The sequence below is a fragment of the Convolutriloba macropyga genome, chromosome 5, assembly GCF_964194025.1.
Source record: "Convolutriloba macropyga chromosome 5, txConMacr16.3, whole genome shotgun sequence".
Lineage (NCBI taxonomy): Eukaryota > Metazoa > Xenacoelomorpha > Acoela > Convolutidae > Convolutriloba > Convolutriloba macropyga.
In genome coordinates, this window is record NC_134472.1 from 46,154,697 (window position 1) to 46,226,785 (window position 72,089).

The 72,089-nt window shown below is 34.3% G+C and overlaps 3 protein-coding genes across 4 annotated transcripts in view; 2 read left to right on the forward strand and 1 right to left on the reverse strand.

Annotated features, from left to right (window-relative positions):
* Positions 1-4,675: 4,675 nt before the first annotated feature.
* LOC142340039 (uncharacterized) lies at positions 4,676-10,961 on the reverse strand. Its single transcript, XM_075390438.1, has 2 exons — positions 10,512-10,961; positions 4,676-5,631 (listed from the first exon to the last, which is right to left on the reverse strand). The coding sequence occupies exons 1-2, from the start codon at positions 10,763-10,765 to the stop codon at positions 5,520-5,522; spliced, it is 366 nt and encodes a 121-aa protein (XP_075246553.1). The 5' UTR covers positions 10,766-10,961; the 3' UTR covers positions 4,676-5,519.
* Positions 10,962-23,181: 12,220 nt separating this feature from the next.
* On the forward strand, positions 23,182-44,452 carry LOC142340040 (uncharacterized). Of its 2 annotated transcripts, none has more exons than XM_075390441.1 (4): positions 23,182-23,202; positions 28,678-28,816; positions 33,544-33,750; positions 44,025-44,452. In XM_075390441.1, exons 2-4 carry the CDS (start codon positions 28,779-28,781, stop codon positions 44,302-44,304), a joined length of 525 nt encoding a protein of 174 aa, XP_075246556.1. In that variant the 5' UTR covers positions 23,182-23,202; positions 28,678-28,778; the 3' UTR covers positions 44,305-44,452. The 2 variants fall into 2 exon arrangements, with proteins under 2 accessions (XP_075246556.1, XP_075246555.1); XM_075390440.1 differs by lacking the exon at positions 23,182-23,202 and adding an exon at positions 24,337-24,673.
* Positions 44,453-59,052: 14,600 nt separating this feature from the next.
* Positions 59,053-72,089, forward strand: part of LOC142339421 (uncharacterized) — a 21,272-nt gene continuing 8,235 nt past the window's right edge. The window contains exons 1-5 of the mRNA XM_075389444.1: positions 59,053-60,381; positions 62,117-62,260; positions 64,689-64,838; positions 69,150-69,313; positions 70,346-70,487. Coding sequence (XP_075245559.1) covers positions 59,404-60,381; positions 62,117-62,260; positions 64,689-64,838; positions 69,150-69,313; positions 70,346-70,487 — 1,578 coding nt within the window. The 5' untranslated portion in view covers positions 59,053-59,403. The remainder of the gene's footprint in view (positions 60,382-62,116; positions 62,261-64,688; positions 64,839-69,149; positions 69,314-70,345; positions 70,488-72,089) is intronic.

Genomic DNA, 72,089 nt, shown 5'->3' on the forward strand with positions numbered 1-72,089 from the left:
GTGACGCAATTCCCTTGCTTTTTAACAGGTGCAGGTGCACTGAGAAATAGTTTCTAAATTATTTTCAAACGGCTAGAGTGATGCCAGTACACAAAACTGGTGAAAAAATAAGGTCTCTAATTATAGATCAATGTCAAAATTATTTGTCCTTGGAGATTTTGTAAATCATCGGAGACGGCTGTTAAGCTGCTTACTAAAATATGATGACTTGTTTTCTGAGCCGATTGATTTTCTCAGGATAGAGATTCACGGTTGAAATTATGGAGAATCTTCTAAACAACTGAAGCAAAAAGGTCAATGCGCATTGACCACAATTAGATCTATCAAATGCATTCGATGCAGTTGATCATCAAGTCCTAATATTGAATTTAGAAACATATGAAGTTTGAGGAACATCTTTTAGTTTGCATAAAAATTATTTACTCGATAGAATGCAGCATGTTCAGAAGTGCTCAAAAATATCAAGTTGTGCTATTTGCTGATGTTAATAACGTATTCGGAAAAAAATGACAAATCTGAACCATATTCGTGGCCAAAAAATTGAAATGACTGAAACTGATTAAGTTATCATTGAATTTGAAGAAACAAAAATAAGTTTTAAATACAAGGATACCGTTTCCTTTGCAAAAGATTATTTAAGAAACCCAAAATCGGCAAAGTGTTTAGGATTCGGGTGAAATTGCGAACTCAGTATGAATGAACACGCATCTTCGGTGAAATTTATATGTAGTGGATTCATTTTTGTTTTGTTTCATGTAAGACATCAAGATATTTTAAAACTACCAATAGAATTTATGCACAGTATATACAACTGATCTGTAAATATGGCTTATTGAAGTACGGAGTAACAAACAAAACAACAACTGCGCCATTTCAAAGACGGTTTTTTTGAAAACTAGGTTTCACAAAAGATAATGTGAAGACTTAGAAGCATAAGTATTCGAAGCATAACAGCATTTTTTGGAAGTATATTTTTACAAACTATCAAAATTATTGGCGCTAGTAGTTAGACAGAAACATCAAAATAGAAAAGTAAAATGCTTAATCAACCGAAAAGATTTGAAAAAATCAATTTCAGGTGAACGAAGAGTGAAGCAATTGGCATCGACATGTAAGCTTACAAGAAACAACTGAAAGGAATTTCTGCAAGAATATGAAAACCATACATTACTTCAATTAAATGAGATAAAAAAATAATTGAAATATTGTCAAAGAATTATCTATCTGAGATCCAGAAGAATAGCATTCTGCATAATTTAAGAGAAATTTATTTTATATATTCCAATGATTCTCCAAACTTATTTTTGGTAGGAGTTCAGGTTTGTTTTCTTTCCAATATGAAGGATTACTACTGTTTTTGTGGGAGCATCTCCCTTATAAAAAATCAAATTGATTATTGGAAAAAAATCTCTCCTTGTGACGCAAAAGCTGGCTGTATATTATCATTGTGCTTGAGGAGATTTGGTGCTCAGGATTTCATAAATGAATATTATAATTTTTAAATTTTTTCGAACAGATCTTAATATGGATTTTTTACTGTTTTGAAGGAGAAATGGTTAGACCTGTCTGTTTTCCTGCCGTTGGGCCAAAGTTTGGACATATTTGATGTGATTTTACCCTTACAGTTTTTTTCTGTTTTGAAAATATTCGAGACTTTTGATTTCGAATGCTTTCTGATAAGGAATTAACTTTTTGTTCGCGTATAATATTGCTGCATTTCCATAGACTCCGTATATGTTTTTAATGTAGTTGGATGGGGTTAGGTTTGGTAATCAAACCCCATCACTTGTTTACATATGCTTAACGTTCATTGTTATTCCATAATTTGCATCTAGGCACCGCATAACTGAATCGTTAAGGAATTTAATCGATGGTGCGAAGAAAAACGCTATAATACTTTTAAGACAATTGATCGAAAAATTCTGCAAAAGTGGTATATATAAATTAGAGACCGAATTTTTATTTGCAGTCAAAATTTCTTTTTTCCGTGTAGGGATGGCAGAGAACAAGAAAAACTAACTACTCTATTGATTTACCCAAATAGTAAAAAAACACACGCAAACAAATTTTTTTAATCTTGAGGAAAGACACAAACTCAATACACAAAGAGCTATAACTATTTTTTTCCGATTTATTCATTTCCTCATAATAACAAACTTTACTTTATCGAACAGAAAAGGTTGGAAGTTGGAAATTGATAAACCGGACAACAAAAGAACCGTAAAATTCGAAAAGCTTGAAATCAAAAACAATTTGAATTGAAACTTTTTAGCTAAAAAGAGAAAACCTTGAAAACTCCCTCTTGAAGATTATTAAGGCCGCCATTCAAAAAGCTCAGTTTTAAGACAAGGAAAAGGATATCAAAAACGGGAAGAGTATAAAATTAATCAGTTTTTACGACAATTGTAAATTTTGGAGCGCATGAACTTTGGTTTGGAACGCACGAATATCTGGACATAGGGTCTTTTGAAAGCACAATAGTCTGGACGTGAAAGCACAGATTATCACTTTTGAAGCGCACGGTTTTTGGTTTGAAACCTGGACATAGGCAATTTTGAACGCATGAAAGTCTGGACAGGGGGATTTTTGAGCGAACGTTGAACACACAAAAAAATTGAACGCACAAAAGTCTGGACATAGGCACTTTCCGACTTGGAGGGTCTGTACATAGACACTTTCCCTCTAGGACGGTCTGGACATACCGACTTTCAGTCTGGAATCTCAACTTTGGTAGGATTTAGCCAAACCAAAGAAAATAAATGGACCCTACTTTTTCAGAAAAAAATTTCAAAACAACAGTTAAATACTTTTTAAACTATTGAATGTGTATAAAATCCTAGGCTTGAGCTTTCACAATTGGAAAATAAACTATCGAATTAAAACCATTTGATATCCAAAAAACAAAATACACGTATTCTAAAGAACGCAAAACAAGAACACGACAAAATTAACATTTGTTTCCCATTTTGTTAGAGTCTCCAGATTCTCGAACATTCTAAATAATCCAGAAAACTGGTTTTTGATAAATAGTTGTATGATCTATCAGCAAAATTCTTAGGACAATATAGAAATGAAAAAAAAAAACAGAAGTAAAAACGAAAAACTTTCGAAGAACGTTATGAAAAACTTTGTTTTCTTTCAATTTTTTGCTTCTGTTTTTCTAATCTAAACATTTAAAAACTGTATTTTAGATAACTAAAGATTTTAGACCTAATAACCGAATTTCCTTGAAAAGCAGAACAAGAGGAAAAGAAGTAATTTGGGTGGAACACAAAACTTAGTTTGTTTTTCAACATAATTGCCTAAATTTTTCTGCGGATTAATTTGCCTCTAAAGCTCGTAGTAGCCTTTTGACTTCAATGTGATCAATAGTTTGATAAAAAACAAAAGGCAAACGTAACTTTGTCCTTGAGTTTTTTTTTTCTTCAGGGTCAGTTATCCAGTCAAATAATGGTTCAATTTCAGCAAAAAATGGCCCAGCTGGAAATGGGGTATTGTTTGAGAACAACGTATCTGAAAAGTTTTGGTTTTTGAAAAATTGACAAAAAATGTAACATTTTCAAACTCTGTTTGTTTTTTTTTTACTTTTTGACTGATGACTAGTTTTTCCATTTTACTTCTGGATGTGCTTGATTTTGACTGAATTAATAGCATATGGAATCCAGCAGCATGGGATTTCTGCTATGCAAGAAAAAAAAACAGTTTATTTATAAAAGGTTGAGAACTTTTGAAGTTTTTTCCAACTTTTAGGTGAACATTGAAGTTTTTCCATGCATGGTACGATGAGATTGCGTACAAATGTTCAAATATAGGACGCTGATAATGAAAACGAAATGAAAGTAAACTTCTAGTCAGAATAACAAAAATATGACATGCGTTTCTACTTTATTTTTTATTACTTTCGTTTGCTCTATAGTGACTTCTTCTTAAAAAAATGTTCAAATCATTGCTGACTCATACTGATAATTGATAACACCACCATTTTAGCATGCTTGAAATTGGCAGTCTTTAGAGATGTGAAAAGATCTGTGATTTTGTTTTTTGTTCTCTCTAAATTCATCAGCTAATCATTATTATGTCTAATAATGACAATTCTTTGCATGTAACAGCACATCTCAGCATTATGGTTTGAAAAGTGCTGTTCTTTTTCTATTTAAGAACCGAAATTTCTAAGCAGTTGAATAGCTGGTTTATCTTGCAAAATAAATGACAATGCAGTTGAGTTTAGATTTGCCAATATTATATCAAATTAACGTTTTAGAATGGTTCTGTGTTTATTACGTTAAAAACAATTGTATACAAATTTTACGGGGAAATCTGGTTCTAAGTCGGGTTGCACAACTTCGATAACAAAAAAAAATCCACTTAAAAGTTTGATCAACTTCAGACGTATGTTTGGGAAATCTGTGCTACGCAAAGTCGCGAACAAGCTGTCTTGCTCCTTCTGTGAAAGTTTATAATGAGCTAAACTTTTTAAATCGAGCAGTCGCCTACAGTGTACCGTGATTCAAGACACAATCTATCTGGTCGCAAATAAGCTCTGTTTTCTGTTTTTATCAAACTTAATAGTATCATTTGGTGAGCTAAACAACGAATAATGTCCTGAAAATGATTTTTTGTGTTTTTGAATCCCATGTGGCTTCTCAGACGTTCGGATTCTTATAATTTAAAAAACTTCAAGAAGCACAAAACTAAAATTGTTCCAATATATTCAAAATCTATCAATTTACAATTGGATAATTTGTCATATAGCATTGAGAAATGGAAAACTACTTCACATTGTAGACATCCAAACAGATGAAGAAAGTATTTTTTGTCACAATGAAGAGAATTTAACGGAACTTGAATAGTACTTTTTTGAAAAAAATGCATGGATTTTGAAATCAAAAGCTTCTTAAGAAGCACAATCCATTTACAGATAAATTGCAGTACAGGATAAGTATTCCCATCATCAATACAAATAAATTGATGTCTGAAACAGAATGCTCAGGAATTTATTTCTACTCAGGTTACAATATAAAAGGTGTAAGCACTGTGATATTTTATCAAAGTTACTGCATAAGACTGTTGCAACCCTTCGACGAGTCAGTTTTTATGAAAATATTTTAATTATGAAGTCCTCAGGATAAAAATTGAAGAATTTTACAATTCTTCCAATCAATATTAACTTTACTAATAAGTACTTTTTAAAAGGCAAACGAATTCACAGTTTTACAGTTGTGAAAAAAAAATTTAACAGAAGTTGAATTCTGCAAATTTAGGTATCATTTTCTGGGACTGTTTTATCTGTTTACCGCGCGAACATCTAAAATCATCACTTGAATTCTAGAAGCACTAATTTGTTCTAAAATTCTTCCATATTCTCTTCGTCGAGAGAAAAGAATGTTAATTTATCTTGAGAAACTACTATTATTCGTTTAAGATCTGTCAAGTAATAGGTTGCTTGTTCTAACGAGGAGTATCAAGTTTAGTCTCATATTGAGCCTGTAAACAACTGATTGGGTTTTTTGGGGATTAGGTCAGAATGGACTGTATTCGGCTCCCCTGCACCTCGCAGCAGCAATGTATCCCAGTAGAGTACAGCCAGCACACAGAGCTACTATTGAGAATATCAGGAACAAAAGAGCCAGTCTGAAACACACGGACACCCAAATTAAGCTGCAACTTTTCACATCATACTTCTTCCTCTGCCTGTGGAATTTGGGGAACTTTCTCTAATTTTTGAATTATTTTAAAGGTTAAGTTTTTGCTTTATGTCAATTGTTTGCTTTTGAACCTCGCCAAGTTTATTCAAGCTTGCGTAAAAGTTTAGCTTCTGAAAACACAAACTTCTACTTTCAAATCAATTCAAATTTTCTCGAAGCAAACATTTTGTAAAACCAGCCCGAGGACTTCCTACAGCATCATCTCCCCTTTTCTACATATTTCTTTCAGGTTTACTGAACTGCCACAAAATGCCAAACATCACAAACAAAAACTTGAATACAAACTTCACCTTAAGTCAGAAACGCAAGAACATAGTTGCCGTATTTGGGAGACGTTATGTTTTATTCGGGGCTACATTCCCAGTTTTTCAGAAAACGATGTTTGTGTTTGTGTTCTTTAAAATGTTGCGCAATTCATCCAGCAAAAATTGAAAAGCTTTTATTCAAGCTGATTGCTTTAAAAATATAATCGTACGTCAAACTATGCTTGATGCTATTTCCATATATTTTCAACGTATTACTGTCGAAACAATCAGTTTTACTCGAGTTCATACAAAATTGGTTTTTGAAGTCTACAAAATTGACTCCCGATCAGTTTCTGATTTTGTTGAGAAGTTTATCAAGTGAAATTTAATAACAGCCCGATTTTTATGCATTGCTGAAAACAATTTTTGAGTACCAAAATCAAAATAGAATCAGAACCTGTGAAGAGAGTGGAATAAAAACTTCTCTTCTGGCTACAAACAATACAGAAAAAATAATTGTACTTACCGAGAATCAAATTTAAATTATCTACAAAAAACTTATATAAAGTCGTACAGTAATTTACAGTAAATTAAAAACAAACGGCACTGTAATTTATAGCACAATCTTAAATGAACATGATGTTTCGCAGTATGATCAGTCCGTATTCTACCTTGGCTGGTGTTCCTTTCTCAGAGAAAACTGGGCCGTAAAAGATGGACGCAGGACAATAACCATATTCAGTGGAGGTTTATTCAGCCAATCAAAACATCTTGCGCATGATTCCATTAGTGTTGCAAGTCTTGACTCTCATCCAAATAACAATTGAGGTATTTATCTGCAAGGTAGCTCCAGGACTATGCATTGCAACAGTGTCGAAGCAACTAGAGGTTGGAGTTACAAATTTGTACTGTTATTTCGCGCAGATTGGTTCTCTTATCTTTTCTTAAGTCTAATCCGCCTTGAGAGGCAACAACTGATTTGAATGATCGTTAATTAAAAGCTTACAAAGGTGTGGTTTATACCCGCATTTTCGATCAAAAATAACTGTTGCACGATAAAAATCAAGTATGAGAGTGAAGCAGAAGGCTTGGCTTGAAATCTATGAAAAAGCAAAGTTAAAGATATGATTTCTAAAGCGATTATGAATTGGAGCTCAATAAATTTGAACTAAATAACAAGAGAAAGGTTATGAGGATTAAACGGTTACGCAAAGTTTATACTCCCGCAAGCAACAGCTAAAATTAAGAATTTGTTTTATCATAAATGAACAATAATCGACGTAAGAAAATCAAATTTACTGACTGAAAAGTTTCATGAGCTGGATTTGTTCTTATGTTGGAGCGAGTTCACAAAACGTTGGCACTAAACTGAATGCGTATTCACTCACACTTCGCGAAAAACAATTTTTGCCATTTTCAAAGACTTTACCCAATCACTGTACTGGTCTTGATGTCGAAACTTCTCGACACTTCATATTGGATAACAATCGTTTTGACGATCTAAACATTTGGCCAAATTTCTCTGGGTGTAAAATCATTGTAGAGCTAAACAACATCAATCTGCTTGAGCTCATCATTGGTTTGATGCCGTTTTCTCCGCTTGTCATGTTCTGGTTAAAAAAAACCTTATTAGAAGACGCGGCCAATAGTTGTCCAAAAGGTTCTTCAACTCCTTGTAATATTTAATTGAAAACCAAGTGTTTTGTCGCCAAAGGTTTGCGGCACGAGAACATCTTCTCATCGGGAAACGATTCTGTATTAAGGGTTCCTCGTTGATCATTTTGCTCCAAAAATGCGTCAATGGGCGTGAATTTAGTTGTTTCCTTTTGCTTCTGCTAGGAGTGTAAGGAAAACTGAGAAACTCGGGCCTTCCGAGAACAATAAGTAGGCTGCTTTCAGCTGATTGGATCAGTTGATACAAATGTCTTCTAAAGTGCGGTGCTAGAGTTGGTTCAACGTCCACAGGGTGTACTGTTGCGATAACTGAAGACGTATGTAGTTATTTTCTGGCTTGTAGTTTCTCTGAAAGTTCAATCTCATTGAAAGTTCTCTGAAAGTTCAATCTCAGTTCAATCTCATTCCGGATTTCACAAATGAGAAAAGTTTGGAGTAGTCTGGAAAGCTGAAAGCTGTCACAGAAGCCATCTTTGGTCTCACATTGTCTGCTCGCCAACGAATGCAGATGAAACAGTACTTCTCCAAATTTTGTAGAACTCTGCTGTTGCAACTATCTTGTAGGTCTCTTGGTTATGTGACCGAGGATGTTCAATTTGCTGATGTCCGCAGTTGTGATGTCGTTTCTCTAAGAGATGTTTGGCGATTCTGCATTTTTTGTAGAGTATCACAGGATGTTCGCTGTCAGAAGGCAATGCACACTTCTGAACTCGTCCCTCAACTCAGCAATCCGTCGCTATTCAGAAAAGTTTGTCATTCTTGTCCAGAGGTAGGCTGATTTGATGTCGAGAAATGGTGTTCTTGATGTGTATGCCATCCTGAGGAGGAAGTGCTTGTGCTGTTTCCCACTGAATGTTTTTCAACTTGAGGAGTAGCATGAGCTGAACCTGAATGTTGCCTTTGTTTTCGTTTAGCTTCATTTGGCGTTGCGTTTTCTCATGGCTTAATAATCACTTAGTTTTTGGTTTCAACTTGACATCTTACAAAAATTTATTGCACCTTGACTGTTAGCTGTTATTGCATTGCTGTCTAGCATTTAACTTTTTTTGGAAGCGTATTAATTGCTTTCTTGTCAAAATTATATTGAATGGTGTTGTGTATGTTGATATTGTATATGGATTTCAATGTTTTGTCGTCTTACGTTTCATAAAATCCTGCTTGAGTGATGGGATCTGCTCTGTTTTGCAACTAGTGTTTTCTACGCCCCAAGCTACAAATTATATTGTTATATTGCATTTTAACGTTTCAAAAATAGCATGTGCGGCCGGGGGTTTAAAAGATCTAAGCCCACTAAACCGGTGGGGCCAAAACAGAATAGACCCGAGTGATTTTTATAACATTTTATGTAAGCTTTGCATTACACAGAGAGCTTTTCGACTGGTCACCGTTGCAAAGAAACACCCTTGTCTAGGGAGGATACAACTCCACCTTTTACAAAACTTTGCCTAATATTTTTGTTTGTTCACTTGCGTTTCAGCCATTGCAAAAATTTGAATCGGAGTCTGCTGTTGTATATTTTTGGACTGTAGGTTTAGTCAAAACTTGAAATATGTTGAAACACTTTGCTATAATTAGACTGACGGCTTTTCAATTGAACTGAAACATGCTCGAAAGAGAACCCGCAGCCTCACGCACTCAATCCCGACTCAATTTACTAGCTAATGTGGAACATCTGGCCTCGCAGAGAATTGCATTGAGTGGATTGCATAATAACGTTCGCAGTGCAACGAACGATGCACGGGGAATATCATCGAATTATAGCTTACTTAAAAGACTTCTTGACAGCCTATGAATTTGAAGCGCTAATGGTATTAGGCGGAAAAAATTACAGCACGTTTAAATCAGCTAAGTGGTGGGGTGTCTCTGAAAGCTTAGTGTAAAAAAAAAGTAGGAAAACTTTCAGTTTTCTGTTTTTGAGGCGGTGGTTCGGTTTCAAAACCTAGGATGCGATAAAATTTGTTATCTTTTTCTAAGTCTGATCCGACTTGAAAAACATAAACTGATTCTCAAGAGTTTCTTGTAGGATGTGTCTTTTTATAAACTTTAATCGTTGTTATATAAAGGCGCGCAAAAGTGTGGTTTATTCACGCATTTATCATCAAAACTAAGTTTAGCACGGTGAAAATCGTATATCATAGTGAAGCAAAAGGTTTGGCTTCGAAATTCATGAAAATCAAAGTTAGAGATATGATTTCTACAGCAATTATGAATATGCGCTGTATAAATTTGAACTAAAAAACCAGGGAACGGATGGGGGCTGGGGGGTTGTTAAACGGGGTTGTTGTTTTAACAGACGGTTTACAGGTTCTCTGTGGAAACTTATTTTCAAAATATGTATTAAAAAGCCAGTCGTGGTAGACTCAATCACGCTGATAAATCAAAAATGACAATGAATGCAGTTTCTAAGTATCAGACACTATGTTTCACTTTAATCCGAATGAGTTTTTCTTGCTATAAAGACTTGAGACCAAAATCCAGGTCGGTAGAATATGCCAATTTTTATTTGTGAAGTAGAAACATTCATAAACTGAACTACTTCTTTTACCCTTTTCGATGTTTCAGTTGGACTTTCGAAGCTGCTAATGCCAAAGAAATATTATGTCAAAAACAATATCTGATCTTGTCGCATTTTTTGCTGAAAAGTTAAAACCGGTAGAAACCCTGAAAAATTGAGCAACAGACTAATGAAAACATTTAACTTTATGGACTATTTTTTATAATACAAGAAACCTGCCCCATTAAGGGATGAAACAGCTCAAAATTGTATAAATAATGCAGCGAAGAAAAACAAAAAGATTATTATAAATGTATAAAATATTTAAGTTTTAATTAAATTTTTTCTTTTATTTGCTAAAATGTTGATACTAAACTTGATACAATAACTAACAGTGAAGTGCATTCGTCGTGTTTACACTTATTGTCACAACAGTTAGTTCTGTCTCTCTGCAGCTGAACTGATTTGGCCACACACTGGCTGTCAAACTCACACCACCACACAAGCTCATCATCAACAAGATTCAGGTTATCTTCAACCACGTCCTCAACTTCTTGTGTCGGTTGCGAGTCCGAAGTGTGAACAAGTATCAAATGTGTGAACAAAATTAGGATAATCATGTAGAATATATGGCTAAGAGCTGTCATCGTTCTTGGGAAATAAATACTATATCGGTTTTTTTCCAATAATTTCCTTTATATTTTGACAAAATAAGAAAACTGCAATAAAATATAGCAGGTTTGTACTAATTTTGACTAAAATGTATTGAGTGAATTAAAGAATAGATTGAATTTGAAATTACACAACAAAATGTGAATGTACGAAATTAGCATCAACTTATGTAGGTTCCGCATGGGAGGTGAAACATTAAATTCCTTTTGCTTTTTTGTTCTTTTCGCATTTAACCAAATGACATTTGCTCGAGCATCCATTTATAATAAGTTTTAAGAAACACAAATATTCTCTTCTGTCAACGTTATCGGAAAATAACACCAATTTTGGCTCATTTGTGTGCAGTGCGGTTTACCTTACAGAACTAATTCGATTATGTTTTTAATCATATGTAACCATATTACTCTGCCTGAATTCGACGGTGATGCTATTAACCTGTTTTGCATTTAATTGTGAATGGAGAGTTGACTCATCTGTGGTCAGGATCTCCAGTACTACACGATAATTTTAGAGCGCATCAATTAACAAAACTGGCGCCAAAAACCCTTTAAAATAATTTTGTAAGAACGATGTAAGAACTTATCACAAAAGTCACATCACAAAAAAAATTACCTGAAATTTGAAAAAATTTGAGAATGTTAATGTAATGAGGCTTCTATTCAGCTCAAGTTCAGCATTGAAACATGTATTCAGAATGATATGTCAAATCTTCAAAAAAAAACAATTTTCCAATTTTCTTTCGCTAGGTGCCATTTTTACCTTTTCTGTAGCATATTTACTGGATAAACTGGAAGTCTAATTGTTTCCTTTTTTAATGCACATCACATAAATTTAAAAAAAAATAATAGCTCTTGTGACATTGAACTTAATCTTATATGTACGATATTGGATCCTAGAAAATATCAAGGTGGTTATAGTTAATATTCTATTTCCTCGAATGTTCGGACTGCACTCATTCATGAAATTCCAAAGATGAACTTCAGGTGATCAACATCAATCAGTTCTTTTGATCAATTTTTTGCTATCTGTCCAGAAAAAGAGTTAATGTTTGTCAGAACAATAGTTTTAAGGAGAACTAACAATTTAACTTGATCGTTGGAAATGTCAATAGCAAACGAAATTTTATTTTGCGGGTGAAGCGATTACACAATCCACAAAACAGCGGCACAGAGGCTCCATAAAAATTATAACAGAATAAGAGCCCCCCAGAAAAATGTATCTTTTTGTTTGTTTGAGTTAAATTTTTGCAAAAACATTGATCCTAAAGTCATGATGGACAATTTTTTTTGACCGAACCCAAAAACAATAGAAGAATGACGTTAGCGAAAGAATTCTACATAGTTTTTCTCCATTCCTTACCAAAGTTTTTATTGACAAATTTTTTTCATAAATACTAAAACACAAATGCCAGCAGAATAAATTTTTTCTGAACAATTTCTATCAAAAATACACCCTTAGATGAGAACAATGAGGTCCTTGAATTACTATTGAAAAGAAAACGAAAAAATTCAACTTTTTAGAATTTTATCCACCAATGGCTCATATTTTTCCTGAGTGTCAAACCAATGCACTGATAAAATTTGTTACAGCTCACCCCGACAAAGTTAGATAAAAACTAATAGTTTCGGTTTTTGTCTCTATTCAAATGTTTTAAGAAAAACTACAATGTTTTCTAAATAATGCAATTATTGTTAAATATAAAAAAATTGTCTCTTTCTTCGTGAAATATTAGTTTATCGTGTCTTAACATGCTTAACGTTTTACTACGGACAACTAAAAACTGCGAAAACTAAAGTTTTAAAACATTTTGCTTTTATTTTTAATTTTTGCTGCATTTTCTGAAACCAATTAATAGTTTTTATGCAATTGTCTCTTCTGTTCACCAACAGGTTATGACCATCTTGGAGGCTCAAACTGGAAAAATATTCTATATTTCGAACTTTTACTGTTAATCTTTTTAATCTTACAGTTTTGAGTTACAAATATCTAACCCGGGTCGAGGCCAAATGGTTAACTTGTAAGAACATTTTCTTACAAGCTAACCATTCGACCTAGGCTCTTACAAGTTATAAATTTGACACGAAAGTAACTTACAATTTAAGCATTCGCACACACACACTCACACACAAACACACACACACGCACACACACACACACACAAATCACCACCACACACAAACGCGCGCACATACACGTACACACAAACATACACACACGCACACAGACACAAGCAATAAAACATAAAAAAACGTTGCAAGATAAGAATGTTAAGGGATGGTTGGAAAAACCCAATCTGGAGAAGTGTGAATTGAAATTTAAAAAAAAGGGTTAATTGAAATTTTGATTTAGTGGAGACATTTGAAAAACGTCTGAACACATTTAATTCGTGGAGATTGGTTATTAAAATTTATCAGTAGTTTTCAACTCGGTTTCTAAAGGGAATGTCATTTCAGAGTGCCATTTCGAATTAATTCTCAGTATATACTAAAGTCAGCAATTCAACCGAAAAGCAATTTTTTTTACAAATCAAAACCACTACTTATTGACAAATATAGAAATTTGAGGTCCAGTTTTAATGTTATTGCAGTCAGGAAGCATACTTTATTAGATCTTTTTTATCGGTCCACCCCGTGATTTGCGATCATGAAATCATAACTTAATAAACATTTATAATCAGTTTAGTTAATACTGTGGACAATTCAGGGCGTTTTTCTATCAGGGTACACGATCATTTAATCACCTTTTTATCTACTTGTCTGTCTGTGGAATAAGAGAAAGAATATTTTAAATGTCAAATTGTTTCAAAACAAGTTAACAGTTCGACTTACAAGGCTCTTACAAGTTAACCAATTGACATAAAAGCAACTTACAAGTTAACCATTCGCCCATACGAAAATCACCACCACACACTTACAAGTTAGCCATTAATCTCATTCTTACAAGTTAACCATTCGACTAACAAGATTTTACAAGTTAACCATTCGACCATCTTTTGCGAGAACCATCTTTTGCAAGAACCGTTAACCATCTTTTGCAAGAAACTTGCAAGTTCTTACAAGTTAACTATTCGGTCTCGAACCGATCCATCTATTAAGAAACAAAGATCCTGTTAGCGCGGCCGTTGATAGAAATTAAGTTTCCAGTGCTCTTTACTGCTAAAATTTTTCAACCCACAAAAAAATTTATTGCAAACCTTTATGTGGCCCGTTTTTGTTTTATCCTACTATAGTAATTGTTGTACGAGCAATGGCAACAGTAAACCAGAAAAGTCTTATTTTACATCATTAATGTGTCTTTTCTGGTCGAGTAATTCTGGTTTGTCTTTCGTCAGAATTCGCGAACACTATGGTTATTAACCAGAAGCTCAATCCTCTTAATTTTCAAAATTGTTGTGAGCAAACGGTCAATTCTATAAATATTGTAAATACTGAAATATTGTAAATACTGAAATATTGTAAACACTGAAAATTTGGATCTTTTACATTTGTGCCCCGTCAGAAAACATAAAAGGGATTTTTTCCATTTATTCCCCGCCAGCTTAGTGGGCACATATCATTTGCACCCCCCAGACGCACGTGCTACTTTTTACTTTATTATTTACTATGTAATGGCACATGCTATGTAACTGGGGGGGGGGGGCATAACATACTGGGGGGGGGGGGGGGGGGGCACAAACGGAAAAGATCCGAAAATTCTATCTGTCCCAAAAAACAAAAAAGAGTTTTTAATAAACAAACTTTTTGAACAAGCTCACACTGCATTAAGAGTTCTCATAATGGTCTGACGGATCTACTTCATTTCACCCGGATTCATCCCACCATAATTTAATGTCATAGTTTTTTCACACTTACATCATTTAACATAGCTAACTTTGTCTTTTTCGTGCCAGCATGAGAATTTTGTGCCAGCATTTTCCACTATAGTATAAAAATAGATAGTAAATATTTGACCTTTTAATCCGTGATGACATTTGCACAGTTGTCCGGAAGATACTTAAGTTATGCGCGACACGTGTTTAATCAGCACCGGTTATAAATAAAATAGGAGGCAAATTAACCAGCGTGTAACTGCTAATACTGTCATTTGGACAGGTGAACTTAAAGGGTTCTAACCCCATTCTCAAAAAGAAGAATCGCCCATTAGCCGAAAAAGCAAAAATCAATTGCAGATATCAGCTTTTCATAATAAATTGTCAACGATACCGATATAATGGAAAAAGCATTTTTGGAGAAAAGTTTTATGTGAAAGAAGAAACGTTAAATTTTTATCCGCATCGATTTTCCGCTTATTTCATTAGACCAATATTATGTCATAACGGTGAGATTGTAATAATAAAATCACTTCTTTTTTCAAAAAGAAGTGTGTCTTCGGTTACGAGAACATTTTCATGTTTTTATTTGTATCTTTGTAAATTTGGATATGACGATTGTTATTTTGAAGATAATGTAATCAACTCAGTCTAAAAATAGCAGCGACTACTTTTGAAGTGATGCTTCCGCTTTTAATAATTTTCATATTTTCTCTCACATTTTGATATCCTGTGGCAAACAAGTCATTTCACGTCCAGTTACGGGGTCAGGTCAATGACCTCTAAGCACAGGTCGCAATAAAAAAGATCGAATACTGTTCTATTTATCCTGTGATATTACCATAACGACAGAGAAATTCAATATTTTTTAAAACCAAAATGTTATTATAATTTCTATAACAAGACTCATTTTAGTAATCTATTTTGAAAGTCAATCAGTTTCACGGGCAGATTTCTGCGCTACCAATTTTACTACGCTTGTTTTAGGATGTAATGGTCTGTAGCAATGTACAGGCAGAAATAAAAAAAGAAGTGCATTGGTCGCTAACAGTTCCAACTACTACAGTTTAAAACTACTAAAATAGAAACTTTCGCAGCAACCTCAATTCGATCCTTGCTAATTGCTACTCAGTGTTTCTGTAGCTTAAGGAAATCAAACCATTTTTTACCTCCAATAAACTTTTAATTTACTAAAAACATTCAAAAAATTTCTGAACACATTTAACTCGTGAAGATTGGTTGTCTCATTTCTTGAGTAAATTAAAATTTATCAGTAGTTTTCAACTCGCTTTCTAAATGGAATGTCATTTCAGAGTGCCATTTTAGAACAATTCTTAGTATATACTAAAGTCAGCAATTCAACCAAAAGCGCAATTTTCTCAAATTCCAAAACACAAATTTTGATTTTTGGTTTACAAATCAAAACCACTACTAATTGACAAATATGGACATTTGAGGTCAAAGTTTTAATGTTATTGCAGTCAGGAAGCATACTTTATTAGATATAACTTTATCTACCCATCCCGTGCCTGACTATCATGAAATCATAACTTAGTAAACATTTATAATCAACTTAGTTAATACTGTGGGCGCTTCGGGGTGTCTTTCTATCAGGGTACACGATGACAATTCACTTCGCGTGATTATTGGAATTTGAGAGATAAGGGGTGGGGTATTTCTATTCACGTGGATATTACACCCCAGATTTCCTTCTCTAAGTACACTATTGTTACATTTCAAGAGGTCTTATCCAAATTATTAATCACCTTTTTATCTACTTGTCTGTCTGTGGAATAAGAGATAGAATATATTAAATGTCAACTTAGTTATAATTAAGTTATTAAACGAAGGGAGATTAAATGTGGCTGAATAAAAATAATGTCACGATATCAGTTGTACATTGTCTGTGAATTGAATGAGAATTTGAATAAATAAAGAAGGTTTTTTTTCAATTCTTAGTCAGCCTCCTTCTGTCTATCGGGCTCATTCAACAGCAACATTATGCGGCGCCCCTTCAATTTGTATCTCTTGTGAAACAAACATAGTAAAATTGATATCAATTAAATGCATGTAAAATTGGTTGAATTTTAAATTCTCTTTAAAACTTTCTGTTTATTATCAACTTTTTACCCGGAATACGCAAATAGTGTGATTATTATTGCAAGATTGAAGTATAATGAGTAATGTACAAAGATCTGAGTGTTGAAAACAATGCAAACAAATGTGGTTCACGCACTGACTTTATAAACCCATCAGATACAAGGACTATCAAGTACCAGAAGGAGGATCATCCATCTCACAAACTATAAATTGGATAAAGCTCTGGTCTAACAGATATGGTTTAAATCATTATAGTATAGATTGCGATCAGCAAATGGTCAGCAATATAATTTATTGCATTAGGGAAAGACAGAATGTATCGCTATTAAATTAACGTCAACTACTTTTCATGCGTCAAAGGCAAAGTTAATTGCTACATCATTTTGGGTTTTTATACTTTAAAATTTTATCTTAAAATTCAGGACTCTGATTATGGTTTTTGTCAGGCATTTTTCTTCTCACATACAAAACCTTTTTTGTCCACAGAACCACATTAGACTTTAAACAAAAAGCAATTTGTTAAGAAACAAAGAACAACAAAAGAACTAAGAACAACCAAAATTAAAAGACAAAGTCAAATTAAAAACAATTTTAGAGGCAGGAGCTTCCTTCTCACTCTTGCACACTTTCAAATCGGTTTCATGAAACCTAATCAGGTTGTCGAATCAAATAATAGATCAGCACAAACTTCTCAAATAGTTTTGATAAAATCTAAGAAATCAACAAACAGACTTTAAAGCGAAGACATCAAACATTTAAAAAAATTAATTTTTTCAGAATTTTCAATTTTGCCGTAATCATGAGTAAAACTAATAGACTTGTTTCAGAAAGAGTCACAGAGTATTGTTTGTACTTTTTGAGAGTACTCTAATTACAAATAGTATTCTTTGTTCAAAGATTAACAAAAATTGTTAATTTGGTTTATTACCAAAATGAATTATTTTTTTGTTTTGAAAAACTTCGGATTCAATGGAGATCTTGGGGTTCAACGAAGATTTTATATGTAAAACGAAATTTTTTTTTCATAGAAAATGATTTGAGCTATCAATATTGCTTGTAATTCCTGTTCCGTTCAGCAAGATATAGCTGCTTTGACGTTTTTAACAGAACTATTACAGTATATCTACGTTTCAAATGTTCATAATTGTTCGGAAAAAAATGACATTTTTGTATGGTTATAAATAGAAAATTGTACCATTTTTTGATAACTTGTGAGCTCAAATTAATAAAAATTTTATGCCACTCACCGGTCGGACAAATCACAAGACTCTTAAGCTTACTTTTGAATCAAAAATAGTTTCGATTGTTTTTAGCAGAGTGATGTTATGTCAAGTTTGTTACGTTTTTATAATTTCGAAGTTTCTTCGCAAGAATTTAGTGAGCTTTAATTCGAGCTAAAGTTTGAATTCGATTTATCAATACTGGCAAAAAACAACTTTCATAATTAAAAAAATAACGAGAAAATGGTATAAAATGCAACAAGAATTACAAAGAGTTGATGAATAGTAGAACTCATGAATAGTAGTTGATACTGCAAAAAAGAGTTAGGCGAATAAGAGCAACTCGCTTTCTCTTAACGCACAATTTCTCTTGTGGAGTATGTTGAAACATAGTTTAAGAGGTAGTCCAATTTGAGGTTTTTTGATCTCAATTTTGATCTCAAAATTTAAACGGAAAATACTTTTATCAGTCTTGTTTTTGCTTTTCACAATTGAAAGCTGCTAGAATTCTGGCTTAAAAGCGCTACGATTTGGATATATGTCGTGGTCGATAACACGGGTCAAAGAATTCAATAAGTTGAATTTTAAATTAAATTTTGAACTGAAAATATACAAAAATTAGCTTGTATTTATAGTGGTTATCTATGCGAAAATATACAGAGAAAATTTAGATTAGCTAAAAATATTTTACATGATTGGCATGTGAATAGATCTTAACTCCAAATCCCGGAGGTGATTTTCTATTTTCATCAACATTTCATGAGAATCATATATGGCTTGGGTACAATCGAGTTCATTTGTTGGAGGTCGGTGGATGTTAGAATCAGGTTTCTGTTGGTGGGAGAATTTACTTCTGACATATGATTGATAGGTCAATAAGATAATGATAGCGCCAAAAGAAAATTAGAATTGAGTTTAGTTTTGTAGCCATTACTTATCGAAACAGCAATAAAGTTCGTCAGGTAAGTTCTTCTTTCGTTCTTTGAAACTTTAATAAAACTTCTGAGTTTCTTGATGTTTCATTGAAACCATCACATCCTCCCTCCTTTTTTAAGCAAGTTTGTGGGTATAGGTTCTCCAAATCTGTCAGGTTGTTTTCTGTTCCTGGTTGATGTTCGTGAAGGCTCTGAGGTTCCGGGTTGTTGGTGCTCTGCAGATGATGTGGCTGCAGAAGCTTCATCTTGATGTGAAGGTCCCACATCTGTGTTCTGAGGTTGTGGTTCTGATTGAGATATGGTCTCCTCCACTGCTGGCTCTTTTTTGACATTGTCCCCGTCTAGTCTCGCAATTTGGTTGTCGCTCACTAGAATAGTCCGTGCTGTGTTTTCAGGCTGTATGAAAGATGTGTTCAGGCCCTTCCTTATGATGAAGGTATCAGGAACTGTCTTTGTGTTTTCGTTGGCCTTGAATAGAATGGGTTCGCACAAGTCGAAATCTGCTAATGCTGGTTGCGATGTGTCATCAGTGCCCTTTGCAGGAATGCTCCAAATGACACATTAAGGTTTGGACTCCACGCTTGAAGTGCCCGCTTCACTGTCTGAACTGCTCTTTCAGCTAGTCCATTAGCTCTTGGATGATAGACGGGTGATTCTATTTTCTTAATTCCCAGTGATTCACACCACTGTTTAAGGTCACCACTTACAAATTCAGGACCATTATCAGAAACTAAAGTTTTTGGTATTCCGAATCTTGCAAAGATTTGACTAAGATATATTTTAACTGTTTCTGATGTTCTATTTCCCGCGGGGAAGGCTTCTATCCAACCAGAACCCGCGTCAACAATTACTAATATATTGCCTTGGTCCTTAACATAACCCCAGTCCATGTGGAGCCGTTCCCAAACGTCGGCTTCTGGCCACGTAGAGACTGTTTTTCCCAGGCTGGGCCTGTTCAATTGAAAATTCTTACATTTACTAACAAAGTGTTGAAGGTCTTGGGTAATGCCAGGCCACCATGCTATCATTCTGACTGATGCCTCAGTTGCATTCTTTCCGGGATGTGTCTCATGCGCTTTTGCCAAAACCAAGTGTCGTAGTTTGGGTGGAATGAAAGGAACAACACCTCTGAAGATGATTCCATTATGTAAAGTAAGTGCATCTTTCTGTTGTTCGAATCCTTTTTCCGCTTCTGAACATTGTTTCCAATTGCCGCTTTTGATTCGTTTCATTTTGTCCAGGAAGATTCTGTTTGTTCCAAGTTCAGTTTTGATTTCTGCTTGGGTCGCCAAATCACTGTGGGCGAAGTAGATGTTATTGATTGCGAAGCACACTCGATCGTTGTCGGATTTGTCTTCGTCAAAATTCATTCTGCTCAAAGCATCTGCATGGGGTATCTGCTCCCCTGGTGTGTAATTCAACTCACAGTCGAAACCCATTAGAGCTATTGCGCATCGTGTGATTCTCGCTGATGCTGTCTTCGGGATCTCCTCGTCTGGTGCAAAGAGATATTTGAGTGGTTTGTGGTCAGTCTGAAGGGTAAATCGTCTTCCAAGAAGGAACTGCTTCAATCTTGTGACCAGAAAGACAACTGCAAGTGCTTCCCGCTCTATGTTCGAGTAGTTTTGCTCCGCTGGAGTCAATTTTCTCGATACATATATGACTGGATGTCCTTCTTGCGAAAGAACCCCGCCAATGGCTTTTTCAGAGGCGTCAGTAGTAACTGTTGCTTCTTTTTGTAGACTATATGGCTGTACTAGTGAGTTAGCACATAATTCATTTTTTATGTCTTCAAAGGCTTTTTGTTGCATTTTGCCCCATGAGAAATCGCTATTTCTCATGTTATTTAAGGGTAGCATTTTTGTTGCAAAATCAGGAATCATTCTTCCGTAAAAATTAGCTAGCCCAACAAACGATTCGAGTTGTTTATTGTTAGTTGGTGCTTTTGCATTTTTTATTTTTTCAACATGTTTGGGATCTGGTGCTATTCCCTCCTTTGAAATGGAGTATCCCAAAAAGCTAACGCTATCGACTGGTTTTGAGTTAGATTTTTTCTCATTAATAGTAAAATTTTTCTCACGTATTCGACTCTTGACTGCAAGCATTCTCTTGTCGAACTGCTCCTTGGTAGTTCCATACACCAACACATCGTCTTGAAAGATCACAACACCTTTGATTCCTTTGAGTGTTGATTCTATACAATTCTGGAAGATTGAAGAAGAGTTTTTCAATCCCTGAGGTAGTCGGCACATCTTGAACAGTCCCTGAGATGTGTTGATTGTGCATATATCTTTTGCTTCTTCGTCAAGTTCAATTTGATAGTATGCATCTGAGAGGTCAATTTTGCCAAAGTATGAGGCCCCATGTAGGTTATGGAAGATCGTCTCCATGTCTGGTATTGGGTAGTCCTCATTCATGACCTTTCCAATGATGTGCACTTTCAAGTCCACGCAAAGTCTCAGTTCTCCACTCTTCTTTCTCTGCCACACCACTGGAGATGCATTAGTGACTCCTCCTGGCTGTACCGGTTCAAGGATGCCTTGTCTGACCATTTGTTCCAGCTTCTCTGTGACCTTGTCTTGAAGAGGTAGAGGTATTTTTCTGGCTTTGCAGAACATTGGCTGTGTTCCTGGTATCAACTTCACATGAGCTTTGTAACCCTTCACAGCAAGTAGGTGCTCGGCTGTTATGTTGTTCACGCCGTGCTTGGGTAGAAGGTCTCTACCAAGTAGTCCAAATTCTTTATCAGACTACACAACTGCAAGTTGTTTTTGAGTGAGCCTGCTTCCGTTCCACTCAACGTCACAAGTAAGTGATCCCAGAAGCGTTAATTGATGACCATCATAAGCTTCAAGATGTCTTATCTTACCATCCAACTGAGGTTTACCAAGCTCAGTCCATATTTTTGATGATATCACTGTGCTATCTGCACCTGTGTCTACCTGCATTTTTACTTTGCAGTTATTTATTGAGATGTATTCCCATGTCACAGACATGCTAAAGATTTGTTCTTTAGTATAAAACATTCCCATCTCCGATGCTGGAGATGCTTGCTCTGAAGAAACATTTTCTTCTTCGCAAAAATTATTCTGTTTATTGTACTTACCTGAATTTGGTTGGGGTTTGCTTCTACACATTTTTGAGAAGTGTCCAACCTTTTCACAGGTGTTGCATTTCTTACTTAGCGCTGGACAAGGTCTACAATAGTATGGCTTACCTCCACACCTAGTGCACATGTTGCTGTTTCTATTAGCCGTAATTTTTTCATTTGGTTTTCGAAAGGTCTTTTTGAAGTTGAACCCAACTTCTTCTTTTACCGTAAAGGGCTTATTACCTGATGAAGAACTTGCAAAAGCCATTGCTTGACTTCTGAACTGTAAACTCTCGGTCATTTCAGTAACCGACATTGCTGGTTTTGCTTTAATACCGTCTAGTTGTCTAAGTTCTGCTTCAGGGTCCCTCAAACCTGAGATAAACTTTATTTTTACCAACTCCTCTTCGGGGTTGGCCGCTGTTTTCAATTTTTCGAAGTCACAATAGCGTGCTTCTTCTCTAAGACGTGCTAGGAAGTCGTCGTCTGACTCCCCTACACCTTGGATTACGGACAGAAATTTAGCCCTTTCTGCCGTTACTACTCTCTCTTTAGGAGAAATATAATTTTGAATCGCCAATCTGATGTCTTTATACGGTGTGTCTATCAAATTCCTAGGACTCATTAAGCTCCTAAGTTTAATAATTGCATCTTGCCCGCACATACTAAGAAAGAGATTGGTTACTTGTAGGTCCTGTACAGTACCATCGGTGCTGACCTTGTCCTCTTTCTTCTCTGCGCGACATTTCGCCACAAAAGACATAATCCACGCAGTAGCTGATTCTGCATTCTGTAGATCCAAAATTTGTCTGTCTGTAGCTGGTCTGGACACCATTGTCGTGGTCGATAACACGGGTCAAAGAATTCAATAAGTTGAATTTTAAATTAAATTTTGAACTGAAAATATACAAAAATTAGCTTGTATTTATAGTGGTTATCTATGCGAAAATATACAGAGAAAATTTAGATTAGCTAAAAATATTTTGCATGATTGGCATGTGAATAGATCTTACCTCCAAATCCCGGAGGTGATTTTCTATTTTCATCAACATTTCATGTGAATCATATATGGCTTGGGTACAATCGAGTTCATTTGTTGGAGGTCGGTGGATGTTAGAATCAGGTTTCTGTTGGTGGGAGAATTTACTTTTGACATATGATTGATAGGTCAATAAGATAATGATAGCGCCAAAACAAAGTTAGAATTGAGTTTAGTTTTGTAGCCATTACTTATCGACACAGCAATAAAGTTCGTCAGGTAAGTTCTTCTTTCGTTCTTTGAAACTTTAATAAAACTTCTGAGTTTCTTGATGCTTCATTGAAACCATCACAATATATGTTTTAATTTTTGGGCTGGAACGATAAGAAAGCATTTAACAGTATAAGTTTTACATAATCATTGTCTCACTGACTCGCGCATCTCTGCCAAATTTGCACTATATTTTTGTCATAGGTTTTTTGTTTGTTTGCTTGTTTGTTATCAGCGATGACAGTCAGCAGTCAAAATGACGATTACACATTTTTTCAGACTGTTTGTTGATAACGCCATAAAGTGGATTTGTAACGTTCTAAGTAAAAACCATTCTCATATCAACGATTTAAAACGATTTCTCATATCAACGATCAAATAAAACATTTGTTGATTTTTTATGGTGCGCATATATGAGAAATTTTTTGTTTTCATACTTCGTGATTGTCATCTTGGTTTGAGATATGAGTCTGTTAGACAAAATTTGTGTGTATTTTCGTTTTTATACTACTGGTTTGCCACAGAACGATTAAGGAAAAGGGTAGACAGTGTTTAAAAATGCTTAAATGTTGATGAAATTTGGTTCTGGTTGGAACTGAAAATTTTGAAAGTTAAACTTCCTCAGAATTGAAGCGAAGTAGGTTGTATTCACTATAATTATATACTTCCAAGGTTGGTTGTAATATCGTTGCAATTTGTTTTTATGAGCCCTAGAGATTCTGCTGTAAGAGACCTCCACTAAAAATCTCAGAGGTTCTGCTGTTTGTTGCAATGAACTGACTTGGTTTTTTGGTGTAAATGAGTCTTAGTTTGAAACTATAATTCTTCTAATTGAATTCCTAGTCTGCGCCAAACAAGAAATGACGACTTGAGCATAGTGAAACTGTGTAGAATTTGGAAATCTGGAGTGGGGAATTTTTCTTTTCAAATTCCAACCAAAACATAAATGATGACCTGAGCATTAAGAAACTCAAATGTGATTTATCTAAATAACCCATATATGGATGGCAGAAGTTTGTACTGGAAATTGTATGTTTGCTGTTTTTATTAAAGTCGGCCAGAGAACAATGCAGAACAAATAGGCTGTGTTGCTGAGGCTACCAAATCCAACTTTACTCATTCCCTTTGAAAATCGAACTTAATTGGAGCCGAAGGCAGTAACCAATGCTAATGTCGTAATCCACAGGATTTTTGAAATGCAAATGATCGACTTTATGCTAATCACAAAATCTGCGTACTATACTTGAACAAAACATTCTACCTCTAACATTCTAAATAACTCCTCATAATTTTAGCATCAAAACTTTCTTTTTTTTGTGAACTCAATTTTTGAAGTTCGATCGTTCAACAATGAAATTTTTCACGTTTTACTGCTGTTTGTGGTTTGTTAAATATTTATGGTCTGCTGATTGTCATAGTGCGTGCTCGCCAACTCAACGTGTTTGCATCGAAAGTGAACTTCAATCGAGTTTCGGAGCAGGTAAGATGACCGAAATCACAACATAAGAGCAGCTATTTTTAACTTCAAATGTGTTTTGCGTTTCCATTCTTTGTGCAATGTCTGAAATGACCGAAGATGTTTAAAAAAACAGGTCTAGGATAGTGAAAGTTCTTTTGTCTATTTAATTTTTTTTTAATTACAAGTAAATACGAGCTGCAGGCTATACGTAAACCTTGTACAGTTATAGACAAAAAAATCTGGAAAAAGTGTGTGTCAGCTTTTAATTCCGCAAGCCATTGTTTTTGACCAGGTTTTGTAAAAAGATGAAACAAAGATGTCGAGTTTTTCACAAAACACATCAGTTGATTCATTGCTGTCGCAGCTTTAGCATTTTTTTTAAATAGTTCTGGGTATTTAGAGTTCCAAAAATGTCGAACGATTAAGAAGACTTGTGATTCAAGGCGAAATTCAAAATGGCCTGATTTTGTTAACTTGTCCATAAAAAGTTTCATTTACCTCTTCGATATTCATCAATCAATCTGTCTTTTTATCTGTCTATTTGAAAAAAAAAGTTGTTTACAGAATTCACCTTCAACAATGCTGATTGTTTTCGTTTACTTTCCGGATTGAAACAAAATGAAACAGACAGGTTGCAGCTCTGATGAACAAAGGCTAAATGTACTTGAAAATGAATTTATTTTAGCATTTCAAAAATTTTATTAAGTCTTTATAAGTCTTTCGGAATCTAAATAATTCCAAAAAATCTCTGTATACGTAACTTCTGCTTAAAAATTGTCCATAAGTTTTCAATCGGATTCAAATATGGACAATCTGCTTGGAAAATATACCTTCCACTCCGTTGCAGACAACCTTCGATATATGCACAGGAGTGTCATCTTGAAAAATAAGGTCCTGAAAATGCGTTGCTTTTGTTTGTTGTAATTATTCAAAGTCTCCAAATAGCCTACTGCATTTAGCTTGTTTGGACATCTAACAAACATTTGCCGTATGATTGTATTGCACACCAAAATATAAGTGATTGCTTCTCCAGGCTCAAATTTGTTTCTTTTTCAAAAAATCTCGTTTCATTTCTTCAAAAAACTCGGACAGTTCTGTGGCTGGAGATAAACACTCGAAAGCAACAGTGAAACAACCTTCTGTGAGAACAAGAAAGACTTTTATTTTTTTCTTCGCCGGTACCTCTGGAAATTTTTTCATAGCAAGAGAAAGCTCTGAGGTTTACTCTGATGCAATCCAGTGATGATTTTAGTTCTCTTGAAACTTTGTTTAGTAACTTTTTGGGATTTGTTTGCCATTTTTGGCTGTCTTCTACCTAATTTTTGGGCCTCGAAACTGTTATTATTCAGGTAGCGTGGGCATGCATACTGTGCGCGACGTCTTAATTGATTTTTTATTTTGTAGATTTGTTGTTGTATTTTGTCCATGAAAATCTGACAACTGGGCAACCAGAGAAAGAAAAAAAGCTGTTCAGCCATCTTTACTGTTTAAGCGGAGAAGATGAGAATGAAATTTCTTGTAAAACTTCTAAATTTCAGGCCGTTTTTTACGCCTTAGCGCAAATCGTGTTTATGGAATACGAATCATGCTTAAAAAGTAGAAATTATGTATGACCCTTTTTGAATAGTCTAAGCATAAGGAACATATGCAGCTACTCTGAGTTGTTGGGCCAAATTGACACTGATCGTACAGTCCGAACTTTGGCATTCCTGATTGGCACTTGCACTTTTGATTAGACTCCATGACATCGAAATGAGTCAAATTAAGGCATCACTCTCCCAAATTTCATTGTGCTCTTGCAGTTCGTTGTTGGTTGACATTTGATCTGACTAAACGGCAATCCATTTTTCACGCGCTAGTTTTTGTGTCAAAGTCAGGATTCAACCGGCCTAAATATCATCTAAGATCAAGCAAATTTTGCTGTGGTGAGACTACTCTGCGCTTCTGGATGCTTCTAGTGTTTCAATTCTTTGCAAAAATTTTTTAAGTCAAATATGTGCTGTCAGGTATGTTAGAGAAGAAGCCATTATGGTTTGTTAAAAAAAATGGAGCAATGGAAATGCCACATATTAGGCATAGATACAATCACCCGTGTTGAAATGTAATTATAATTGGCTTTGATTCAAAAAAAGTTTTCAAAGATGTCATTTATGTACAAAAACTTTGATCCCAGTAATTTTTTTTATCATGAGCTGTAGATTAGCTTAATGTTCTCTGATATTTAAGATTTGTTTATAGCAAAAAGCATGAAATTTGTGAGGAAAAATTAGTTTAGCCAGATTTTTAGTGCACTGATATTTCTTCCAAACGCATGAACGGTGATAGTCAAGAAGTAATGCTTAATTTCATGGATTCAGTAATTTTTCGGTATTATCAGTTTTGTTAGCAAAATTCAACCGCTTGATTATTTTCAACCTCTGAATTAATTTGGTTTCAAGAGCTACAACAGATTTCTTCGTCAAAATCAGTTTTTTTGTCGCAAGATCTTGAGAACTACGTTTAGTGCAAGTTCTTAAAACCCAGTGGTGATCTTAAAAGAATTTTGCTGGAACTTCGGAAGCCTAGCATCATATTGAGGGGCTTTTAAATTTAACATCTATTTTGAAATTTTTAATTATTATTTAGCAGTTTCTGACAATTTTTCAGGAAATTAAAATTCACGTTTTCTTGAGCAAAATATGTTACTTTTACAATTTTGAATTAATTTATAAGAAAACTAATTTACCTACTTATTTTCCTTTGCTTTTTGCCCGCTTGCAAGGCATTGCTGTGCTTTTTCTCAGGACTGCGTCCCCTTCTGCCAGCACCACGTGTGATTGAAACTTTGAACTGCTCTTTATGCAATTTTGGCGTTGGATTAATATACCCATGTGATGAATTCATTAGCTTTTTGTTCTCTGTGTATATTTTGTAAAGTAATTTTTTGTGGTTCAAAAATGTTCCTGTCTTGCGACCGACATTGGAAACGTAGTCATTGGCCATTTTTGACATTCACTGATTTCCTCTAAGTCTAAGATAGAAAGTTGAGAAAGGCAATCGGTTGTTATTTTTGCACGAATCTTGTAAAATTCTTCAGATGATATTTATCTTGAAGGATATGATATGATATTTAATATTAGTAAAAAAAAACATATCAGATAAATATTAGCTAATACAAATTCTGATAAGTATCTGATAATGTCTTCTAAGTTGGTAAGTCCAAGAAACTGCATTTTTATCATAGAAAAATTTAATTGCGCAATAAAAACTATGACAATGCTTTTGATAAGATCTTATCATAAAAAAAACTGCTCAAAAAGGGTCAAAAACGCTTGAAGGTGATTTTTGTTTAAAAACCCAATCAAAACAGTCATTTCTCGCAAAAATTTAACAATTTTTTTTCTGATCATAGCCTTATCTAGAGTTTGGATAGTTGGATAGTGTCGTAGTATGATTCGGATAGTCTAAACAGAGCCATTTTCAGAGTCTTTGCGGTGTGATCAGAAACTAATCTAACGTTTTCAAATTCAACTCAGAAGCAAGGGGGGCAACCGAGAAAACTGAGTCCAACAAAAAGAGAAAATTAACCCCCCGAGGGGACTGTTTTTTTTTGAAGAGCACATCCCAATTTTACCTGACGAACATCAAATACCACGCTAAGGACTAATTTTCGGTAATGGCTGTTGGGCTAAAAGCTTTTTGTTTGGAAACAATATTTTTTTACTGAAAACTGGAAAATCATATACATAATATAGCGTCTATTACTCTGAAACCAACACATTATACCAATAATTGCTGCTACTTCAACGTTTAAAAGTGTCTGTCGGGGTACCCCACGTGCGCAACCCAAGTACGTTATTGTGAAACCAGTGCGCTATTTGAAGCGGGTCTGACACGCGAGTCAAGTTAAGGTGCGCGAGTAAAGTTAAGTTGTTCTGATCAGAGTCGATTTCGGTCTGGATGGTCTGGTACCCCTGTGTGCGACGCAAGTAACTCTGATCAGAGCTGGCTTGGGTCGCACACCTTATCCTGGGTAGTGATTTCAGATTTCGTGGTTCAATTTGAGTCGCAGGTGGAGTTATTCTTCAACAGGACTTCATGCATCTGTACTGACAGGTTCAAACTGTGCTATGAGAGGCCTATAGGCATGAACACACTTGTCTTCATCACCGATAGAATCAACAGGTTCATTATATCCCCATTTACAGACCTACGCTATTTTTGTGACCGTTAATGAATCAATACGAGAGAAGCTCTCCAATAAATCAACGATCCACACTAATTGAACTATCCTATAATTCAACCATCCACTAAAAACATCCAATAACTCACCATTACAGGATCTCAGACAACAATAGATCAAAACTGTGTGGAATCAGATACTGAAGTCCCATACGCTTATAAATTAGGAATAATAGACAACTGATTTTTGTTCCTTCTCACAAATGCTTTTCTTTCGGCCTGTTGACTTCATTTTAATAATTTAGTAACTCCATATGTCACAAAAACCGAAGCGAATAGAAAAATTTGAAGAAGGGAGCTATGATTCGGATTACATGATTGATCTAACTCAGAAAAGTCTGTTCGGATCTTATTCTTTCCAAACAATTTTGATTGATTAAAAGAGTTAATTTCATTAAGTTCAACTTTTCTTAGTATTATTCAGGTAAAGATCCCCCCAGCAATAATAATAATAATAATTGTAATAAAAAATATTATTATTACTAATATTAAAATTATTATTATCAGTATTACTATTAGAATTATTATTATGGTTCATTGAAGACCGTTCAGTAAAGGATGCGCTCGGCTTTGGTCGAGGACCTTTGAAATACCGAAAAATTATTGACCAAATCAATGACAAAAAAATTTAAATTAAAAAATAAACACGGTTTTATTCGTTTTGGACAATGCTCCATTTGAGCTGATTGTTCAGACATTTTTGAACGTTTGAGCCTTCTGAGTATTTTTGAGTTCCTGTGAAATGAAAAACTGTTGATAATAAAACATCGTTTCACACTGTTTGTTTGCTTGCGGAACGCACTAGGAAACTGTTTGAAAATATGTGTTTCTATCAAACTTTTTTCTTTTGCCGGAACTAAAATATGCCCATTAGGTCTCAATCTTTCGAAAACTTTATTCCCTGGGACACAAAAAAATTGGAAACGGTCAACTTATTTTGGTAGCAACAACCATTGGCGTTTTTTAATCAACGTCTATCATCTTTCTGGTGCAGCTTATTTCCGTTTTTTCAGAACCAAGATGCAGAAAAGTGAATAGACGACAAAATTGGCAACTCGAAAATCCTAATTGCTCAATTTTTCTGATGTCTTCCAAAAAGCATATCACTGACGATTTCGATGAAGTACAGAGATTTTGTTTGTTGGAGAAATTACATTTTTGATAAAAACCTCTGTTTTTAATAAGGTTTCAGAGCAAAAAAAACTAAATCTACTTTTTAATCAATGGCAATTGATAACCATAATAGGTTTTTGTCCAATTGACGCTAATCACTTAGTTCCCAGAAATCAATAATTTTTTATCTTTTTTATTCAAAAACTAAAGATTCAAAAAAGTTGGGTTTTTTTTCAGTCAAAAACTGTATCCGAAATAAAATTGTTTACGGAATGAAGTGTGGTTTTGTATTTTTGATAAAAAGAAGTAGACATAATTCAAAATTTTGCATAACTTTGGCAATATTTTGTCTATTTCTGCCGTACCCTTTAAACTGAACAAGTGTTTTTTTCATTTATTGTTTGAGTACCCAAAACAATTTTTTTTAAAAATATATGAGGATCAGAAATTTATCTTTAATGTTAACACCTCACAAACTTTTTAAATTTATGCTGTTTGAAAATTGCAAGATTTACCGATTTGACCCTGTTTATTTATTACCAAAGAACAGAAACTTTTTTTGCTGGAAACAAAAAAAATCAATTCATTTTCCGAGATTTGCCATTTTGAGATCATTCGAAATTAAAAGTACCCTAACTTGCAAAAAAAAGTGTTGCCGTGCATGGCAAAAACCTGGGATGGACAGTTTTTCCGCTTGACCAAATGATGTCAAGTTTCAACGTTAAAGAGTCCTGTTAAAATGTCGGTATAATTAGCAAATAGACGAGAAAAATTTATACTAAGCTTATATTGAATACGCTGAAGCGTTGCATGAAACACGGAACGATGAGCTGACTCTTCAAATACACAATCAATTGATTTACTATAAACTGTGTAAGGATTGCTATGATCCAGGAAAAACTTTTGATATATCGCTTCGTTTGTTCAAATCGCTTACTACTTAATGTTTTAAAAATTAGCCATACACTCAGATTCGAATCTTTTGAGATTTTAGCAGAAATCTTTTGACCAAAAACAATTCTAATTGTTTTTTGTGATTCACTCATCTTCATATCGTAATTGAGTTTAACAGAAATATATTATCATTTTTTTTGTTTTATATCAACAATGCACTCAAAAACGAAATCGAAAGCTTAAAAACAAGCGAGAACGTAACCGGCTAATGACGGGCGAATTGTTAAGCAATCTCTTTATTTTAAACTCTGCTTTTCTTACTTTAAAATTAACAAGTTTGAGAGTCAGTGGGCACGGAAGCAGAAAATTGTGTCCATGTTTTATTTGATACATCTTTAATTAATCAGAACTAAAATAAGAAGTAGGCAGACTCAACTGACACCACTACTACAATTGCTTTTCAAAGATAACAATTTGAGCAAATTTTCATGACAAAAAACATCGTAAGAATTTCAGATATTTTTTGGTTGTCAGCACTAAAAAATTATGAGAGGAATCGTTGAAGAACATGACAAATACATCTTACAAATATTTTTGAGGCTTGTGGCAGAAAACTGGGGTCTGGTTTTTATTTCTTAAATTTTAATGCATACAACCTGCAGAAACCTCAGCAACGTTTCCATTAATGATTGTCATCATTTAGACTTGAATGTAAAACAAACACGAGAAACAAGACAACACTGATGTGCAATGACAAATGCAGGCGCGTACTGCAGCCTAAAAAAAACATTGTATTCAGAAAGTGAATACAATTACATGGTTCGCATTTAAAAAGAATTCCCTTGTAAAAAGGTAGTGAAAAAATTATTAAGAAATCTGCTATATGAGTTTCTTGAAGGCTGATTGATATTCAAGAAATTTTTTTGCCGTGTGTGTTGGCTTTGATTTTCTAAAAATTGAATCATTGATTCAAAATGTTTATGACCCAAGAGGGGAAACAGCTATCGACAAAACTCTAGGAAGAATGGTACTTTTATAAATGCTAAGTTTTCTTTTTGAGTAACTTTGTGAATCAAAATTTGATTTGGTACAACACGAAAAACTTCCTAAAAAAATTCTAATAAATTTTTTTGAGCATTTTCAAAGTAATATTCTTATACGTTGGCCGGCCGTGGCAAATGAATCTTCTGATGAGCATAATTACTTTGCAAAAAATAGATATTTGATCATGAGTCTGCCAATATTTTTCTTCATTTTTCCATTTTAATTTTTTCAATTAATGTACGTTAGAAGTGGTACTTTGTGAATCAGTTATGCTATTCATCATGTGATAGTTGTGGGATGTAATCCGGAAATCGCGGGTCGGTTATTGAAGTGAAGCCGCGAAGCGCGCCCACCGACCCGCCAGTAGGAAATTCTTTTCGCTTTCTATTCCAATTCGTCTAATTGCCCTAGCATGGCGCATTTTATTCTATCCAGTTTAGCAGGGTATGAGCATACACGGAAAGTTATTAGTCGTCTCTGATTGGTTAAAAAATCCCTCGCTTAAATTCTTTTCAAGAATAGCCCCCCTTTTGCAAAGGGGGGCAATTGTTGAAAATATCTGAATTTGTTTTATGTCTTGCAGAGCACATTTTCCATCCATTTTGACTACTTAAGCTTTTTTGAGACGGTAAGGGGCAACGAAGAGAAGTATTTGCAAATTTTAGTCTTCTGTATCGTTTTGAGATTTAAGAAACAGGAAAATGTTTCTTGGATGAGCGATTCAGTTTTTGAGGTCTTTTAATTAGTTCCATTTCATATCGCGGCGCAAAAGATTGGGCAACATTGGCTGACAAAAATAAAGCTGGGCTGGCATGAAGTTCCAGACCACTATTTCATGGGGTTTGAAACAATGTGGTCACGGCTAACTTGGAAGTCACCTTTAACTTGAAGTTTTAACTATTAACGCATTTACTGCCATCGGTTAGGTTACATTAACATTACCGTACCGTGGTGACCCAAAATTCTTTAGAATTTGAGCGTTAAAAGCGTTAGTTTTTAAACATTGTTTCGAGGTGTTGAACGAAAGATAATCAAAGCATTTGAAGGATCTGCTGAACTCACTGGTGGTACAATCTAAGAACTTGATTTTAAAAAATTTCTTCAAAATCGTAACATTTTCTGTGCAAATCAGAAACTGTGCAAATCATTTTTGAGCTGCAACTCAGCTGAGGATGTTCCCGGCACGAAGTCTTGGGATTGAATGATTTTTCAAGGAGACCTAGGACTATCCTCAAGCTTACTGAGCAATTTTGATAGCATTAACCTTTCTATGCGCCGCCCATAATCTGGCATCTCTTGGTAATCTGGCATCAACATGATAGCAGAGGAGCGTATTACTGCGAAATTGAGATTGCGTGAGCTAGTCGACTGAAAAGTAAGGAGAATCAAAAGCGCTGAAAACTTCTTTTTATCACCTATTGAGGCAATTTGTTTGTTCGTTGCGAGCTTTCCCCGAGAATCCTCCAAAAATATTAATATCATTTTGTATTAATGATATTAATATCATTTTGTATTAAATCATTTTGTATGATGAGTTATTCAAATTCACTGACGTAAACAATATACAATATAGGACTTACATTTATTACTCCGAGGAAGGCAAAGTGTCTCTATTTTAGTGATGAAATAGCAACGGCGACTGCATACAGTCAATTCATGCGAGAGATCATGTCTTCTTGGAAACACGATGCATCAGTGTGTAAGAATGCCCTTTACATCCTTGTAACATTAGACCAGACCTACTTCGACTGTGAGAACTTCTGCGAAGAAGTTGACTTGATCAGGACTTATATATACTCGGAGCAGAAACCCTCTAGATACCTCAGGTTTGTAAAACACAGCTGTATAAATGCAGAATTGGTTTTCGAAATTTAAAAGAACACCAGACCAAATTGGCCTCCGAAGTCAGACCGTCCAAGATGGAGATGATTTATGGTCGAAATTCTGATCAGAAAACATCTATGTTTTCGAGTGTTTTTGTCAGTTTGTCATCCTGAAATTGTGAGCGAAAATTCCCCCAGAGCCCTGTAAGGTGGCGTGACCAGAGGACCCTTTTGGAACTCAAACTTGCGATTCCTAAAAAATGCTTTTCGCGTTAATGTTTATCTTGTAAGATCTTGTGAGAAAAAAGCTTATATTTCAAAATTTTGGTATATAACGTTTTTTCTCCTATAAAGGATCTCGTGACATGGACGGCAAAATTTCATGACAAGAATAAAAATTATACAGGTATAAAAATTATAATGCATTGAGGTCACTGCAAATGGAAAACATTTATGCTGACCAATTATAAATACCACCAATTTTTGTTTTTCTCAGCAAAATTTGATACAGTGCAATCAAACATTTTCCGAAACTGTCGCAATTTTTGCAATTCAAGTATACTTTCACATAATTTTTCTGAAAACTTCTAAATTGTTTTCGACCTATTTCACAATTTTCTACTCCAATAACACTAACGTTTATATATAAACTAGTGGCTTTGGTAAGATTTTCACTTAATTTTGGCTTCCTTCTATAAATGCATTTCATGTCATGCATTCAAAAATTTTTTCCATTAATTCAAATTTTTGTGAATTGATTTTACGAATTTGATTCATTGATCTGCTGTGATATATATATATATTTGTCGATTATATGTAATCTTTACATTGTCTGTTTGTTAGTTTTAGTTATTCATGAAACACTTTTCTTCAAAACCGACAATTATTTACATTCTCAAAATAAGACAGACAAGATCTGAAAACAGGTAGTTTTTTTTTAAATGGAAAGAGAGGCGGTTTCTCATAGCTACTGTTTGTGGCTGATTCCTTTCAAGTTTCGTGAGGTGTTTTGTTTCGTTTTTGATCACATTTTTACCTTTTATGCTCGTTCCCAAGGGTAACTGTTTCAGCGGCACGGAATGAAAGCCTGCATCGTTTACTTATTTATTCTTGTTTATTTGTTTACTTTTTTGTTTACAATGTACAGGAGACATGATGGCTGTCCCGTTCTTTTCAGCTCATCTGAAGAGTTCTGAAAACAATGCATTATTAAAAAGTATTTGTTGACTTCCACGCATTGTTAGTACCTTTTAAGCAAAGTATTCCACAGAAATAATCATTACTTGCTTTCCGTGATAGACAAACAAAATTCCATAGAATAACAAATTAATTGAGGATAAAAAAGCCCGTTATAATCAACCTGTGGCGACGTTGTTCTAAACAATTATCGCCCTTTGACGCATTTAATAACCAGAGTTAAGAGAAGAGACATAATAGAAATAATGTCGATAGAAGACCACTTTAGACGCAATGTAATTAACTGTTTTTAAATAGCACTGCAAATATTGAGACTTTGTGGCTATATGGGTGAAAATCATTAGGCATTTATCGAAGTTTATTTGATTTTCAAGTGCGAATATCGATGTACTAATTGATACATGGATCAATTCTGTAAAGATGATATCGTTTTCAAGGCTACTATTTTTTGCCAATTTTTCAGTACGCTTTGAAAATGAAACCTATAACGACCAATAAACAGAAACAAGCACCTACTGATGCAGCAACTGCATATTTTGCTATCAATTTGCATATTTTACTGACGAAAAAGGGGTTCCTAACGGCCTTCAGCAATTAATGAACAATTGCATGTCTCGAGAAAATCTAAAATCAAACAAATCAAACCAACAAATTGTCAGATTATGAAAGAACAACTCCATACAGAGATCTACTTGAAGTAAATTGGCAACACATTATGCGTACGACTTCAAAAATGTTGATGTTCTTAACAATGCAGAAGAGTGCATAGAAACAAATTTGAAAGAATATACATCCTGCAAGAAGTCAGAATGCTTGAAGTATTCATGTCAATTATCCAATTTCCCATATTTGAGATTTTAATCAGAGTTCAAAATGGATTATCAATCCAAATACTCCGATTATACTACAAGATTTAAATTCCAAAAGAAATTCAAGATAAAAATTTTGCGACAAAAACCAATTTCAATTGTCCATTCAAATAAAATTTTTTCGCTGCCTTCAAAGCACCTTCAAGTTTTTAAAAAAGTTATTGTTATTTGTTGTTTGCAACTCTTACATGTTGTGCGACTTATTTAGCTATTATACAGCAGTATCAGCTCAGTCTGCTTTGAAATCCAAATTTGGGTTTATTATTACATGATTTTTGCGTTTGAATAAATGCTCACAAGATGAAAGATTAAAAAAAGTTACGTGAACAAGATGCGATTAACTGGAAACTTTAGAAATATACAATGTAATCTTAAACTTGGTGATGTATACAGAAACTCAAATAAAAACAGTTTTTTTATATTGGTGTCAGGGTCGTTGTGGTCAACAAAATACTGAAAATCCAAAAAATTATTAGCTACATACTCAAATGGGTTTTTTTGTTCAGTCAATTTTGGCCGAACAGGATTGTGAGTGATATCATTGAGTGACATCGTGCAGGATTGTGAGTGATATCATTGAAAAATTCGTCAAACGTCGAATTTGAAATTAAAAAGATTTTTTGAATTTTGTTTTTTTTTCGGGGAGTTTAAACTTTGTGAACATGTGATAATTGGCACGATTTTGTTCACTTTTTGCATTGTTTTTTGTTGAATTTAAGATTTTTGCAGTCAAAATGTTGATTCAAAACAAGTTTTTCAGCTACAAAATGAAACAATTTTGTGTTCATAATAGACGAAAGCCGAAAAAGGCTTGTTTTGGTCTCATCGGGAAGGAAGTTTATTATCAACACAATTCGAAGTCCATAGATGAGCTGTCTGTTTTAAAAATCATCATTTTTTGTTTTTTAGGTAGCTTAGAGACTAGTCAATTTTGGTATTAAAATTCTCATAATGACAAACCTAATTTTTTGTCAAAACAGGATTGATAATCAAATAAACTGTTTAAAGGAATCGCGCATGTTTTTAATGGCTTCCACTCTGACTTTTCGTAATTTTTTAAATAAAATTCTACTTTTCGTAATTTTTTAAATAAAATTCTGGAGCCTTTGAAAATTTTCGTAGGCCTATGGCACAGACGCGTTGACTAAAGCTGTGATAGGCTTCCCAAAAAGTGAATTTATCTGGTGATTCAAGTTGAAAGCTAATGACTGTTAAGACTTAAAAAATAAATATTTGAAAAAAAAATTTGAATAATAACCGATCCTAAGCTTTCTAAGATTTCTGTGAACTCGTAGGTCTGTTCCACTAAAAACAGAACCCTTATTCACTCTATTGAAACCAAAACTAATTTTGTAAGCATTTTTATCTTCCAAATTTTGATTTTATGACTTCGATACCACAAGTTTTCCTTTTTTGTTTTTTTGGAAACTTTTCATAATTCTTCATAACTTCGGTACTAATGGCTGTTAAGACTTTAAAAAAAATTTGTACAAATAGTTTTGAACAATAATCGATCTTTAATTTTTTGAGGTTTCTGTGAACTAGTATGTCATTTCCACTAATTAGACAACCCTTATTCCCTATACTGAAACCGAAAATAATTTGGTAAGCGTTTTTATCTTCTAAATAGTGATTTTATGATTTCGATGCCACGAGGAGTTCCCGTAATGGTTTTTCGGGATTTTTTCATATTTTTGATTCCTTTTAAAATTTTAATTTTTTGTTCTTTTCTGACACTGCCTCTTGAGTTTGAAGAGACGTTCAATTGATCATAGATATAGTTTTCTGAGAAACGTTTATGGTTTTAACGGCACTTTTTCTTCGCATTTTTCTACTTTGTTCTTGGATGTCACCTGTCATTGTCGTTTTCATAGTGATAAGGTGATAAGACTTTTTGTGAGGAGTTATTAATGACATATGAACGGCAAATAACATTGTAGTCCTTTCGAGGCAACATTTAGCCTAATTATTGAATTTCCTTGAAAGCTATTAGTTTTAATGGCTTTGGTGATAGGGTTTTCAGAACATGTTTATGGTTTTAATATATTTTTCTTATTTTTTATTTTTTCGAAGTCAAATCGTCAAATCATTACTATTATAAATATTCCATTGCTGTTAAAAAATCTATGATATTTTTGTTCTCAAAAGTTTTAGAATTTTAAACTTTCCAATTTTTGTTGTCCTTATTGTCAACTTGTAATTTATTGTCACAATTGACAGATCCCAAACATTTTCATGTATTTTAACCATTAGCGTGTCTATTGATATTATCTCATGAATGATGCTCTGTTTTTTGGAGAGAATTCGTTTTCATAAAATTTTTTTGAGTGGCCAATATTTGTTTTTCTTTTTCTCTTGTTTTATCATAATCGCTTTTTAAAAAAACAACTTTCAAAAGAGACCCAAGAGAATATATTTGTTTTTTTTTGTTTATATTAACCGAATTAGCGTGAGTATTTTTTGAAGTAGGAGCTAAAAAAGCATAAAATTCATATTATAGGTAATGAATTTAATGGCTTCAATACTTTGTAAATTGTTTGAACTTTTCTGCATCTTTAGTCCGGTTCTATGGTTTAATGTATGCAAAGACATGTCCTATTGGTTTCCTTAATACTTTTATGAAGATTTAGAAAAGACTTTTATAAATGTAGAACAATTATGAAAATTTCATTTAAAAACAATAGTTTTTGAGAATTTTGAAAATATTTGATTGAAAAATTTTGTTGGATTTGTGAACTACATCTCAATCTTTTTTTTTGGTCGACTTGTTACCTAGTCTTATCAAAGATAAGTCCTATCTACTTAAAAAAAATTAAATTTGTTTGTTTAAGGTTTTATCTAATTGTATTTTGACTTTGTTACTAGGTGTTTTTATATTTAGATTTTGAGTTTCTGCCGTAAATGTCTTTCTTCTTTTTTGATTATTTTGTTTTTTGTTTACTTTTCTCGCAGTCTTATTGATGGGAGACCTCGTGAACGCCCTAATGCAGCATGGTATCATGTAATTCACTTTGGACTTTGAATGTGTAACGATTTGTTTGAACTCAAACATCTATTTTTGAACATTTCTTCATTTGGTTGATAACTGAGTCAGAAATGTAGATGAAATCGGGTCGGAACAATATGTGCAAACGCACATTATCAAGCCTCCTGTCTTACTTTCCAAAAATTGTTTTGAATCAAAATTTGTGAAGTGTGAACGGAAATCAATTCAAACGCCTAAGAAGCCCTCATGAGAGACACCCCCTGGACAAAGCATTCTAGGCTCCACAAAATTGTGGTTCGAAGCAAGATGTTTAGGCTTTTATTATGTTCTTCAAAAATCAATTCAATAACGTGTTCCTTAAATCACCTGCTAAGGATTCACAACCTTACAAGCAAAAAAATTGTTTTGGGATTCTTGGCTGTCATTTAACATCCCCGGATGCTGTCGCACCTCGGCCCCAGAGTTTGGACATGTTAACTTTGGTAAAAATGCATAAAAACAAGTTTGAACGTTAATGTATCTAAGAAATTAATCTAACTATTCAGAATTCTACGGGAAATATTCCGGAACATTTGTGGGAAAATTAAAATTGCGAGGACACAAAATTGCTCCACAAATGAACAGCAAAAAATTTTTTGTTGTTTTCTGCAATTGCATCTCGTTGTTATAAAAATTTTGGTGACACTTGATTTCTTACGGTCGATTGGATTTTTGCAAAAGCCATGATTCGTTTTTATAGGTGGTTCTAATTGTGCTTTCTCATTTCTATTCTGAAGATTTATATCTCACATTCATATAGTTTTCGATGACAAAGAGAAACTAATTAAATATCCAAAAGGGCAAAAGCAATGGTTGACCTTAAACTGAAAAATTTTCCAAAACTTTTTGTCTCTTAGATGAACATCAAAGCAAGTGCCTCGGAAAACTTTGTGAGGTACCTGAATAACAATTCAGCGGAAAAATGTAGTGAAGTTTTTGTTCCGACCCCTCTTGAGGGGTGAGGAACTATATACTCAACTGGTTTTTTTTGTTCAGTCAATTTTGACCGATCGATATATTAAACATAGAGAGTTGTGAGTGTTATCATCAAACAGCCCGTTCATCGTAGAATATGGAATTAAAAAGATTTAATTAAATTACATTTTCTAGAGCGAGTTATCGAGTTTAAATTTTTTGTAAATATTCGACCGATTTGCGTTATTTTTTTCACATTTTCCGGAATTTTTGCCTAAACTTTCGACAATTTTGCTTAATTAAATTAAAATTGCTGAGAACAGTGTTGTTGATCTTATTTTGAAAGACAGAAAGGTTTTATTGTTTGTTTTGATTTAATTTTTTTGGCAAAAATTTTGGAGATATATTTTAAAATTCAGCCTTTTTCATTTACAAAATGAGATTTGTTAGTCCACTTTGATTAAATTTGCCAAAATGTCACACCCATAAACCACTAACACAATCTCTGTAGACTCTAAGGGGGTAGTCATACTACCAAATTCCATTGAGAGTGCTCTGTAGTTTAAATTTTACCGTTTTTTCTATATTTACTTGATAATTATCAAAACTGGAGCATTTATTTTTGATTTTTTAAGTAACAAATTATCTGTATCGATATAATTTGAAAAAAGGTGGCACGTATGAACAAACAGCATTAGCAGGGCTAGTTGTGGACAACTCTTTGACTAATACAATCCAAGAATAATTCGGATTGTAAGCAGTCGGTCTTTTTTTAAAATAACAAAATCGGTATTTTTTTTATTAAATAAAGAACACAACAAGTCAAAACAAAATTCTCTTTGGTGATAGGTCCCATTGGTTTCTTAAGCAGCTCCAAATTATTCAATATAGCTTTTTCATTTAAAATCGTTTCGTCATATTGACTTTTAAAGATATATGATTTCTATATAAACAATTGCTTATTGAAGTTTGCCTTTATTTGGTCCACAAGTAGCCTAGTGTTAGCAAAAAATTTTGCATCTTTCTTCTGATTTTAATTTTTAACTATTATAGCAGTTTTGCGCGTTAAGTTTTAGTTTTCTGGCTTTAGTAATACTGCATTTCAATTTTTTTTTTACTTTTTAGCATTTGCTTATATTCACTTTTTTCTCATTTTGTCACATCATCCCATTATTAAAACTCCACACAACACAGTATTGGCGTTCAAAGGAAGGCACAATTGAACATATGAAAACTTTTAAGGGTAAAGATAATGGTCTTAACGTCTTCAATATCACTTTCTCGAAGAACTCAATTGAATTTGTTACTTTTGCCTTTAACTGTGGTTTTCTTTGTGTTTTTAGTCGTATGAAATTTCCTGGATAAAGCAGGTTTGATTGAGAATTGATGAAACAACAGAGGAGCCTATGTTCTGATTTTGGCAGATAGCTCATGGCTTTCATGACTTTGAAAACCATTCAATTATTTTCAAAAATTAAAAAAAAAACACATTTTTTGCTTCGAATTTTGTTCTCTTTATTGGTTAATTATTACCTAGTCTCGTTAATCACAGGTCAAGTTTGACATTATTGGTGTCACGAGAGGGTATCGCAAAGGATTTGTGTCACAAAACCAAATATTTTTTAAAGAACACGTTATTGCTTTACTGGCTTCGGCACGCGTTGCTCAAAAAAAGTAAAATTGTGTTTGATGATATGTTCTTTTTGTATACTTAAGACATATTCTGCATAATAACCAGTTGCAGGGGTTTCCCTTTGACAAATAATTGAACATAATTAATTTTTTGTGGCATATGTGTTTCATGTTTTTGAAAAGAATTTTTTTCGAAAAGAAACAATAGTATCACTTAGTTCTGACCATTTTTATTTTTTATTTACTTGTTACCTAGTCTCAAAAAAAAGCGATTACGCACAAAATTTTTGGCGTGCAAAGAAAGAGCAACCGAACATATTTTGAGAGGCAAAAGATGGCTCAACGGCTTCGACAGCTTTTTCTGGCCAGTTTTAATTGAAATTGTTTTGTTGTTTCTATTTGTTGCTCTTTTTGAAACCGCCTAAAAAATTTAATAATGACAGGTAATAATGACATCCTACAGAAGCATAGATAATCGTAAACCTATGGTATGCTTCCAGTTGATCTCTAGTGGTTTTCATTATTTTGAAATTAATTGTTTTTAAAAATATGAGCGAATTTTTTAGCTTTGCTCTTTTTTTGTCTAATTGCTACCAAGCCTTATTAAGTGAAGTTTCTAAAGAACTACATGTTGTTTTTTTACTTAGGTTTCATATGACGCTATTTTGACTTTGTTTTTAGTTTCATTTAAAAAAATGACGTAGTTTTGGATGCAATTAACGTTTGTTGTTGTTGTTGTTTGATTTTGCTGTTCGTCTTGAATCTCTTTCTTAATAACGACAGATCTGATCAACGTAATGCGGCATTTTTTACTCCACTGAGTGGTTTGCTTTGGAGGCAATTTTTTTTGTTTATACAAGAATTCTTTTTGTAAAGTACTTGAAATTTTGGGGGTTTTCTATTTTCTATCTGTTCCTCATTTGGTAGACATTTATACCAAAATTGTGGATGAGCGGGGCCGGAATTTTATGCGATCACACGTTACCGAACCTCCTTGTGTAGATATGTTCTTGTTAAGATGATAGACAGTCCATTCTTTGTTTATGAAACCCTCATGTCTCAGTTAGCGACTACTTTCATGAAATTGTTTTCGAGGAACAGATAGAAAATAGAAAACCCCTAAAATTTCAAGTACTTTACAAAAAGAATTCATGTATAAACAAAAAAATTGCCTTAATATGTAAACAAACCGTGCTGAATAAATTTTTCTAATTTTTCAACGGACGCCAAAAACGTAGGCGTTGTAAAACCTATTTCACAATATAAAATGGTATAGTGTCCTCAATATTCCTTATTGGCCAATGAATGACCAAAGTAAGAATTAATTTGCCTTTTTATAATCTTGGCCGTCATTTTATCACTTCGGGTGCTGTTCCAACCTGACCCGCATTTGTACCAAAAAATAACAGAAAATACATGAAAGAAAATTTGAAAATTAGCGTCTTTAACAGTTTAATCCAACTATTCACGGCTTTAGTGAAATTCTAAAGAAATCAAGGTTCTGATTAACTTGGAAGGACACAAACGCTGAAAATGAGAAACAAGTCTTTTTGTTTTAATGTTAATGTTTTACTGTTTTTCACTGTTCAGAGAAATGTAAGCAGCACCTGATTTTTGTGTAAGTCCCCTTGAGATTTTTTAAGGCGACATTTAAGAGATATGGTCTCTGCTGTCCTGATTTCCTAGAAACTCAAATTTTTGGCGTATTGGCGTTGGATCCTCGAAAATTCTTTTCACTAGATAATTTATTAATATCCTCTTCGTTTTGTACCTTCAGCCCCCCTCCCAAACGAATAGAGTAAAAGGAGGCAAAAGCTCAATTGCTTGTTGGCATTATGTAGAATCATTTTTTTCACCAACATTTTAATTTAATCATGCAAACAACGTCTAACGTTATGACGCTATCTAGTGCTATGCTTTATGCATATGCTCACTTCGCGATTTAAAAAAATGGGTCTATATCTGTTATTGTCACCCTCCCCAACTAAGCGGTTGCCTTTCATTTGCAACCGTCAAGCGCTCGTACTGTGCTAACATAATGATGGGCTTTATAAAAATTTTTGAGGAGGGAGCTATCAGAAAGGGTCTAAATGATACAGGAAACGCTTCAGCAGTTGTTTCGAATCTTTCGTTTTTATTGCCGTGTATTTACAAAGTCAAAAAATTATTATGCCTGTTTTGAAGAAAAACTTTAAGGTGTAACATGTTTGGAGCTTTTTTGGGAAAAAGAAACTTCTGATAACGCTGAAACGCAGGGTAAAGTTGATATTTACAAATACGTAGAAGAATAATCGTAATAGGATAGCCCTTCACTTTGTTATAGCCCTAGTTAAAGGGATTTTTCACGTCCCATATGTAGCGTTCTGAAGTTGTTTCGGTTGTGTTTGCCTGATTCACACAAAATTTTAGCTAAAAAACGTTTGCCTAATGTCTACAAAAATGCTCTTGTCTAATTAAGTATTCGCCTAATATCATGCCAACATAATTCATCAGAATCTATTATCGTTACATAATTTTTGTTTTATAGATTTAACTGTAAAAACAAAAATTAAGATTTCATATTAAAAACTGCAATTCCGTTCATAAACTTATTGTTTTGTATTTAGTAGTGCTTGTTTTCAGTTTTTTTTGCATTACAGCACAATGGAGAAATACGTGATGGCCCGCAACTTCAACTCACACCTCGCCTTTTTCGGAGTGGAATTCGCTCTGCAATCTCTAATTGCAGACATGGAAATGTTTATGGACCGGTCCGAAAACGACGAAGCTTCTGTCGTATCTCGGCCAGTTTCAATGCTCATGCTGCTATCTCTGCTCATTTCAAGCGCACTGCTCATTTTCCTGGTGACGGCTATGAAAGCTTTCTTTGATCTCAAGAAATCAAACTCGATCAACGGCAACAGCCCCGACCGGAAGTGAGTGAGAAGAGAGAGTGGAGCTGTGAAGAAACGGATATTGGTTGTAAAACGGCGTGAACAAACGCACTTTTCATCTCCGACGAGCAGTTTGTAGTTTTAAAATTATACAGAATTTTATGGTCATGGAATTAATAATAGCTTTTTTAAAAGATATTTTAGTTTTCCTCTCACCACTCTGAAACTGAAATTCCCGCATTTTATTTTAAATTAAACTTCGAGAAACACTGTTAAAAGAATGTTGTCAGAAATTAGAAATGAGAGGTGCCTATCTCTGATAAAAATTGTTTGCAATTTTTATCCATTCTAATTGTGACAAGTAAAAACAGCAGTGTTTTTGTTATACTGGCAGCTATTAGTAATTAGTTCCGTTTTTCAATATTGACTCTGCAAAATTTGCTAAAAATCCCTATCTCCAGATAATGATATAGATTTTTTGCTCGGTGAATGATATAGATTTTTTCCCTCATTTGGATTATTAGTGAATTCCTTCATTCCAGACAAAAGCGGTAAAGAATCCACTTGCGGGCTAATGAGGACTGGGGTCTTCTCAAAATGTATCAATAAGAAATTGCAATGTGAGTCCTCACATATTCAAACCCGTCACACGGCAAAAAGTTTCAGATTTGAAAACTCAAATTGAGTTTATCCTGGGTTCATAGCTTCAGATATTCGATTGGATAAAGTGTTACTTGTACTGCAAGAGCGGGTTGACAATCAATTACATTAACATTTTAAGCCCAAGCTGCTGTTCAATTGTTTCATTGCTTGTTAAAAATGAAAACAAATGCCATCCCGATGTTAAAATTTCGAACTTTCAATATTAGCGCTTTATCCTCGGAATTCAAATTAATTTGATAAAATACTTTTAATTTTTTTGTCCTATGAGAACATTGATTATGAAATGAGAAAAAATATTTTTTTTTAAATTTTGATTTAGCGGATCATATAAAAGTGTTTTCCATACCAAAGTTGCCCCTAAGTAGCTGTTTATCAATGATTAGAAAAGTCTGCCCGTACCTAATTTTCAGAGTAATTCAGTACTGAATCAGAAAGTTTTTCAGAAACAATTCAGTACTGATTCAGAGTCTGTTGATGTCACATTTGGCTCTGAAATTCTCTGATTCAGACTCTGATTTTTTTCTGATTCAGACTCTGAATCAGACTCTGAATCAGACTTCGAAGTTTCTCTGAACTAGGGTTAGTTCATAACTATGTTTGTGAGCCAAGCCAGGTTTACCATTGCTTTTGCACTCAGGTCCTTAAAAATACAAATTCATACAATACCTGTTGAAATTGAAGAAATTTATATAATAGGTTGTCGGAAATTTTCTCACGTCAAGTTAAAACTGACTTTATGAGATTTTCCAGTATGCTCTGTGTGCTTTAAAACCTCCTCCTTTTTCAGTCCGTCCTGGGGTCCAGCAGTGACGGAGTTGCTCAAATTAATTATCGGAAAACTGGTATAGAATGGTAAAAAAAACCAAGTTTGTAAAGTTTTCCAAAACAAAAATAAGACAAAATTAAACATCAAAACATGACAAAACTAGGTAAAAACATCATATAGCTCAAAGATTGTCTGAAAAAGCCCATACAACTAGAGAAAACTTCAATACTTTACAATACCAATAAAAATTATTTTTAATAATGAATATCGAGAAAATTACAACTTCTTTTTGCAGATTCAAAGTTCACAAAACGCTGGTCAAGCATGGTCAATTTATGCTGAAATAAACTTCACAATTTAAAAAATATTAACTAAATATTGCGTATTTTTTATTTCTGTGATTTTAAAAAATACTCAATTACTTGTTGAAGAATTAAGTTTTAATGCTTCAAAGGTTTTCCTCGATGTTCTGATTCAATTGTTTAAGTTATTGTACAACTTTTGTATCAGTCGACAAAATATATCGATGGGCCAATTTAGGCTAAAAAGGTCGGGCTGACAAATAGTTTTCAGCATAAAGCCAACTTTTTACGATAGATGAAAATTTTTATACGTTCTTAAACAAACAAGCTTCACTGTCAACTACCGACCTTCTTCTTTCGAAACAAAATTGTTCTATGAATATATATGCAAAGCTGGCTTCTTTCCTACTGTACAATTTTCACTTTTTCTTTATGAATACGTTAACCGTCTCTCTGTTTCTTTCAGGTTAAAAACTGTTGCACGAGCAGTTTTTAACGGCATCGAAAATAGTTTTTGGCCGAATCGAAGACTTCAGGCGATTTAGAGCTCTAAGAAAAGCAAACATCAACTTTGAAAATGTGAACATAACGTAGAAAAATATATTTACTTCTAAATGTATTAGGCGCTATGCTAGTTTTTGCAATTAATCCATCCTGTTTCGTCGACACTAACCCTTGTATAATGAATCAATTTTTTTTCGCAAATGTGAAGACGTGAAAAATGGTTGCTTAAAACGGTCATCAAATCAACCAAATTCATTACCGAAAATGGGAATCTTTTCTTATCTTTCATATCTGATTTTCTATGTTGTCGGAGGAGCTTGTTCAAGGTACTCCTCTAGTATAACAAAATAAGGAAAATTTGGAGAGTTGCAGAGTTTATGGATCACTAATTTCAAAAAATTATTACAAATCTTTGACATTCTTTTCTAAATTTATCTGAATTTTTTTTTACTTCTGTATTTTGAAAGTACACTTCAAACTAATCATTTTCAGGGTTTGGGTTTTTCTGTAATTAAAAACTAAATAGCTTCTTGACTGTAAAGTCCTTCGTTTGTAAAACTAAAATTCAATTTTAGAAAAACGCGAAAAAACGTTTTTCAGGTAACAAAAATTATTAAAATTTCCTATTCCGTTAAAAATACTCTGATTTAAAAAGTGAAAGGGCCGAGCTGCCGAAAATTTACTGACAGGGAAACTTCCTCAACGATTCTGAATGAAATGTCTTAAAGTCAGCTGCCTATACGTGTGCAACACCAATAGAAGTAGAAAAAAACTGTCAGAAAAAAACTTTGGAAAATTTGCTTAATATTTGCTGCAAACGGTTTTTTAGATATATTCAAAAGGAAAAAATATGTTTATTAAGTCTGGTAGCTCATCTTTGAGACTTTGACAATAAAATGTGTCGGATGTGCTTCAAGAAGTCCACATGTTGTTTTTCAGACAAGGAACAATCAAAGTTTAAACGAACGATGATGAACCTTGAATAGGGATCAGATGCAAAAAACATTTTTCTGTTTCGGTGTTTGTCTTTATGTGTTTTGCGTGGATTTTGTATATGTCTGTGTGTTTTAATTGGGTTATCGAGAAAAAAGATTTGTTTCCTTTAAATGCTAGACACGAATAGAGGCAGAGTGCAATAACTGTCAGAAATCTTGAAGAAAATTAGAACAGTTAAAGATATTTTTGCCCAATTGTGGGTTTATGTAAGTCCAAAATCACAACTGTGTGTTTTTAATTCTCGTCAATGAGTCAGTTGCACACTTTTGAAATATTAATTCTGCCATAATGCTCATGAAGTACGACCATTGAACAATTTTTTTCAAAAAAAAATCAAAACTAACATTTCAAAGTGTAGTGTGGAAATTATAATTACCGATACTATTGTCTAAAAAATCCACATTTAATATACGGATAAAAGCCCTCAAAAACTCGACACTCAATTTTTTAGTAAAAAAGCAAAGAAGACCAAAATAAACAGTGGGTGGCGATCATTGGGTATTGACCACTTGCCAAAAAAAGTTTTAAAAAAGAACGTGTTTTCGGCGTTGAGATTTGTATTTATATACAGGGCTTTGTATTAGAGTTTTTAGTTTGTGCAATACGTGTAGTTTATGTTGTTTTATGGTTTTTCTGTGTCTTCGTCTTTCAAATTGGACTGCATTTATTGTTTTTGAATCCATTGAAGAGTTCTTGATTATCTCTGCCACAAAAAGACGGTAATTTTCATTCAAACAGTACCAATAGATTTCTCCAATGAATTCAATTTGCTTTCGGATATTCCCAACAATTTCCCTGACAGACTTCAATGGTTGTACTTGCAACCTTGATCGAGATCGAGATTGCAGTTCAGACAAAGAACTTGTCACTGTAGCGTAAGTAGAAACCTGTGAATTTTGCTCAGTTTTTCTTGCAACCTGGACACATACCTGTAATGGCTTGAGAGATTGCTTAGTCAATGATTAAAACAGATAACTGGTGGGATGATTTTTCAAGGAGGGTATGAAAATTTACAAAGTTGAAGATATATCACCCATATAACGCCGCAGAGGCATACCCAAATCGTCACAGGGAAGTCTGTGTATCTCTTGTTTGTTTTTCCTATGTTAAAACATTTAAAATACAAAAAAACTGCAAAAAATGGATAATTTGACAAAATCGGCCGAATTTGGAGGGAATTGCGCAACCCGTGTTTGTAAAAGTATCCAAAATAAAGCCGCGGAATGGAGATACAAGCTACCTTCCCTATTTTCGCGCGCTATGTTTATTGATTCTGCGCAATTTAGGCATCTTTTTAGCACTCAGATTAACGCGAATTTGTGTTGAATGTATCTAATTTCTGAACTGAATATAGCAAAATCCGCCATTGATCCTAAATTTAAAAGTCGTTCAAGTTTTTTAATTGATAGCAAATAAAAGTGGCTAAAACTGGTCTACGGGTTAATAGTATACTCTATAGGGCTCAAATTTAGCACAATATTTTTTCCTTTGTTTTTTTGGTTGAGAGAGAGGATTGACATCACCACACACTCCCAACTCCCAAAGCTTTTTTTGTTCTGAGGAATTCTTCAGAAAAAAATCAATAATACTGTCTAAAATTTGATTTTTTAACGATAAAAGTTAATATTATACCATATAGTGCTCAAATAGACCACAACGTTTTTATTTGTTTTGAGTTGTAAGCCTGAAATCACCACAGAATCACAAAGCTTTTTGATAAATTTTTCAGAATAAAATCAGTTATACTGGCTAAGAATTGATTTTATTTTGATTCGATAAAATGAAAAATGTTGCTTTAGGACTGGCCGATTTTGAGATGGTTCTGCTTTTTTGCGGCACAAGTAAAAGAAGCGAAAAGAGCAATAAATTGAAGTCTGAGAGTCTGATACACTAAAAGGGAAGCACAATTCTGAAATTGGATATAAACAGCATAGAAGATACGACCAGGTTTGTTAACAATGATTGAGACCACAATTGTCATATCAATTTCTCTGCATTGGTGAACAGATTGGTAAATTTATCTAAACTCTATTTGTTTTATTATTTTAAACTACATTCACACACTCCTCTCTTCACACAATAAAACTTTAAATCCCCTTTCCCTTCGCAAAAGTGCGCATTAAATTAGACACAATTTCGGATTACAGATATATCTAAAGCAAATAATAGATACCTAAACTGAGCGAAGTTGTACTGCAGAATTTGTTACCTAGTTTCGGACTTGAAAATATCTTAAATTCGAACTGATTTTGCGAAAAACTGATCTCCTAATTGTGCTAATTTTATGTATCGATTTTCCGAGAGATTTTTTTTAAGGTGGAAACTTTCGGGCATATCTCTGCGTCGTAATGAGTAGAATACTATCTGGACTAGTGTAAATTGATTTCAGGAACCAAAAATGTTATTGAAAGTTGTAAGCTATTGAACAAAAACAATTAGACTATTAAAAATTAAAACTGGCAATAATTTGTTTTTAAAAGCAAAGAAGCAGCAATTAAAACGGGTCAAAATATCGTCTTTTATTGGATAGCTCGGTACTACTTTTATTTTGAGTCAATGTCTTAATTTAAAGTTTCTACTGTGCCGATTAAATATATGCGTGATGTGCTCTAGTAATTAGGTGCAACTTAACGCGTGTAAGTTTGCAGCCAAAAGTAAACTTTTCCATTAACTTGCACCAGTTCACCGATGAAATTTTGCAATAATCCTAATGTAATTCCTTGTCAAGAATTGATGGTTATCTTATAGAAATCTGGGAGATGTTGGCAGAATCCTGGAAAACAATGCATCTAATGGCAGATTCTGATATGGCAGTTTCTGACATATTCCCACAAAATTTTTGGCGGGATTCCTTCCAGATAATCATATTTCTGTCGGATTCCTACAATACCACCATTCTTCAGCCAGATTTCCGGGGATTCATTCTTTTTCAGATGGATTCTTGCAAGATAAACATTTTTTTCAGTATTTTCTACAGCAAAAAAAAAACATCCAACCGCCTCCATTTTCTGCCACAGGGTCCGTTTCTCTAATAGGTTCGACCAGAGAACACCTGGTTTTGACAGGTTCTATCAAGTAAAAATTTTCTGGCAGAATCTTGCAAAGAACCAGCTTTCTGCCAAAATATTGAAGATAACCATTTTTCTGCCAGACTCTGCCAGATTCATACAAAGTCGCCATCCGGTCTCGACTAGGGAATCTTGACTGAAGTTTTTGACCAAGATGCACGGACTGAAGTTGATTTAAAATTGTCTATTTGGAATTGTTCTGATACATAAAGGAAAATCAATTAGAATACAATCCAGTTAAGTTATTGCAATATAAAGCTTAAAAATTGGGATTTAGATATAGTCTAAAATCCAACAATAGGATGCTTAACGTGATGCATAATTGCGTATGGAGAGAACTCCACGTTAGTTGGAATCTTAATTTGCTGCGTTTATTGTTCAAACATTTCTTGGAAATTATGGGAATGTATATGCCAGACTGCTTTTCAGTAATATTGACCACAGTTTTTGTGCATTCTGAAAAGAGAGATAAAATAACAAATCGTTTTGAAAAGCTTACTGTTTGAAGACTTGATTTCTTTTTCAAAGTAGGCCTTTCGAAATGGTCATCTTCGGGTTTTGCCAACGCACCCCTAAACTTGTGTGTGCTACCCAGGTTGAGGTCCCAGACCGAAAGTCGATATGTCCAGACCGAAATGAACGCACAAGGTGGCGTCGTGCGTTCAAAATTACACGGTCTGGAAAAGAAAATGAACGCACGATAGTCTGGACATATGCAATTTTGAACGCACGATAGTCTGGACATATGCAATTTTGAACGCACGATAGTCTGGACATATGCAATTATGAACGCACGATAGTCTGGACATAAGCAATTTTGAACGCACGAAAGTCTGGACATTGTGACTCGGAGCGCACGAAAATTTTTTGATTGGAAACAAGAATGCCAAAAACTAATGAGTCCATGTTTGACTAAACACTCTTAATAGAGTGCTCACTCAAGTGAAAGCTTTCTACCAAGAAAACCTCAACTCACTTGAGTTCAAAAGTTACAAAACATCGAACGCAGGAAAATTCGCATCCAACATTTTGCTTTGTTTAAAACAATTTCACACCTAGAATTATAAACCCTTGCTGAAGTTGCAAAGCAAATCATACTTTAATAACTAGGTAGCTGGCACCCCTTCAGCCAATACTTTTATCGAACATCTTTTATTAAACAAAATGTAGGAACTGCTTGGGCACTTCATCACAACCATCACCCTAACGTATCTATATTTGAAACGAATACATTATAAAAACGTTATCTGAACATGAACGCACGAAAGTCTGGACATACGCATTTTTGAACGCACGAAAGTCTGGACATAGTTGTTTTTGAACGCACGATAGTCTGGACATGAACGCACAAATGAGCGCACGATTTTTCATTTAGAACGCACTAAAGTCTGGTCATATAAGATTTTGAACGCACGAAAGTCTGGACATATGGAGTTTTGAACGCACGATGAACGCACGAAAAATTTTGAACGCACGAAAGTCTGGACATAGGCACTTTCCGTCTGGGAGGGTCTGGACATAGACACTTTCCGTCTGGGACGGTCTGGACATATCGACTTTCAGTCTGGCACCTCAACCTGGGTACTTTTACTCCGGGCAAACAGCATTCTACAAGCTCATTCAAAATTTTGTCGAGTACAGCACTAATTTCACAGGATTGTTTACGGGAATTCGATTAAAAAAATAGAGCAATTTCGGACTACTTTTTAATGAAATGTTGATATATTAAGATATTGCTCTGTTGGTTTGGAAGTTTGTTAAGCCAGGTCGTGCCTACGTTTTGTGTATTGTTGTTTTTTTTCATTTTCCGTTCTTTATTGAAGAGACTGATCAATCTACTGCTGTCCGTATGAGAAAAAAGATATACTCTCATATAATTCCCTTGACAATATTCGATTTTTCCATGTGATATTTTAACACTCAATTGAAAAGAAATACGAGGAGCTTAATATTCCCGAAAACTCATTTTTCTCTGATTGATTGATTGATTGCTTGGTGTCTCGATGAATTAAAATGGAGTAAATAGAGTTGGCTGCAGTGCCATACATAACATGTTGTTAATGGTATGACTAAGAGATTTAGTCCCTAAAAAAATTGAAATTTGATAAATTTGCATTAATCCTACCTTGGAGCAACTTTTCCCCCCTAACAGCTTGTGTTTAGGCGTCACTTGCTGTTTAAAACCACTCAAGTGTATATTTTCGTGTTAAATAGCCCCGATTGTAATATAAGAGAATTGTTTGGCCTCCCGTCATGGGCACTTGGTTAGCCCAGTAAATTCATGAAATGTAAACACAAACACCTCCTGTTGCGATAGTTTATTTCATAATCTTGGCCAAACATCTAGCTCCTTGTTTTTATTCAAAATGAATTTGGAGTCTTTGAAGGCGGCACATCCATTTGATACTTAACTACTCTTTTCCTAAGGGCAAAAATGAGAAAAGGTGCCGAACCGTGTTTAACTCAAATATCCACCTCCTAAAGTGGGAATTGTTCTCTGTAAAAAATTGGGTCCAAATTAAAATTTTCTGTGCATTTATTCAATTCCCTCCGGTGATTGACTTGCTTTTGAAGCAGCGCTTTCTCAAGGAGCGCTAACTCGTATTTTAGCTCAAGGCTAGATTGCTGCAATTATTTGCTAAGCTTATAAATTACGCTTAAGGGACTGCAAATAATGCATAAATGTTGGGAAATAAATAAGACAGATCTTTTTTAGACATTGTTTAGTTTACACTTCATGGACTTCGGCGATTGATATATATTTTTTGTATTTTTAGTTGTTTGCTTATGGGAAAATATGGATAAGAGAGATTGCCGCTACAGATTATTCAATCAAGGTTTGGGTCTCAAAAATGTTTAGAGCATGTTGCTGCAATTTTGAGCCAATTGCTGAAATGTATATTCTACATTGTCGCCACTTGCAGATAGAGAAGAATGGTGAAAACGGTAGTTTATCAGTAACTTCGTTTCCATTGACTGAGGTTTATAGATATGAAGACTAACAGAAAAGTAAAAAAAAACAGCCCTAAAACCAGTTGCCGTTGTACCAAATATTTCATGGCGAATTTTAAAAGTGTTGAAAGAAACCTCGGATTCCACCAAAGAGTACAAAAACCGATTTAAAAGACCCGCATATTGTTCAAAAAAATTGGTGTATCCATTTAAAAATCGCTTTAAGCTGAACAACAAAATAAAATAACCATCCTTAATTACGATGAAAATTCAATGTGCATCTATTTTTCAAAAGATATTAATGAATTCAAAATAGCATCAAAAAACCTAAGTAAAAAAAAGTGAATTGTACTTCAAGAGAAAATATAACATTCCTGTCTTTGTTGAGAATAATTAACAAGTAGAGAAAAACAAAAAGCAAGGTAAAAAAATAAACTTTAAATTTAAACTTCTTGAAAACTTAATTTCAAAGACACGAAAACTCTTAGCTATCAACTGAAATCACTACACGAGCTCTTTCATACCTCGATAGTAAAACAGTGATTATCAGGAAGGTCTATCGTACGAAAAGAACAAATGCATGCATAAATCAAATATCAAAGTGCGTGACAACTGTTTTGGAAGCTTTTAAATAAAAATCTATTCATTGAAAACAACCAATTTAATCAATTGACCCTCCTTTAAAATAATCTGCGGGGCTTTTCAGAAAGGTGATAATTGGGTAATACAGGAAAAAAGAACCAGAAAAATTGAAAAAACAGGGAAAAAGAACCTTCCCAAAAAGGTTTTGAAAATTCTAGTTAAATTTGAAAACTAGAAAATCATTGGTTGAAACATATAACAGCAAAGAAAATTATATTGACTATCAATTAATAAAATGCGTTTTACAGGAGCTGCAACGCCACAAGGTAAAACAGAAATTAGACAAAATGCAGACCTAAAAAAGCAGTTTATATAAAAGAAACGAACTTATAACCATAAGTTATGACAAACATTTGCTTTTAATTAAATCAAGGTAAATTTGTCATTTTTGTACTGTCCTTTGGTTATTTCATTACTTAAGAAATGTCAAATGCTACACAGTAACAACGAGTTTAAGCTCAAAATTTCCCATATTTTTACGCAAACACAGTTTTGAAGCGGAAACAACAATGAGTCCTTTGCTCAAAATTCAAAGTATCAGAATTGGTCTTCATTTGCTCGTACTTCTTTGTCAATAAAAGAGTTGTGAATTGAAAAGATTTTTGATTGTAATCGACATAAAAACCGGTCAGATTCAGTCAAAAAATACAAACCACGAAATAAACTAAGAGCAAAAGCTACAAATAATTAAGCCAAAGTTACTGAGGCTAAATCAAAAGCTGCAAAATAGCCAGGATCTCAATTTTTACAAATATCTTTGCGTTAATTTGCTTGTAAAAGTTAATTGTCATTAATTGAGTTGTGATTTGAAATGATATTTTTCAGTAATTAATATTAGAGACACCAACACCAAAAACATTCTTTTGCAGTAAAAATCGGCGCCATTTAACAATCTGATAACTTTTAACAATAAAATTCCAAAATCAGACTACAATTAATCTGGTTAATGCTGCTTTTCCAATAAAACAAATAATTTTTTTCAAAATTTGCCGTTATGACTGAATAGATAAAAAAGGCTATATATGAGCTGATGAGATTTGTATAATTATCAAGTAATAGTAGCGAAAAGCTTATCGGTATGAACCGAAAGGAATGAATAAATTCGTTTATAGCGCCTTCGATATTAGATAAGACCATTGAATTTTTAGACTCAGTCATAAGACTACTAAAATAACAGCAAGTACCGGCAAAGCTCAAGAACTCAAGAACTCAAAAAAAAATACGAAACTCGTCTTGGTAGCCACGATAACAAAGCGGTTATATTCTTGTGACCTTATTTTAACATAAATAAGGCCTCTCATTAATTTAAACGTACTGAATGAGAACAGACTTTTCTTTAATTTGTACGAAGACGGACATAGTCAAAAGATAATCCAAAATTTTGTGGCAAAAATCAAAGGTCAGACCAAAATTGGCCCTACTGTCACTGCCCGTTTGTTACAAAAAGATCTTCGTTCCAAATAACAACGCAATAAAACTTTTGGCGAAGGAAATTTGAAAGATATCAAAAAAATGATGCATTCTTGATTAAAACCTATAGGCATATACACAAATATTGCGTTTCTGAACGTTGACCTCGCATAATTTTAGCATTGACCATACTTAATTTGGCATTCCCGTGCGTTGATTTTACATAATTACAGCATTTGTGACTTTTGACGTACTTAATCTAGCCGTCGTTCAATTTAACGTGGATCCTAAACTTCGTTTTGCGGCCCATTATTGTGTACCATTTTTAAAATAGGGATGTACTAAAAATTCAAATGTGGGTGGTGGTGGCGAGCGGATGATTGGGAGGGTACGGGTTTGGAAGAATTTTATTAAAAGTTCGCTGATTTTACCACAATTCACCGAATTTCATGCAATCACAGCCGTGTAATATAAATGTAGCATTTTATGGTGTTTTAATCTAAACTAAAAAGAAATGTATAACGGGCAACAAATTTGCCAACTTCTGGCACAGTGGTAGAAGAGGCTACCAACATGCATGATGTCGGAGGTAAGCGTCCAAGAGCTTCGAAAAGCTTCGAAACGATAAATTTTTTTATAGCAACGTTTAGAGACGCTAAAGTTATTAACGATAAGCGGTAACAAGGGTTGACCCATTTCATTAAGTTTTTTTTACATACGTTTGTGATGAAGGCATAGAGTTTATAAGTTTAAACTCAATACTTTCAGCGCAAAAATTGTGCAAAAGAAAATTGCAGAGCCTTTTCTAACTTGAACTTGTCAACTCTAGTTACCGTTTATCTAACGTAAATGCGCCAAAAACTTCACGATCCGGGAGCATCTCACCTGTCGTCGATTGTGCGAACTCTTAGGCTGGACAATTGCCTGGGTTCTGCAGGAGCAGCTTTCTTTTTGTTTTCTTTTTCTTTAGGAAGTCTGATCAGAAACGTTTCAAGAGTTCTTGAGTCTATAATGGGATGTAAAATTGGAAAATTGGTCTGAGTTGTCTGATCAGAGGTCAGTTCCGTTTTGGACCTCAACCTGTGTTACAATTATTTTCGCTACAACCCGGGGTGATGTGGTGGAAAAATCAATTTAAAGTTGGCGTCTTGGGGGAGTACCCTCCCATACGATAATTCTATGGTCTGGATCGTACTTTTGTCGCACTAATTCAAGTCACAGTCGCGCTAAGTCGAATCTTAACTGACACTTTTGGACAGTATTTTAAAATGAAAAAGGGCTCCAAATACGCTTTTCATAGCCTTTTCTTTTTATATGCCGGATGTAGAGACCTAACATCCGCTGTCACATTCTTCGAAACCTCCAAAAGAGGCTAGTTGTATTTGTACTTAATATAGGAGTCTTCTGGAACTAAAATTTTGTCGGTAATTCAAAAAGATAATTAAGCGTTGGTAAAATTGATATGGAGTTTTCTGTTTAGGCTCGAGAGAAAAATTGATTTGATGAAAAACCTTTTGGACACAAATTTTTAATTTTTAACCACGTTTTACCTTCAGTGGGAGTGCCCTTCTGCTATAGAACAAGTTTTTAAAGAATGGGACAGCTGACAAAGCTGACCAATTGAGATTTTCACCTTGAAAAAATTATGTTTCAATACGGACTGCAGGTTAATCACGTAGTTGTCTCTTTTTTCGAGATTTAATTCATTAACGCAATTTTCACAATTTTTAGAGATGACACCTCAACCTGGCAGTTTTGCTCTCAGTGGCCTAATTTTGTCTGATAATAGTTGCACAGTTTTGTGTAGACGCAGTTTTGGATCAGTCGCGAATTTTTGAATGGTCGGGCAGAGTCGAAACATGGACGCATTTTTTTTATTTACTTCGCGATAACTCGCATTAATTCGCACAAATTCGAATCATGGGCGAATTTTTGTCTCGATCGTCTGAGCATGGCCAATTTTCGTCTGATCACCCAGTTCATATTTCCACCACATCACCCGGCGTATGGTTGAAAACAATGAAAAATTTTATCCCAAACTTTTTTATATTATCTGTGTTGTTAAATTTTAATTATTGTAGTTAAAAACCGAAAATTACGAACATATACTTGAAGAATCATCATGTCAATTATTCAGATCAAAGAAAATCTGCGTCGCTTTGTGAACAGCAACTGATGGCATTTAAAAAGAACTTTGATCTTGATCCGATATTAAACGGACCGTGTAATTACGAATCAATTGTAGCATTAAATTCTACGCAACAATAACCATCTTATAACGCTTAAACTTTCAATTCATATTGAATTTTTCAACAATACTCATTTAGAGACATTTTAGTTGGTGCTTACTTTGATTTAGTAAACTTCATATGGTTTTATGGCTTTGTTTTGAAAACAGTTCAACATTTGTACGCCATTTAATTGCCTGCAGCTCCAAACTAATAAAAGTTTGGGAGCAATCTCGGGTTATAGACAAAATAAACATAAAATTGATTGTATTTTGACCGCAGAAATTACATTGAGAGGCTATACTTTATGTTTTAAAGTCTAATTTTGCTAAGCCGTGCATAGATCTTGCATAGAATTATCAAACGCTCTTTGATGAAAATCGAAAGTAATGAACTCCAAATTAATTAAAAATCTTTTGTTCACGTTTCAATTTTGTCATTATCTTCACAGGTGATTAGTGATATCCGTGGGGTTCCTACAATAATTTGACTTTTATTGCTACTCAAAATTTTTCAACTTTTCTCGCTCGAACTCATAAATAAATTTTACGATATTACTTATTGTTATAACTCATATGTTAACCTGTTTATAACCAATTTTTGCTCATTTTATACCAATTTCTAATATTCGGCTTTGCTCGAATTTGCAACAAAAGCAATATATGCAAACTGTTGTAACTTGAGCGCGTCGGTGAGGTATTTTGAAATTTGAGTTCAATTAGGTTTAGAAGCCAGGAATTGTTTGTCTAGACCTGGTTTCAGGTTTTTGAACTCTTTTGATTCGGCGTAATCAGTAATATTTGTTCAAGTTGTATTTCTGTGTAAGAGTTATCGGTTATCTTGATCAAAACGGGGATGTTTATATTGTAATCGCTTTGTTTTTAGCCAACTCAAACATTTAAAAGGAGGATTATCCAATTAAGATTTAGCAAGATTTGTATCAAACCGAAACTAAAGCGGATTAAACAATAAGTTGTGGTTTCAGAACTAGGCGGGGGCTCTTTTATAAGTTAATTGGACGTTAATTAACATCGATCGGTGAAATTAACGCCAAAGCCAAAATATTTACAACTCTCGCTGTGAAACTAGACAGGATATTCTCGCTTGAACCTCCAGAAATCTTCTCAAATTTAGGAAGTTAAAGGGATTTCTATCTCTTAACTTTTATTCACAGCAGCCTTTGAACAGAATTTAACACATTGTGTGAAAATTTTCAAGCATTCTGATTGGCTGAAATTCAGTGTTCTTGTATTAAATTCAACATTTTGAGTAAAATAAGGGATAAAAGCTGAGGCGGCAGGAGGAAAAATGCTTTAATTTAATGCACTTTAAATTGCACGAAAGTCACTTTTTATGTTCCTCTTTTATCATCATTTTCAAAATCCAGAAAATCAGATCAGACAAAAAAATAGAAGGAAGATTTTCGTCAGATAAAATTTCTTTACTTTACCTTCTAGATAAATTGCCAGCTTTAATCAGCTTTTCTTTATTCTTTCATTTTACGTGACTTCTATCGTTTTAATAAATCGACAGATTTCATTATTGTTGAACTCTATTTCTCAAAATCGGATATTGATTGATATATCAACCTATTAGAATAGAATTCCTTTTAGAATGGGGGTACAGAAAGTGAAAGTTAGGAAGGATGACTTGAGCTACAGTCATTGCGGTTCCTGGAGCGATTTTTTGGAAAACTTTATGGATCAAGACAGCAATAACTCATCTGATAATAACAACTCAGCCACTCATGATAATTCTTGCTCTAATTGCTTTCAAACTTTTTCCTCTGATGATAAAAACGCCAAACATTTGGCCGAGTTTGACAACAGACTTTTCTGTAGTTCGTGTTTACGCATCTATATTTCATCGCATTATCGACGCAAACTTCTGAGGGATGTTGCTTTTGATCTAAGAAGCATCAAAACTTCAGATCAAACAACATCGTCATCTCCCGCATCATCATCTAAGCCAACTTCTAACCAACAACAGCTCACTTCAACATCATCAACTGCAGCTCCACCACCCAACATAACAAGCAATAACCCCATAACCCAACAATCATCTCAACTATCATCATCATCTGCAGCTAGCAAACACCAGTCTCTAACTCTGGATTGTTTGACCTTTGACCTTTCCAGCCCCTGCCCAGCTATCCCATCGTCAGTATCGTCCAACTCACCTGGATCAGAGAGCAACTCGGAATCCAAACGTCCAAAAAGTTGTTCCGATACTATCATGGACGCTGTGCAGATAGCGCAAAACTCGCCCAATCAATTGATGGAAAATTTGAAAAACGGACAGTTCTGCAAAACTTGCGAACTAATGGTTGTTCAGAGCTCGAACCCCGAAAACGCGGGATCGACTCCAGCCCATAATTGCATACAGGCACTGAAGGAGAACTTGGCAAGTGCTCAGAAGTCATTGGAGACTTTCAAATTGAGGTCAAAAGAGCAGTTGAAGGCATTTCTTCATCGGGAGAACAACTTGATCAACTACATGGTGGGGTTGCAAGCTGATCTTCTTGTGCAAAATCACAAATACAAGTCCACCATCGACAAGCTGGAGAAACAAAACATGGCTCTGCTTGAGAAGGTAGGTACCATTTTATTGTTTACCCTGTAAATTTATTTGATCTTTCACAGTATCCCCCGCACATACATTAAAAAAATTAAATTATTCCCCCTCCCCCATATAATGGTATATTAACCGTTACCGGTAGCTTTTTCTAGCCCCATGCGCTATGGGTTGATGTGGCTACTGTAATAAGATTGAGGAAGAAGTTATCATTTATTAGACAGTTGTTTTTCTTCTAAAAATAAACTGATTAAAATGGCGACTTTGTAGTGATAGTTGGTTCCGCTGATTTTTAATTAGAGAGTCTTTGAAACCAGTCAAATTAAAAAGCACTCAACTTGCGTGTTATTGCGGCTTAAAATGCAATTAAAATTACTTGCGCTTAATTGATTGCAATTTAGACAGAATTGGCAAAATATTGGAGAGCGCTTATAAGTCAGGAAAATCAAAGGAATTCATTTGTTCTCTCCCTCCGTTTTATCTGCTTTATCCGCGGCTCCCTTCCACCGGATAAAGGTGAGAGTTTTCGGGCCGCAATTGAGGAAAACTCAAGATTTGGGAAAGAGTTTTAAGGGCGTTCTGGTTGATTGAGATGGCTGGGTAGGGTGCGGTGAGGGGTGGGGTAGGGCGGGGGTGAAGGAAGCAAAATGAGAGGCGGGCGGGGTCCGTTAAGAGAGATCAAAGAGCGGAGGATGGGTTACAAGGATGGATAGATAATTGAAAAATATCTGCTACCGGAGATACAGCTAATTAGTAGACTCTTCGTAATTCCAAAGCAAATACCCAACACTCACTCCCCAGATGCCGCAGCAAACAACTTCCAAAATGGGAACAATAATGTCTTCCCGTCTGTGGAATTATTGTGATGTAAATTGTGGGTTAATCTCTCTTATGTTTGCTCTCTTTATATATTTTGATCACGCCCGAACCATAATGCTCTAAAGATTCCCATTTTTATGGTTTTATTTGCTTGCTATCTCTTTATGCATCTTGTTCATTTGCTCAATGCCTTTTTCGTAAAATTCATTATGTGGCTTTTAATGACTGTTTGTTTGTTTGTGTATGTTGTTTTTGACACTCCAAATAAACATCTTCTTGAGAGATGTCTGCAAATACCAAAATATTGAATGCCAAAATGCCAACAATGAAATTTTGACCACAGCTTGTTTTGTGTGTACTGCTATGAGAAAAGTGCCTCCCCTTTTCTATATATCCATTCCTCTGACTCAGAATAATTGGGAGAACCATTTTCGCATATGATAATTGCTCCAATTTCGCAACACAACGTTTTATTGAATTGAGGCCCAGCATTTGCAAAATGTATTTGATATGCCGGTTTAATTGCATATTCACTCATTTTTTGGAATTTGTATTTTATATAAGATTCAAAATAACATGCTGAGAAAGTATTTTTACACAATGCTGTACTGATTTATTGGCTTTTAGAATACTTAATAGCGATCTGCTCGAACGTTGAGAAAAAATGGAAAATGGAAACAGAACTAAAATTTTTAATCAAGTCCTGAGATTTCAAATTCTAATAATAATTTAAAGAACTTTGCCTATTTTGAAAAAAAATGAAACTAGGTATAGCGAACGTACATGTTTGTGGCGATTATTGTTTATTTCTATTTCTGCTTCCCTGGTTTTACCAATAAAAATTCCTTTGGAACTTTCTCTTCATATAGGTCTCTTCACCTGTACCAGTCTGTAGTTTGCGTTCGGTATGTTTTGTATTTTAATTTTGCTTTAGATGTCGCAACAGCAACACAAGGCGATGCAGAAAGTGAGGTTTCCAGATGGTGTTGGACCCAATTGCAGTTCCAGTCGCTTTCAAGTTGTCCTACATAGAGACCCTAACGGGGGCAGTCTCGGATTCAACGTCGCTGGCGGAGTGGTGAGTCAATACACATCATTTTATTACTCCAAATACTTTTTTCACCCTATTAAACTTGATAATTTCTGACTGGTTAAAAATTATAAATGCTTGCAATTAATGGAGATATACTCTGTCACCCCCTTACGCCCCAAGGCGTACGTGCTATTTTTTAAAAACTTAAGAATGTGTTTAATAACAACACATAACACTTGCGAAGTGAAAAGCTACCAGAACACTCATATTATAATTATAGGAGTTAAGTTAAACTTTCCCGTTCTTAAATATAAAAACTAACATTAGTATCCTTAGTCTTGATACCCTTTTTACGTCATATTTTTTTTTTAAAAAGAGCACGCTTTGCTAAGGTTTTTTTCACGAAGTTTTCTCATAAGCAACAAAGTGTGTTTTTAAGATTTGAATTTACCAAATGCTAACCAAAAACTTACATTAGTATCAAATAAATTTACCAAAAACTAACATTAGTATCCTTAGTCTTGATACCCTTTTTACGTCATATTTTTTTTTTAAAAAGAGCACGCTTTGCTAAGGTTTTTTTCACGAAGTTTTCTCATAAGCAACAAAGTGTGTTTTTAAGATTTGAATTTACCAAATGCTTTTACCAAATGCCCTTGATGGCTGATTCCGATAAAAATGAAATCTATGAAAACCTAAACTTCGAAGGTGGAGTTTCGTAACCTTTTTTGTATCCCTTTTACAATCAAATTTTGTTAAACTTGAAGCGATCCTTGAGGAATTCAGCCGCCTGTCATATTAATTTATGCCGTTTTCATATTTTATCTTTCATTATCTCTATATATTTACTTGAAAAAGATTCTTTCACCAAAACGAATTCCTGCAATTTTGAATAAATCGTTTTCGATTGGCGCCGTATCGAAATTAACTAAGTCGTCACCTGTTACGTATTGTCGCCATGTTCAATGACCATGGAACGACAAAACGGCGTCATTAATTTGTGTTGAGAATTAATGCTATAATAACAATGATTACTGATTATATTGATGCATTCCTATGCTCTCGTATTGGATATCTTCCTAAGTGATTCACTATTTATTCCCCAATAAACCTCCGGTCTGTTTTCTGATCAATTTTTCTGTTTCTGTGGTCATCCTAATTAGAACCTTATTCCTGGTTTTCCATCCTTAATTGGCTCTTGATGTATCTAGATTTCACGCGGCCTGACCCAATGAATATTTCTATTTTCCCCCGTTTTTTGTCAATTATTTCGCCGCTTTCTTCTCTTTTGTCTGAAAGCGGGCTGAAAGCGTAGAGTATTCCTAATTTCCTATTTTGCTGCTTTTCAGCCGTGAGAGCTTTCTCCTGTGACAGGAAGCAAAAAGACCTCATGAAAGCTTCCTTGTTTTTTGAAATTTACTCGATTGGAAGTACATTAAAGAGGCCATTCGTCACTTTTATCATTCACAGTTTGTACCTGTGATCACCTCCAGTGCAACTTCAGACATTCAAAGCTGCTTGTTAAATTTTCACTTTGCTTTAAACAGAAACGGGAATTTCCTCAAGACCTGCTTTTCACTTTGACATTGAAAAATTGGATTGTCTCTAGTTTTAAAAAGTGGAAAGTGCTTAATTTGTTCAATGGAGGTGATATAATTGAACGATTGAACAAAAAACCTTTCAACAGTTTAGATAACAAATAATTGATGTGCTACTTTGTATAAATCACTAATCCGGCCGTTTTATTCAAGCTTTTCATTTTACTTTTGAAGCTTTTCAAAACCGTTTGATCATTTTTGATGATTAATTTAGCAAAAAGATAAAACGTCAGAAGTGTAAATACTCACTACTTAAGATGTGAACTCTTTTCATATAGTGAATGATCTTCAACTCGAAATCTGTGAGCAGCTTTTGTACATTCCCTTTGATTGGATTCAAAGCTTTCATCCCATTCCCCTAAATTAACCTGCGATGGTCATTTGAGAACAAAGCCTCAAAAGTAAACAATCTCTGAATAATGACAACATATAAGCAGAGCCATGCTATAAATATAAAAAGGACCCCTAATCTAAACTACCAGGCATAATCAATCGATTGATCGATTTCTCTTTGCTGGAGATTTTTTGGGATATCTCTTTGTAACAGATCACTTCAAAAAATGAAAGCTTGAAAACGAAATACATTTTATGATGTCCACGCCGCTATTTGCACTAATGGTGTTTTTATATTCCCTTTTTACCTTTAATTGTGATTAAACAAACTGTCATCTCTTGATCGCTTTTGTTTTCTATCAAAAAGGGTAAATAGGATATTTTTTGATGTATTAACTTGAATCAATATTATTACACTCTAAACGCTTTAACCTGAAAGTATGTCCCAAAAAAGGACGAACTCTTCCCTAAATCCCCCTCAGCAAATTTTCCACAAATATATAAATAATTTATTAGTTTATCCCATTTTTGTTTATGTTTAGAACAAATCACACCAGGAGGAATCGGGCCATGATGACTCATCGGATTGTGATGGGAAATTTCCAATTCTCCGAGGGCTACTTGTGACTCGAGTCAGTCCCGATAGTATTGCGAGTCGCGCTGACATACAAGCTGGCGATGTTATCGTTTCTGTAAGATTATTTTTTGTAATAACCTTTAGTTATCAACAATCATAATGTAAGATATATAAATTTCGGAACTGATTTACTCAAATTACAAAAAGGAACCACCAATTGAAGTTCTATTGACTGTGTCATTTTACATCAGAATTGAATTAAATGAATAAAACGAATTTGAAATGTTGGCGTAAATTCAATGATAACCTTCATTTTTATAGGAACATTTTGAGAACAGCAAGAATTTTTTAGGGCGGTCATTTCTGTCAACATTTTCAGAAATAGTTATGCAGGGAAAAAATCACCATTTTTCATTTGTAGAATAGATGAAATTTTGAACACATTTATTACGTTAGCATATTGGTACTCAAGAGTTCGAGAATTAAATTAGTAAGAGACCAAAGCTAAGGGCCTCGTTAAAAATTATGCATACAAAAATTTGAAAAATACTTTTACTGTGCAGAATCGATGCAATTTACCGAGTTTCTATAAGTTTTGTGTTAAAGTGGTAATCATTAGCACAATTTTTACTTTCCCTCTGTTAATTTTTGCCTTCCTTTTGCGCAAAGGAGGGAAATTGATGTTTATTTGGGCTATTAGCCCCACCGGGGGATTTTCTCCCGCCTTTCAAGAGCTTCACACCGGGCGGGACGGGATGCTCATTAAAGTTGAATGCCACTAATGCACTACAGTATTGTTAAAATTAAGACTTCCCTGAATTGTAAATGAAACACGTGAAAGGAATCATTATCAGTTAATCGATCCCTGCCCAAGTACCCAATAATCCGCACCCTCTGAAATTTCCCAAACACTGCCCCGATAAAAAATTATCCAACTGAGTGGGGTTTGTTTTAACAGAAGGTAGGGTTTGTTTTGCCGCAGGTTGGGTGGGGTAAACTAGCCCTTAAGTTAGGAAAAGAGATAAACCGATTAAATTTTAAATTATTGTCACTTGGAGCGTAAATGACAGTTTAGTGGCAGAGTTTATCGCCATTTATCTCCATTTATATCTAATCCCAAAATTACTCACTAACCTTTCCCCATTCATGTGGTTGTCATTGACTATAGTGGTGTTAATGGACTTGATCTTGAGTCAAATATCCTCCATTTTAATTCCGCTCAAATTCACACCACATGCTTCCCTGTATTATCATCACATTTGCGATCAGGAAAAATACCTGTAATAATCCCCAGCACCCATTTGAGTTCATTCTTTGCAATAATTTGCAAAAAGGGCACGTGAGTTGTGAACTTTTCCACCAAAAGCCCTAAAATTTTGTTGCAGCGCTATTTTAATTATTGGAAAATTTTGCTTATTTTTCCTGTATTTTGCTGCATGGGTTGAAAATCCCTGACTGTATTGATTGATCACGCTTTTACTCAGGTGAATTGGTGGGAAATGGGCTTGAAGTAATTGGGCAGTGCTACTTTTGGGCTATTGTTGTGATTGGAAGTGTGAGAAAATGGGAGGGAAATGTCAAATTTTGGAGAAAAATTGAACAATTTCAGCGGAAAATACTCTTTGTGCCTTTTACCCACCAGACAGGGTATTGTAATCACGTGTGAATGGATTGTGGATACTTTCCAAATGTGATTGGGTTCTCATTTACAATATTCCCTCCTGTTATTTCCTAAATTACCCACTTTTCCTCATTTTGTTTCCCGTTTCCTCCCCCTCCCCCTTCTCCTCGTGAGTTGGGATATTGAGTTTATTTGTTGAGCTTGCCGGGGGGACTTGGTAAATATATTGAGGGGTGACTAGTGTTTACAAAGTTAATACACAGTGTTGGGGGAATGTGTTTGGGACAGAATGATTGACAGGTATTGATGGTGCGATTTGGTTCCCAACTCTAGACTTTAAGACCCCAAAATGTTGCCTTCTTATGCATTATATATAAGGTTGATTTATTCCCTATAAGCAAAGTAGTAACTCGTAGGTTGTGTATACAAGCGGTGGAGCATGTAGTTATCCCTAACAAACAACTAACAACAATCAATCAATGTTGAAAACATGGCAACCTTACCCTATTCTATCAATTTTGTGACTGATTTACAATATGTCAGGCATTCGCATTAAAGCCACGAATGAGATCAGTGTAAGATATGCAAACTGGCGCCTTAAGCACTTTTTAATTCACTTTCTCTTCAAATATGCATGTGTCATCTGCCAAAAGAAGTTTCTTCTATTTGCTAACAATTTCCGTCACCTGCCTATCTCTCTTAACCTCCAAAATTCCAATCCGAAAAACCAACCCATAATGAGAAATTTGTAGAAACTGCAAATTCTCAAAATTGCTGTAACATTGTCAATTCTTGCATTTACTTTTAAACTGCTACGAATTGCGCAATGAGATTCATTTTTTTAAAAACTGAAAGGGTCCCTTTTTTCCAATTATAACTTTCCAGATTTGTGGCCATATGATCTATAGAACCCTACCCCCAATACTGCGTAGCTATGCCATAATTGGAGAATCTATAATTTTAACGACGGAACCGTGCGTCATACAAACCATATCCTTTGAAGTGCGGTCTTCAATCGTTAATAACGCAGAGATATACATTTACCGGGCTTGAAATGCACAAGTGACAAAATTTGTGTCTAGTGGAGGCAGAATGATGTAATAAATCTTAGTCTTCCACGGGCGCTATTCGGTTCACTGCAACGTCTGCTGGGTTACCCAGACTGATAAGCAATTCAAAACCATCACTTTTCCAACCTCTGATAAGACTTTGTTCAGCCTAGCATCCTCCGCCATTTCTCCGCCTCCTCCCTAATCCACAACTCTTCCCCGACCCACTGCTATTGTTTTGGGAATTAAATTTCCATATTTCCCCCCACTGACCATTTGTGCCATGTAAGACGTGAACAAATTGAGTTTTCACCAATTTTGCCTTTCTCTTAACTTCAGCCTTTTCCAAATTTCAGCGCCTATCTGTCTTATTAATCGGGTTAAACTGGGAAGATAAAATTGATTAAAAAGAAAGATGGCGATGAAGTGATTAAGAATTCAAAATGGCGGTTTCTTTAAGAGATCCCCCCCCCCCCCCAATCCATATCTGCAGGATGTAAGGGAGTGCGCTGACCCTTAAAACTGCCAATTTATTTTGCTGACAACCACTTGTATAGGTCAATCAATTGTAAACATGTGATGTTGAAAGCCACTAAATGCAATTTAAAAACAATTTTGTAGGTTTCCTTCTATGGATTTGCAATTTAAGGAATTCGAAATTTCCTTTTAAAGGTTGTAATTAACGCAAAATACAACAAAGAGAAAGATAAAAGCCGGTTAAAAGTTTTTACATCTGTTTTTAAAGTAAACTTTAATTTGAGCAAGCTTTTCAATTGGCACACAATTAATGACCGAAAATGAAAGTTGTTATATTCACAACTAATTCATCTCGCAACAATTGAAAAAACATTAGCGCTCTTTTGATCCTATTTTCTTTTTTCACGCACACTCTGGTTCAAAGTCCTTAACTTTTTGTCACACTTTCTTTAGAAAAGGGAAGAGCCTTTAGTTATTCTCCACGGGTATAAAGTGACAAGTTTGCCACAGGGTGTTTACACATTAAACAGAACAGGCAGTAGCTGATGTTTAATCATGTGTTTTGTCAAGTTTCGCAAGTTAGAATCTTGAGAAGGAAACAGTTTGTTAGTTGTGCTGTTTTGTTGGTGGATGTTGATGTTGAGTAAGCACAACTGTTGACATCAATGGATGTTCCTTTGTAAACCAGCGGGAAGTTAGAAAGAACAAGTTTGTCGCTAATTTTACCGTTTCATCTTTTTCTCTTCAAAGTTGAGAACTCAATATGAAACTAAAAATTATTACAACACTCTGTGATTGCGATCAACTTACAGGCGTAGGCGATTATCGCATCCTTTTAATATAGTATATAACTGGGACAAACAAAAACTGTCCATTAATATTGTCCATTAATCTAGTTAGCCGTATTTGACTGAACATATTATGGATCGGAGAGTTTTGCAAGTAGTTGAAAATGATGTGCAAATTTTAAATTAAGCATTGAGTTTTTGAAATTTGGAGAATTAAACAGTTTTTGTTTAAAAAGAGGATTAAAATTTTTGAACTGGGTCTGTTTACCGGTATTGAGCAATTTAACGCAAAGCAATTTAGAATTTTGAGAGAGAACAGAACAATATAAATTGTGATGCAGGTTTTGATCCTGTAACCCCCCCCCCCCCCCCCACCGTCCCGCGCGTTTCAAATAAAAGAAACAAATTTTTGCCTCGGCAAACCGTCAAAACGTCAAATATGTATTAACTGATAAACAAGGAAACTGTGAAGCACTTTTTTTGTGTTTCAGGTGAACAGCACAAGTTTGGAGAAGATGTCACACAGTGAGTGCATAGATGTGATCAGAAAGAGCAAGAGTCCTCTATTGCTGGAAGTGGAGAGACCTCTGGAACCAACTGTGGTCTCCTCTGCCACTCAGACTCTCGCATCTGACACCCTCTTTAACAACATCGGGTAAGGAACAGCTTCTATAAAAGTTTCTAAATACTTTTATATTTTTTATAACCAAAATCTTTCCCCAAACCCTACACATCACTTATTTTGAATTATGCAGGAAATGATAGAGGGTGAACTAATCGGAGTTAAATGACCGGGGTAAAACTACTATGGGTGAAAAGCGAGATGCACATTTTTTTTACTCACCGACACCACTTCAATCGATGTCACTATTTTATCCAGAAGTTGCTAAAACTCACTCGATTAAATCACGTAATGATTGACTTTGACTTTCCTAAATATTTATAGCAAGGACTTTGCTTTGTTAACTTATCCTTGACTTGTTACTCTAATTTGGGAATATGAGAAACGTAAATTGTTATTTTGAACTTGTCTTGGTATGCAAGACCACAGCCGAATAACATAAACAGATTCTTTGAAACAAAACGCTCCACATGGCAATAGTTTAGCAATTGCTGTGATATGAAAGACTATATGATCGAAATCAAGACCCCGATGTGTGGTTATCTTCTCTCAATGTGAGCTGATACCAGTCTTTTAAATGATCAAAATTATTAAACTGATATCTGAGAGAATTTATATTTTCCCTTTACAGCAATACCTTATTTAAAAGTGTAACGGCTCAAAATTAATTTTAATAGTAATTCTAATCCTTTTAATGAATTTCAACTGTTAATAGACAAATTTAACCAGAATTTTAAGGCACCAAGATTTATGAATTTAGCATCCCTTTGATCCAATTTAGCATTTATCAAAAAAATCCAGCGAACCATTGATAGATACCATCGTTTGATCTGTTTCTTTTTGTAGGATGAAGTTGTCAAATTTATGAGCAAAAGCATGCGTGAAAACCGTAAAAGCTTCAACCACAACAATAAAACCTTTACAATGATCGCAATCTGTTGGAAAATATTCTGGCTTGCATCAGTTTAGTTATACAGCACAGTAATGCTTCATATTAACCCAACATTTAAGTCCTTGACAGAAATTTCAAACAACTTGTAACAAATGATTGATTTATTTTTCTAGGCAAGTGAACAGCTGTGATCTCATTTCACTCTCGTCTTCTGTGACTGATTTGGATAGTGTCGGGTTAGGCTCAGTGGACCATGATGCTGTGGACTACATCTTATCACACTGTTTGCAACAAAATGCTCACCATTCCATACAGGTCAGCTTCAACCATCTGTTCAATTAGCAGAAAAACATTTTTATTCGAATCAATGAAACACTACGTTATATATTTCAGCTTTTTATTATTTAAGCAGAGAATTTTTAAAGTAAATTTAATTGGCAATTTCGACTTTACCGGAGACAAAATGCCTTTCAATTAATTTTGACTTTCCTAAAGTTCTTTTTTCTTTTCTCCTGCTACATAAGCGCAATCCTCCATTTTATTGGTGTCAGCAAAAACCAAATATAAATCTGTTTTCTGTAATTATAAATAAATTGCTCTAAATCCGAAAAACGTCTGTCAAACTTTCATCGAGCGAAAAGCGGAAAAAGAGAACGTTTGAAAAACGGGTTTATTAAGCCGCCTTTCTTCTGCTAAATCAAAGCAGTAAATTTTTCTTTTCAGTTTAGCTGCGTTTTTGCAGGCGCAACAAAATGACAATTTTCAATTTCAATCTATGAAATTGAAAATCTATGAAATTGAAAGGCTATAAATATTGTTCAAGCGGTCAGAAATAGTTCATTTGCAAATTAGAGATTTCTTGGTTACCATGGTTACCGAGGGTTTTCGAGCGAATCCAAAGAGTTTATTAAAACCCCTAAAATTGCTTATTTTCTGTTCTATATTGAAAAGCTTATTTTGACTATATGTTCTTATGCTTTCAATGTAGCAATTTTGTGCCTGAAAATGTTCATTAATTTTTCAGCAGCTAATTGTTAGTCATTCGCTTTTTTCCCTTCAAGACTCCCGCTGAGCTTTTAAAATTGCTCGTTCTTATAATTGACAATGTAGTTGCCCTTAGCATGCATTCTGCTGACGGCTTCTCAAAAGAGGAAGTGGGCAAAAGACACAATGCCTGGTACCTGTCAGCGGCCACTAATTGGCCTTTAAAAAGCCCATTACCGCAACTTCCTTTAACAATGGAAAATTTTCAAAATTTACTATTTCAAACAGCGCTCTCATTTTCTATATAGATTGTCCCCCTCAATTTTTTTTTGTACATATATTGACGTTTTGTAATTTAGATGCCTCCTGGTTGAACAAAAAGAAACAGGGAGTTTTTTGTTCACTTTCAGAACTCTGTGGGAGGAATTGAAAAGTGTTGACAGTTGTTTTGTAATCAACATAACAGGTGAATGAATAAATAAAGAAGATTTCCTGAAATTTAGTTCTGTATAAATCACTAGTTTTACAACATCTCTCTCTCTTCACGCAAGCATCTGCTACTAATGCACGTAAATACCGTGAACAAATTAAGCGCATTCAAGTTGAACTAAAAGTTGAATATCCGGAAATTTAAAACAAATTTTAAGAAATGAATTAATTGAATTTTGCTCCCAAACTTTCTGGGACTTATTGCTCGCGTCTTGGAAAGACCTTCTTTTTAGTTAAATCACATATTTAAAGAATCATTTGCAGAACCGTAACTAGCTGCGTGTTATTGAAGAGAAATAATCAGTGAAGAATTAAATTCTCACATAAATTTGCACCTCGCAGGAAAAGTCGGTTCCGATACTTTGCTAACTTCAAAGAGAATCTTCCCTGTTCACAGTTTATAAACTCGTGAACTTTTGCAGGTCGCTAATCGAGGAAATTTTT

Coding starts and splice junctions, on each gene's coding strand:
- LOC142340039 (XM_075390438.1), bottom strand. CDS start 10,765: ATGACAGCTCTTAGCCATATATTCTACATGATTATCCTAATTTTGTTC. Junction 5,632..10,511: donor CACGACGAATGCACTTCACT/GTTAGTTATTGT, acceptor CGTGTGTTTCAG/ACTGGCTCTTTTGTTCCTGA.
- LOC142340040 (XM_075390440.1), top strand. CDS start 24,544: ATGAAATTTTTCACGTTTTACTGCTGTTTGTGGTTTGTTAAATATTTA. Junction 24,674..28,677: donor TCAATCGAGTTTCGGAGCAG/GTAAGATGACCG, acceptor TAGTGATTTCAG/ATTTCGTGGTTCAATTTGAG. Junction 28,817..33,543: donor ATCACCGATAGAATCAACAG/GTTCATTATATC, acceptor TCTCTATTTTAG/TGATGAAATAGCAACGGCGA.